Source organism: Rhynchophorus ferrugineus, unplaced genomic scaffold (assembly GCF_030347505.1).
Source record: "Rhynchophorus ferrugineus isolate W39M unplaced genomic scaffold, kcgeb_rfMv2 rfM8, whole genome shotgun sequence".
Classification (NCBI taxonomy): Eukaryota; Metazoa; Arthropoda; class Insecta; order Coleoptera; family Curculionidae; genus Rhynchophorus; species Rhynchophorus ferrugineus.
Window position 1 is genome coordinate 29,831,949 of NW_027472587.1, and position 67,813 is coordinate 29,899,761.

The 67,813-nt window shown below is 31.6% G+C and overlaps 1 protein-coding gene and 1 long non-coding RNA gene across 2 annotated transcripts in view; one reads left to right on the forward strand and one right to left on the reverse strand.

Moving 5' to 3' along the window:
- Nucleotides 1-4,060: 4,060 nt before the first annotated feature.
- On the reverse strand, nucleotides 4,061-51,962 carry LOC143200713 (uncharacterized). The gene is made up of 3 exons (XR_013006787.1): nucleotides 51,788-51,962; nucleotides 9,851-10,019; nucleotides 4,061-4,846 (listed from the first exon to the last, which is right to left on the reverse strand). It is a non-coding gene; the product is annotated as an uncharacterized LOC143200713 (long non-coding RNA).
- Nucleotides 51,963-63,435: 11,473 nt separating this feature from the next.
- LOC143200705 (uncharacterized) overlaps nucleotides 63,436-67,813 on the forward strand; it is a 14,355-nt gene continuing 9,977 nt past the window's right edge. The window contains exons 1-2 of the mRNA XM_076411309.1: nucleotides 63,436-63,551; nucleotides 64,766-65,047. Of these exons, the coding sequence (XP_076267424.1) occupies nucleotides 63,480-63,551; nucleotides 64,766-65,047 (354 nt within the window). The 5' untranslated portion in view covers nucleotides 63,436-63,479. The remainder of the gene's footprint in view (nucleotides 63,552-64,765; nucleotides 65,048-67,813) is intronic.

Sequence of the window (67,813 nt, forward strand, 5' to 3'; positions counted from 1 at the left end):
ATATCGATGTACCGTTTTCAATATTTTAAAAAATATATTGATATATCGATATATCGGAGAAAAAAAATCGATATTTCTTTTATTGATATTAATATTAAGTACCAATTTGAACAGTTTATAAAAAATAATTCAATAATTTTTTATAATATTTATGAAAAATAATTAATTTTTTTGAAAAAATTTCAAAAAATATCGATATATCGTTTTCAATATTCTAAAAAATATATTGATACATCTATATATAAGAAAAAAAATGGGTATTTCTTTTATCGATATTAATATTAAGTACCAAATATCAAAAAATTGATATTTTTTTGCATCCCTAGTGTTGAGTAATTAACAAAATCTATGGGTTTGTGTTACAAGCAAATTTCGAGGTATTCTTTATTAAAAAATCTATATACCATAATTATATATATATATATATATATATATATATATATATATATATATAATTATATATTCATAATGGGAATGAATCAAACACTAAAATAGAATAAATAAATATTCAACAGAAAAGGGAGAAAACATTAACTAAGTAAATGTTTCTATAAAAAAACAAAATATCTATTCAAGTAAATTGAGAAGTCTATCAGTAGCTGTTGATTCTTTTGGTCGATGTAGTTTCTGAACCTCCTCTCAAAGGGAGTAATCTCTCTATTGGACGTATATTAAAACCACATATATCAACACCATAAATATGAGTTTTAACGTATAGTAGTAATAGTAATTTTATATGTTCGCATAAAAAATTAGCAAACCCAAAAAAAAAATTTACCACCACTAAAACATAGTTTTTTAATTTTTATTTATCAAATTTTCCTTACAAGATAAAATCAGTGTTATATTGCGATTGACATCAAATACGACTTCAACATCTAAAAATAAATTAGAATTCAGTAAACTGCCCTAAAAAATTTGTTTAAGCACATATTTTTTTCGGCTGTTTTATTGATTATCAAGCGAAGTTCTTAATAATTAAATCTTGCAGGAAATCTGATAAAAATGAGCAATATAGGAGTAGTAAATTTTACCAGGTTTATGTTGGAAAACCCTAAAAGAAGCTTACGATTCGGAATCCCTGTTAGTCATTCATAAAGGAGGTTCTGTTTTGGATTGGCCGGCAATCTCGAGATACTCTCATTCTAAAAGAATGTCTCGACTTCCTCAATGAAGAACTTCTTCTGTCACTAGCACGTTGCTGTCAAACATTGCTATATGCCAAGGTGATAATACGCCCATATCCATAGACGAAAACTTTCAGCCTCGGTGTAAAGATTATCGGAATATCATCAAACCTTTTACCCAGCATAACCTTCAGACCTCTATATAATTGAAACGTTATTAGGAGATTTATGATGAGGAGCAGAGAGTCGGGAGTAGATTTCCAGTTCCACTGAAGAAATTGGCAGATGTTTTAGTCAAAAATGGGATGATATTTCGGTGGACACTCTTCACGCAACAAATTTATTTCGAAAATAATTGCAGCCGTAACAACAGTATCTGCTGGCTCAACACCTCATTAATTAATAAATATTGTATATATGCCAAGTGTTTATAATATTTTATCCATGTATAAAAAAGTAAAAATAATATAAAAAGAAAGGTCGGAAAGATACCTATATAGGAGGAAAATTGGCAAAAATATGTACTTAAATTAGACCATAGATGGATAGATTAGACAATAGAATGTCAGACTCAAAGAAGTAACTGGATTAGACAGAAGGAGCACATCAATTTCAGTTTGTATCGTGGAAATAATTAAATAAACGTTGATAGGGATGCCGCAAAAATATCGATATATCGTTATTTCCTTCGAAAAATATCGATATTTATTGCCGATATTCTTCAACATTTTTTTTAATTAAAGATATTTCTTAAACATTATAAGAAACGTTGTAAAATTGCTACATAATTTTAAAGTCCTAGAGTGTTTGATTACTTAATTAATTATACAGGTTTATTAAAAATATTCCATTGGTTGCAATAATTATGTGTTGTTATAATTATGTCTAATAATAATTATCTAATTTTTTTCCTTCAATAAAATGATATATCGATATTTTTTTAAAATTGTCAAAAACGATATACCTATATATTTCTCGTCGGTTGACTGTTGAATAATATATGTAGTCAATTCAAAACAGTAGTGACACGTGTTTCAATATGTGTCTGTCAAAACTTATAAATTCGTTTTACAGTCAGATAATAATATCCTTCTCATTTTATTCTATTTAAAATAAGATAGAATGCTGTTAGAGGAGTTCGAACATGTAACCGAAAGAGGCTGTAAAAGTTTGTCCGTTTGTCAAACGTCTGCAAAATTCTTTAAAATTTTATAATAAATAATTAAATAATTTTATAATTATTTCAGAGAAAATTGTCAGTCTGGAAAGTATCCATAAAAAACCAAAACATATACAGCTATTTGAGGGATGTAGAACATCCTTTCACAAACTGTTGGGTAAAATAGGATTTAAGTGGTGAAAAGATAACCCACGAAGGGATATAATGGAACTTCCAGAGAATGCTTTTAAAAGAGTACAATTTTTAAAAATATATAACTAATAAATCAAGGAAGAATTTACTACAATTGGATCGCTCTTAGTGTTAAACAACAAAAGTTGATGGAAAGAGGTAAACGTTGGAATAACTATCTATTAGGTTTTGTTAGTCATAACATTTATTAATAATTTATTGCAGACATATAGTTCTTCATGCTGGAAACAGGAATGGTTTTATCCCTGGTGCAGAAATAGTGTTTTCTTCTAAGTCCAAGGGTGACTACCATGGAGAAATGAACTATAAGTTGTTTTTGCAGTAGTTTGAAAATCAGCTTTTAAAGAACTTAATCAGTTATTTTTATGCACAATGCTCCATATAGTACACTAGTGGGGAAAATAACAACAAATGCATCAACAAAGGCTGCAATTAAGGAATGGCTTAAAGTACATAAAATAAATTTCGAGGAAATCATGTTAAAGAATGAACTATTTCAAATTGTTATTCAGTAAATATATATGAAATATTCAATTGCATTTTATGTAATTTACTTTTTTATAAATAAGCCCGGGAAAAGATACATGGTAAATCAGATTACTGAACGTTAGTTTATCGAAGAAGAAATTGATAAATGGTAGAATATTGAGCAAATTGTTGATAGATTGGAAATAAACAGTTTAGTTATTATCTTGATTAGTGTCTCTGAAAGTGACAGTGATTGAATAAAACTTAATGAATGTTGGTTTATAATCAATGCTGACAATTACCAAGACAGGGTGATGAAAGAGGAAACAACTAAAGTTCAGCAATTAAAGCAAAGCAAGCAAAGGTCAAGTCAATTAATATAATTTAATTGCACAAAATTGTATTATAGAGTGTGCAGGCTTTATGAGCATATGTGTTATTGCTCAGAATATACATGAACATTTGGTTAATATGTATGAGGAGAGAAATAATATCAACTGTTTTGCAGAAATGGCAAATGAATGCTGTGATTAAATTTAGTTTTATGAAGAAAGGTTTGTACAAGTAGTAACAGGACAAACTAAAGAGAAATATAGTAATATCATAATATTTTTAAAAGGATACATTGCATCGGTGGATATATGGCCTCTAATGAAAATAAAATAAATTTATCAAGTATACAATTATAAATTAGGTGAATTAGGCCTTCGGGAGATACATGAAACTAAATATACTACATAAAAAATGCGCCTAGAGCCCTACCTATACTAGCGTGGAAAAAAGTTAAATCCATATATAATATAATATCTCATGACTTATAAATTATTGTGGCTGTATAATTAATTGTAGTTTAAAATTCTTCGATAATATATGCATTAGATGTATCATAATGTTAATATAAATTATAATACATAACATTTTTGTTTTATTATTTTATTTAAATTAAAATTTTGTTATATGTCAGAGCCAAAATGTACTAAAAGTTGATTTGCTGCGGCAACATTGTGACGTTTTGACAGGTCATCCGTGTCACTACTGTTTCAAATAGACTATAGACACAAATTGTTCAAACAAAATATAGAAACAAAAAACCTTTCTTGTACTTCACACAGTTTTATTTTAATACTGATAAAAAAAGAGACACAAGTGATTAGTGAATAAACTAAACTAATTTAAGCGTAAACTCTATTTTATTATTATATTTTTATACTTATACATATTTCCTTTGAAGAACGTCATAATTATACTGGGTGAAACAGTGGACGATGACAACGACGTACAATGAACATTCGTCATCGTCTTGTCCATTCCTATAACATTCGATTTGAGATGATTTAAAAGTTTGTGATATATCCAGCCAAAAGCTTTATTAAAATCTCGATTTTTTTAACAAGCTTTATATCATCAAACTCGTTAATCAATTGTGTTTATTTACATATTATAAATATTATATTTAGAAGATAAATTAATAATGGTAAAAATAAATTAAAACAACAGTCTTGTTGATTTGGTTGGAATAAAAAAACATTTTAAGATAATAGTTTAGTGTTGGACGTTCTTTACACAACTTATTGATCTAAATTCAAATAACTCCATTATTTGCATCAATGTTTTATCACTTAAATTGTTTGTTTTTACTAATACTAAATAAATGCTTGATAATACTAATCTAATAAAGGTTGGAGAACAGAAAACGTAATATTGCAAAAGTTAAATTAATCTCGATGAGTGTGTGTATGTGTGTCCTTATATCAGATCATGGTCGGTGTTCAGTAGTTGATAGAGGAATTCCTCGACGTAATCCTTGTCGTAGTTGGCCAGTTTCGGATGGAGCTTCTGCAGGAATGGTCCTGTAGGAAGGATTGATCTTTTACCGTATCTGGAACAATATAGTTAACCATATTAGAGGCGTTTTATGTTTGTTATGTAACAATGGACTGTGGAGATGGCCTCCTTCGAAGCCAGCTAAACGAATGCATGGCAATATCCTATACGGGGAAGTCACCTTATTGAAGACATATTTTCTATTCACTATATATTAAACGATTTCATATATCTGATTATTATTTCGCTTTAACAAGACATTATAGGAAGCATTGAAAGAAAATAAATACTGCCTTGTAATAATTCTGGAATTCCCACAAGTTTTTGACTGAGATTAAGCTACAAAATGAGCAAATTGCTACAGCGAAATTACTGTTGACTGCTGGAATCACATATTTTCGAGAGAAAATTTAAAGTATCACCTGAAGAGGCATTCTCAGCATATTCAGGAATTCCTCAGAGTAGTATTTTCGGACCCCTGTATCTGCTCTACTCTGATGATATCCCAAAAACAAAAGAAACAGTACTTGGAACACTTGTTGACGACACATTTATCATAAAAAGATATATCTTTACCCAATGTTGTAGAAAAAGTTCAAGTAGCAGTCAATCAGATCTAAAGTGGTCTAGAAACTGGAAAATACAGCTTGATATCTCTAAATTTCTCCATATTAAATTTACGTTGCGGCGAAATGACACAAATCTAATTATATCACTTGATGGATGTCCGCTTCTTCAAGCAGAATTAACTAAGTACCTCGACGTACATTTAGATTGTAACTTGGCCAAAAATCGAGGAGATTTAGGAGGCTTATTAGTTACTAGTAAAACCAATTTGGGCCTATTTAGTGAAAATATGGAATTGTACTAAAACATCAAACCAACTAGTAAACCATCGCAGCCAAACAAGAGTTCTACGATAAATTACCAATGCTTGTCGCTATGTATCCAACGAAAAGCTGCACGATGATCTCGAAATCAAGGGTATATACATTTGATGTGTCTTATTTTCAAAGTATTCCAAGATTTCTCCTCAAAACTTGAAACAATGTTGGTAAATGACAGCAACGTGGAAGCAATGTACTTCTATTCTTAACTTTAGCTTAATTGGTTTAATTTTATTTTAAGCTAGGAAATAAATACTGATGAAAAATTACATAATACATATTATATTAATACATATTACATATTACAAATACATCTTTCATAAATAAATACTCTAAAAAAATCATCTACATAAATACATTTTCTATAACTTTTTACCATTCTTCTATCAACAAGGCGATATATCGTACTATGTATCGTAGTTAACGTACCAAAAAAGCTATATTAGTATCAGCATTTCAAAACTGTATGTCAAACCATATATGCTAGATGAATCTGAACAAGTGGTAATCATAAGGCGCTACGTCTGGTAAATATACTGGGTGGGACAGAACTTCATATTCGAACTATAACAGTGTCCCTTTTCAAGATGTAGTGAAGTTTTATCATGTAAAAGAACTTATTTTCTGTTCTCTGTTACTCGCTATTGCTAGTCTATAGTGAAATAATACGTTTTTTTTGTAACAGTTTCATTCAGTTTTGCTAATTCGTAATATACTACACGTTGCTAATGTGGATGGCTCTTCTGGAATAACCCAAAACACAATGTACTCTTAATTAGGAAGATCTTCAAAGAAGAAGAATGAAACTAGAAGTTGAAACGATTCAAAATGGCATTTTCAGTCAATTCTTATGATAGTCAGTAGTCAGCTTGTGATGATAGAAGTTTTAAATATTTGTTGATTTGTTTGATCATACTTTATTTTACGTTTCATTTTACATTATTCATGCACTTAAAATGTCGATCTTTGTATAAGAGCATTTAGCTAGATAAATTATATTAATCAATAAGATCGTCGTTCGTAGCTTAATTTAATATACAGGGTATTAAAACACGCTTTTTTGAGATATTATATTCAAATGTTAAGTGGTGTCAAATGTCTGGCTGTTATTTAAAAAACGAAAACGAACAAAAATAATATCGAAAATGTAATTTTGAGCTTCTGGATACACTGAATAACTCAATAATACTAACTGGGAAACTGTTATTTTATATAGAAATGAGTCAAAATCATTAAATTTAACGGTTAGGCTAAGTCATTTAACATTTTTTTAAATCGATAATATGTTAACCAATAGATATCACTGATAAAAAATAAATGCAATCATCTTAATGACATAATTTGAAATATATACAAATTCTCATTTATATTTCAACAGCTAAGAAATTATTTCAAATCGAACTATATTTCGATCGATCCTATATAATAAAAAAAATCCTTTAATTTATTAAAAAATCTTCACGATTAATTCACGTTCATAAATAACATCAAAAAAGTTTATTGCTTCTATGAAAGTTGAGTAAAATGATTTATAATCTATAATATATTAATTATCAGGATTAATTAAATTGATATAATATTTTTGTAGCATCTCTTCGACCCCCTGTTTTCTTTTATCTCGTCTTCCTTGATATAATCCAATTTAATATCATTAAATATTATACATCAAAATGCAATGAAATATTATACTTAATTGAAATTAGATCTATAATCGATTGGATGTCAGTGTTACGCACTTTTCTGGGTAACTGACGATACTTTATAGTATTTGCATATTTTATCTTTTTGTTTAACAAGCGTTCGACAAATAATATATCGGGCAACATTTAGAATTATTAGATTTAAAATCACGTAGTGCGTTTTATTCGACTATGCTTTTTGTTTTTTTGTTAATATAATTTCTTGTATTTTAGACCATAATACTCAGGAATCACACCAAGGACAAGTGGCCAAACTTACATAGTACGTTTCAGTCGACTATGCGTTTTTAAAAGTATAATTTCTTGTATTATTGACCATAACCCTCAGGAATATTACCAAAGGAAGTGGCTAAATTTAGAAAAGCTGGCTTCAGCCTAAATCTTTTTGCGTTTATATGAATATTTAGGTAATGAATATAGAGCTAATCCAATTAGTTTGTACGATATATTATTCTGTTAGAAGAACATATTTTTATTGTAAATAATATATTTAAATAAATAAATGGATTCAAATAAAAAATCACTATTGCGATGAAATAGACTTTCGTCACAGTTTAGTACATAATCTGTGAATTCATTCTAAAAATTGTTAAATTAATATTAATTGTTAAATAGTCCGGGGTTTGCTTTAGGCTTATATCAGTTCTTTTAACTTTGGTCAGTTCTTTTAATGTGACTAATGGGAATTATGGTCAAGGCCATGGCAAAAAACCATCAAAAGCCGCAAATACTGTCAATATAAATAGTCCCCTCGTATATATATTTCATTTTTTTGTATAATACTTAAATTTTACATATAGCCTGTTCAAAGTTTTTTAACATAGATGATCAAGATGTTTAATGTAGTGCCTTCCGAAATTTGTACATTCGTTTCGGAATCAGACAATATTTTCCTTCTCATTTCATTCTAGTTAAAAAGAGACATAATGATGCCTGATAAGATCGAACGTGAATCCGGACTAGCCTATATGATGATATGAATATGATATAATGATGAATATTGATGATATTAAATAAGTTGCTGAAATGTTATAGATACAATTTTTAGAGTGCCGCTGCTGCGCTGAAATTAGTGTGGGTACTGTGACTAACATCGTTTACAAAATGAAGAACAATATGTTAGATTCATCCAAGAAAATCCGTCTACATACCAAGTGATTGACGAATCTCGACCATCTCTCTATTCGAGGTAAAATATACGAAATGTTTAAGAACAGCGGGTACACAAACTATTTTATCGATATAAACATAATGTAAGGCATCTTCATACACTCTAACGAGACATGGGATTTAAATGGTTTAAAGATAACCCTCGAAGAGGTCTAATGGAACTTTCAGATATTGCCTTAAAAAGAATTCCATTTTTAAGCGCGTACAATAAAATAGAAGAAGATAAATTATTTGACTTTGTGTATCCTGGTAAAATTTTGATATCTCAAAATGGTTCATTGAGGCACTGTTAGTAAGACATTAACAAAAAAAGTGCAAAGAGACCAAAGATTGATGGAAAAAGGTAAAAGTTGCAATAGCATTTGATTAGGTTTTGTTATGTTTGACAGGATATACAGAGGAATAAATTGTGATAAATGGTGGAATCGTGAACATGTTTCAGACATATTGTAAAACACTTTAGTGATTGACTTGGACAGTAACTCGAAAAGTGACAGTGACTAAAGGAAACCTTCAGGATATGTGACAGTGCTGTGCAATTTTGAAAATTCCTGAGACAGAGTGATGAGAGTGGAAACAATTAAAGATATGCACAAAATTAATAGAGTACAACTGTAGAAAATGGTATTGTAGGGTGTGAAAGATTTGTATGCATAGATATGATTGTAATTGTTCAGAACAGTTTTGTAGATATTGCAAATGCATTTGGCAGAATTCAGAGATTAATTTTAATAAGAATAATAGCAGAAAAAGTGGAAAATACAGTGATATCAAGATGACAAGTAAACACACTATCGAAGGAAACAAGAACTAAACGTAGAAAGGTAAATACATTCCTTTGACATATAATTATTAATTAGGTGGATTGGGCCCCCAAGGGGACACGGCTACATAAAAAACGCGTGTAGAACTTTACGTCATAGGTGTTGTGGAAATGAGTTCAATGTAAATATAATAAAACCACTCTAACCTACGAACTATTATAACTGTGTTCATAATTGTAGTTTTAAGTCCTTCATATGCATTTGATGTACTATAAACTTAAAATTAACTACATATATTTGATAACATTTCTGTTTCATTATTTTATTTAGATTAGAATTTTGTTGTATATCAAAAACAAACTCAATAAAAACTCAGAGTTGATGCGGCAACATTGGGACGTTTTGACGTCACAAACATAGATGACGTATCTGTAACATAATTTTTATAATTTTTTGTATTCTAAACCGTAAAATATAATGGATATTATCTCGGACAAATATACTCAAAACAGTTTATATTAGTATGAGTTATAAATACCTTTCAGGCCCTGTGGTGATCCTAAGACATTTAATGTACTCGTGCAAGGATTCTGTGCTTTTGAATACGTCTGGCCTGTTACAGGTGACCTTTTCCGAAAGGGAAAAGCATACGGTCAAGGCCATTAGCGAGATGAAGATGACTAATTGCTTGTTGGGCATTATTTTGTCTGAAAAATACAAGAAAAAATCTGTTAAAACACATGTTTGGGTATTGAATTTTGTATTGAGTATTGAATTATTTTATACGACTAATTTTTCTGTTAAAAAGAGATATATTTATTAAAAATAAATATATTTAAATTAATGAATGAATTTAAATAAACAAAACCACTATTTTGATGTATAGACTTTCGTAATAGTTTAATACATAATCTGCGAATTCATTCTACAAATTGTTAAGTTAATGCGAATTAATCGATTACACTGAAAAATGTTCTGTTCAAAATAGCAGTGAACTGGCGTCATCAAGACGTATAACATATTGCCTATTGCAATTTGTAAATTCGTTTTTATTAGTATTTCTTAATTTATTCTAGTTAAAAAGAGTCACGATGTTGTGTGATGTAACTGAGTTAACCTATATAAAATTCGTCTAGTTGTCAAATGCTTAAAGAATTCTCAAAAACATTAGTGATATGAAACATAACAGGTTACAAACCGGCAAACTTTGTTTTGGCGCCTTGTTTATTTTGATAAATTTGAAATCCCTGCTTAATGTTTGTGATTAATCTGATCGAATCTATCTCGGAGCTAATAAATAGTCAGTCAGAAAGAGATGAGGTATCTAGTCAATAACTTCGAACAGGAATGATACCTTTGTTACTAGTAAAATGCGCTGTACAGGGAATTACCATATTACTAATAAGTATTAAGTTGCTGGGGTTTTTATGGGAAATATTTTTATCTTGTTGCAGCTGCTCTGAATATTGGTACTAAAATCTCCCAAAAAAAGGAAAACAATGTAATGTTGGATTCACCATGAGGAAAACACCTACATATCTTGATGTTAGTTCTATTTGAGATTAAATTTATGAAATTTATAAAAACAATGAGTAGTTTTTTCAACATAAACATAATTTAATATATCTGAAATAAACATAATTGTTTCAGAGATAACTGCTAGTTTAGTAAGTCAATATACTATGTTAAGAAACATAGGATTTAAATAGTTTAAAAATAACCCGCGAAAAGGAAGACCGATTATTTCAATTTATGTTTAGACATAAATATTTTAAATGGAACCCTAAGCCGCCTTTGGCAAGACGCTAATAAAAAAAGTGTAAAAATAAAAAGGAATTGATGGAAAAAAGGTAAAGTTCAGAATTTGATTAGCATTGATTGGAAATTTTATTAGGTTTTATTAACTATAGCATTTATGTAAATAATTCATTGCAGATATATTTTTCTTCGAGCTAGAAACAGGAGTACAACGACTACCGTGGAGAAATAAGCCATAATTTCTTGCTCGGCTTTGAAAATCAACAGTTAAAGGTGGAAAGAACCATCAGTTGTTGTTATGGACCATACCGTTGCACATTGGTGAAAAAATTCCCAACAAGTCGATAGGTAACGGCTGTAATTAAGGAATGGCTCGCATAACATAAATTAAGTCTTAGATTAAAAATTTTATGTTAAAATAGAAACAAACAGCATAGTAATTGACAAAGTGATAGCTCTCTTAATATATTTCTTAATATATAATTAACTTAATGATATAATTATTTCTTAATAATGATTGATTTAAAGTGGACAATTAAGAAAACAGGGTGATAGTGGCAACAATTAAAGGCGGGTATGTAATTAATACAGAATAACTGTAGAAAATAATATTGTAGAGTGTGAAAGATCTATATGCATAAATATATTTGTAATTATTCAGCATTTGTTTAAAATCATTAAGGAGACAATTAATACTCACTGTTTTGCAGATATGATAAATGGATGAGTGAGGACGCAGTGAATACATTTAATTTTATCAAGAAAAATATATACAAATAGTAACAGAAAAAAACTAAGGACAAATACGGTAATATTAGAATGACTTGACAAGGAAACACAGTAGCGAAGGAAACAAGAACAAAGCATGAAAAAGTAAATATATTCTCATTAGATTAGATTGGAAAGTAAAATACAATACTTGGAAATACAATTGTTAATTAGGTGGATTAGCATCTCAAGTTCTTCAATTTCAATAAAAATGTAGTAAAACAGCTCTAACCCACAAACTATTGTGGCTGTATAATTAATTGTTGTTTAATTTATTCGATAATATATGCATTAAATGTACTATAATATTAAAATAAATTATATTTTATAACATTTTTGTTTAATTGCTTTATTTGCATTAGAATATTGTTATATATCAGAGTCAAAATAAACTACATATCAAAATCAAATGCGGGAACATTTTTCATATGTTCGCTATTTTATTGAATACTGGTTCCCTATAGTAACCATTAATTTAATACAAAACTATGTATTTTTCAATATATAATTTAACTAGACTAAATTAAGCTAAACATAACAGTAAGTCTTTCATACTTTACAAAAACTATTGTGGTTCGGCTGCAAAGAAATATTTGTTACGTTTTATTCAGTTCAGATTCTATTGCTATCACGTTGATATGACCTAGTAAACTTCTGTCAGGTTTTTGATCAAACTGATCAACTTTCTTTTGACGACACAGTGCAGTCCTTATTGGTTATTTTTAGATTAACTTCCATTCCATTCTATCATTTACACTCGCACACTATTCCACACATTGTCTGGGTTGGCTCTCTTCTCTCTTCTACCCATGGGTTTTCCTTCTAGCGATACTGGAGACACAGCACAACAAAGTCAGTCAAATTCAATGTCCCGCTCAGGTATATGAACCCATGTCGTCAAAAAAAGAGACCAGCGCAGATAATATAACGTGCATTAGACAAAGAAAAACCAAGACCTGGAGATGGCGGATGAGAATCTGCCGAAACGTCGTCCTAAGAACATAGATATAACCCAGCGCGGATGAACACACAATCGATAGTAAGTACGACAATGACATCATTGACAAAATATCCTAAAACATAATCGGCGCGGGGGAATAGGAACCGAAACTCAGAGTTAACTGACCCAGACCGAGGAACCGGTGGCAACAGTGACAGCAGAACTTAATACTCTTGACACTTGATGATTCTGGTATGATCTGATGATAATCATCTACATTATTTCCTATAAACGACTGGGTTTAGAACCCTACTACCAACTGATCAAGTCATTTCTGAGCAACAAATTAGATTTGTTCGTAATTTAATTTTGTGTATGCCACAAAATTATATTTATAATTAAATATTTTTTTTATTTAATTTTTTTAGTTATTATAACGATTGTTATGTACATATTTTATTTTAAAATGTTTTTTTTTTGTGTTAAAAATCAAAGTTTGATTATTTTTTACTTTTTAGAGAGTTCCTTATTTATTTTTTGAAGTTGGTTCAATATTTTTGTTAAAAATATTTTATTTTTCTCTTTTTATTGTTAGTTATATACTGAATAAATTACGCAGTTATTTTATTAGGTATTACAATGAATAGCACTAGTGAATGTACAGCCGTAAAACCAACGAACCTGTAAAAGGATTTTTATCGTGGCAACGGTGACAGCAGAACTTAACACTCTTGACACTTGATGATTCTGGTATGATCTGATGGTAATCGTTTACATTATTTCGTATAAACGACTGGGTTTGCAACCTCAAAAGTCTACAATCCTGATTATCTGCTTTCAACAATCAAGCATTATAAGAATAAATATTTTCATATATATATATATATATATATATATATATATATATAAATATAATTATAGCATTTTGAGTGAAGGAACTTTTGTCACTGTGAAAAAAATGGATAAAAAGGAATTTCGCGTGTTGATAAAATATTGCTCTATGAAGAAAAAAAAATACAGTTCAAGCAAAAACTTGTCTTGGATGGACGGACAAATCGTACTACAAAAATGTTATCGAAAAGTTGAAGGGTCACTATAATCCGTGTATTCCCCTTGAAGGGAATTATGTTGAAAAGAAAAACTAATTTTGGCAAAAAAATGTGTTTTGCTATGGTAGGTCAGGGACTTTTCAATTGACCTGCCTGCTGCAATTTGTAAATTCCTTTCAGAATCAGACGATATTTTCCTTCTCATTTTATTCTAATTAAAAATAGACACCATGCTGTCTGATTAGTTCGAACGTGTAAACAAATGAGCCTGTCAAATTCGTCCGATTGTCAGACCTATGCCAAATGCTTGAAAGCAATGCTGATAAGAGATTATAACTCTAACCTATTAACTCTTGTGGCTGTATAATTAACTGTAGTCTTTACATGTACGATAATGTTAAAATAAATCATATTTGATAACATTTTTGTTCAATTATTTTATTTAGATTAGAATTTTATTCTATGTCAAAGCCAAACTGAAATAAAACTCAGAGTTGACGCGGCAATATTGGAACGTTTTATCATCACAAATTTAGATGAAATAACTTTGTATAGACTATATATATATATATATATATATATATATATATATCTCAATTGTTCATATTATTTTATCCATCCCTTTTTGCAACCGAGGGAACGTGACAGATATAAATAAAAAAGCATTAAATTAGTAATAATAATTATCTCGCATAATTATAGCCCGCTATTTAATAAGCAAATCTGTCACACTAGTCCCATTGTTTGAAATCCTTTGGAGTTAATTAATTGAAAGTAATGAAAGCAACATACTACTATTGACGTCACAACTTACAGATGATTAATAATAATCGAGATGGTTCAGATGGATTATTATCAACGCAATATCGTCAAATTTCTAAAATAAACAATTCCGATTACAGTGTCGTAAAATATTGTTTAAATATAAACCAATATTGATAAGGGAAGTGCCAATAAACAAATGCTAATCGTAATTTGTTCATAAAACCGATACTGTTCATAAAAGAGGGATTTCATTTATTGGATTAATTAATGTTAGCGGGTTTAACGTGGTTGTTTCTAATGAAATTCTATACTTTCAGCGTTTTGTTAAGAAAAATATATTATAAACTTGATACAATATAATATAATATATAATACTGATGTAATAAGAAAAACAGTAAGATGTAAAATTGTGTTATCTATATTAAATATACGACAAAGAAGTGCACTGGGACCTATTCTTTATCTACTCTACACATGTGATATACCATCAAAAAACTTATATTTTTAACACAAAAGAAAAACGTTTTAAAATAAAATATGTACATAATAATCGTTATAATAACTAAAGAAAAATAAACAATAACTTATTTAACCTGTCTACTACCTATAAGCTGTGTATTTTATATTCTACTATTTACACAATTTAGTTCAGTACCAACCTAAACCTATTTGTCTATTTTGATCTGTGTCTATAATGATTACTTGAAAGTCATTGCTAAGCAACAAATTCGATTTGTTCGTAATTTAATTTTGTGTATGTCACAAAATTATAATAAGTTATTATAATATTAATTATAATAATTAAATAGGTTTTTATTTAATATTTTTTAGCTATTATTACCATTACACTAAAAACAGTTGCCTACAAGGTTTCTACATATGCTATATTTAGTGCTTAAAAAGCAAACTTTTACACTGAACTATTTCCGATTTTTCATCACATCAGTTCAGCAATAACATTATACACCAATATCTGATTATTTTAGATAAAAAATATGTGAAAGCATTGTACGTGCCTTTGAAATTTGAGATTTTCCCTCGATTTTCCCCCTTCCCTCCATCATATCCTAACATGGTTCCAATGAGACCACCTCGGAAGTTCACTTTTTCGAATAAAACAATAATTTTGAAAATAGGTCCATAAGTGACGGAGAAATCAGCGAACATACATTTAAAAATATACATACAGCCGAACATAGAACCTCCTTCTTTTTTGACGTCGGTTAACAAATGGAAGATTTGCTGATGACACTGCGGTTCTTGCTGTCGGAGACCCACATGAAAATTATAACGGGTAAGTAACAGTGTAAATAATTAGACTCAAACTTGGAAACTTCTCTGTGCATATGCAGTTCACGTATAATCAGACCATACAAGTACCAATAACAATAAATAACACTATCATTCCATATATAATTCATACAAAACTTCGCTTAAAGGAGCATGTAAAAAAGAAGGGTTAAAGTGTTCCTATGAACATCCAAATTATCAGTACATAATAAATTACTATTATACAAGTATTGAAACTTATATGGTCGTACAGAATGCAATTATGGATATATTCCACGAAAAGTTATATAAATACAATACAAGTTTTCCAGAACAAAGTTCTAAGAAATAATGTAGGTGCTCTCACATACTACAGGACCGATTACTTACACAGAGGCTTTCAAATACAGGCTCTCACTCAGGTAATTAAGAGATGTATAAGGCACAAACTCTATTATGCATTCAGTTTTCATTGCCTGTTACAAAACGTCATAAAAACGCCCTGAAGTATTTGATTCATTAACTGCTAATATCTCTGAATATTCTAAGAGAATTGTTGGGTTTGCGTCCAATAAAACTCATCATAACTCACTGCCTTTGAACCCCTTTAATTCTTCAGACCGATATTTGTCAATCATATCAGAATAACCAATTTTAATGCATTGAAACTAATACTGACAATTAGAATATAACGAAGTATTATTACCATTTGTTTCTAAAAATGTTTTATATAAACAGTAGATTTCAAACAACAAAAGTGATGAACTATTAAATTGCAATTTTGACCTTTCCGTGATCAGCATCTGAATAAACTGAATATCTCAATAGCTAGTAAATGGTAATCTGTTATTTTATGTGGAAAAAATAAAAAAATCAAAATCAAAATCAAATATCAAAACCATCAAGTTTAATAATTAACAGGTCAATTGAAAAGCCCCCGGCCTACTACAGTAAAACACATTTTTTTGGCAAAATTATTTTTTTTATTCAACATAATTCCCTTCAAGGGTGACACAATGATTATAGCGACACTCCAAATTTTCGATACCATTTTTGTAGTACGATTTGTCCTTTGCTTCAAAATAGGGCTCAGTTTCGGCGATCACTTCTTCATTTGACGAAAATTTCTTTCCAGCTGGTGAGGAAGCAATTCGAAGCTCAATTCATGGATTTTTGGCATCGTTTTCATTGACTTGTGACACAGTGCATTGTCTTTGTGAAGCAGCATTTTCTCTTTTCAAATGTGACCGTTTTTCGGCGATTTCGTTCTTCAAACGCTCCAGTAACGCTATGTAATAGTCGCTCTTGGTCCATCCTTTTCCAAGGTAGATAATGAAAATTATTTCATGGGCATCCCAAAATACAGACGCCATAACCTTGCTAGCCGACTGTTGCATTTTCCCACGCTTTGGAGCGGCTTCATCGTATGCATTCCACTCGGATGACTGTCGATTGGACTTCGGAATGAAATGATGGAGCCATGTTTCATCCATTATCACATATCGGCTCAAAAACTCGGGTTTGTTAGGCTTGATCATATTCAAACACTGCTCCAAATCATCAACTCGTCGTTGTTTTTGGTCAAAAGTGAGCTCGCGCAGCACCCAATTTGCAAAGAGCTTTCTCATACCCAAATATTCGGGAGTGATATGATGTACACGTTCAGTTGATATCTTTAGAGTGTCCGCTACTTTATTCGGTTTCAATTTATGGTCATTCAAAATCATTTTGAAGAATTTTTCGTCCGCAACAACCTGTTTTTGGCGTCCACTGCGTTCACCGTCTTCTGTGCTCATTTCACCATGTCTAAACTTAGCATATCAATCCTTCGATATGCCCGGAATCATCAAGCCAAGTTTTTTCTTGAACTGTATTTTTCCCTTTATAAAGCAATATTTTATCAACACGCGAAACCCCTTTTTTTTTTCTTTTTTTTTCACAATGACAAAAGTTGCTTCACTCAAACTGCTATAATTCACAAACTAATAATCCAACAGCTGCCAAATTAATACATGTATTTTTTGAGGGTTAGAGCTAACTAAAAACATATGGATTTAATTCTAATAGCGCCATCTATGTATCGGGCCAGGTAGTTTTCAATTGATCTGTTAGATTAGGTAATTTGGCAGTTCTTTACGTTAAAACTAGTAAACCAATGACTAAATGAATTTTTGAGAAAATATAAAAGACTACCTTATGACATTCTGAGAGAAAAAATAGGGTTTGAAATAATAAATCATTAAATAAGCATTAAATTAAAATTCTCCAAATCTGCTCGTGACGTAGTTGTTTTATCTTCATAATTTAGTGTAATAATTATAGATTATATCGTGTATTGATGGTGTCAGGACCCCTTATATAATTATACATCTCTAAAGACTCCAAGCAAATTGTGTATTTTCATTTAAAGGCACAAAAACCTTGCAAGGCGGAAACCAACCAGTTTAATTTGAAAATCGTTAATTAATTCACAGCAATAAGATTAGAAGATAAGAAGCAATAAGATCATTTTAATGTAAACTTTTTCTATTTTAAGTGTCTTTAATTATCCCTAATATCGACATAAATTTGAATTTTAGTAATATTTGAAGTCAGCTGTCATATTTCCTTTATTCTGTATATGAGTTGGCCAATAATTTTGTTTTGTTTTTAGTTACTAAGTAATATAGAAAATTATATTTCATATAATTTATCTGGTGTAGCCGTTTAAGTATTACTCAAATATTTTGGTGGTCCTGTCAAATAGATTTGCGCCTCTTTCTTCAAATTATCGCCATAATATTTTTCAGTAAGTTTGTCATCGATACAGTTTTGAATTTTTTTAGCAAATATAGGGCATATTTTCACAGTTCCTTAGTGGCGATTGTGCCATTGTCGGGTACTCTTAAAAGTTATTGCATTTGTTAATTTAGCCAATTATTATTCTCATAGAATTTTTACTTAATGTTCTTCAATATATATTCTACCACATTTTAAGTTAAGTGTGTTTGGAATACTCACTCACGCCAATTCTATAAAAATTCTAGTATTATTTTTAAAATTAGTATTTCAGTTATGACCACGCAGGAGTTATTATAGACGAATCGATTGTTTCCAAATTTAGTTTATTTGCCTTGATAAATCCCAATTATTTTTTTATTTTTTTTATCGGTTGGTTGCACAAAACCAATTGTTTTTTTTTATAACATCTTTATTAGATACGCTTAGTACAATCTTAATTTACAATTAATTTATTACTACTTTTCATTTTTACTTGGATTAATTCACAAGCAAGACGAGTGCGAGAAAATACATCAATATGTATTAATCAATTATAATATTATAATAACTTATAGCTATAGTTTGCACTAAAGATATATATTTTATATAAGTTCGTATGGGTTGGTTCGCTTCAATCTCCTGACATTCTGCGTCCACATAGGCCCAGATTGGCTTTATAATTGTCTTATAAACAAACCTCTTTGATTTTAGATCAAGTTGAGAGTATTTTTCGACTAACCAGTTGTTTTGTTTTGATTCTAATGTGTTTTGCTTTTTGTCTAACGTGATGTTTCCAATTTAATCTACCGTCAAGATGCATGCATGCCGAGGTATTTAGCTGATTCTGCTGATTCTGCTTGATTTAGCTAATTATATTGAATTTTCCAATCTTTCGTCCATTTGTAGATTTTGTTGACTGCCACTTTTTCTACTGCCCTAGGCAGAGATATGTCGTTCGCCATAATAATTGTCTCATCAGCAAAGGTTCCAAGTAGTGTTTCTTTTGTTGTTCGAATATCAGCAGTGTAGATCAGATATAGGAGAGGTCCTAAGACGCTACCTTATAGATTAATCCCAAATGCCAAACCCGATCAAAAGCTTGGAGAGACATCCAGGAATATTGCAGGGCAGTATTTCTTTTCGCCGAGCGCTTTTTCAATAGCCGAGCGCTTTCATATAGCTCTGTCCACTTGATCGATTGTAGAATGGTGATTTCGAAAACCAAACTGGAAGTCTGGTATTATTACAAAATTTTTAACACGTTTAAATATTAGTTCTGTAAGATTCGACTTGTCACAAATTGTTTAATTATGATATACAAGATAAATAATCCAAACAAAATCGACAAGCGCTTAAAACTTCAAATGTTGGAATGTTGAAATGATGGTTAGAAACTGTAAGTAACGTCAATGTTTCGAAGCAGTTCTGACTGATGTCTGACTAAATGCAGCGAATTTTGAAATGTGGTGTTTTTACTTCTGGTATAATCTTAGTAATCCCATTTTTAATTTTAAAATGAATGTAGTTTGAATAAGCTGTCTATAATACATTATTCTGACACTTGTGCATAATACTACAACACTTTCAATAGGCTTGCGTTGTAATATATTTAAAGTGATTTTCTGATATTTGACTTTTTTAGAGAAATAACTTCTGACCCCAAAACAACTGGAGGCGCCACAAATTGCCAACACCAATCCATCTAAACTACAAAACCCTATAGCTACTTTTACAAGACGTATGACTACATGACTTGACTAATAACAATGCCAATATATTTTAAAATAGATCTGATATTACATTATCATATTTCTAGCAGAGAATTAAAAAAATTGTAATTTAACATCAATGTTTGTTCAAAAACCGTAACGAAAATATCAACTTCCATTCAAAATTAATTACAATCATCATGAAATTTTCGAGCAAAAACAAATATACCTTCATTAATCCAATTATTTTATTTATAGTTTCGCGAGACTGTTTTTTTCTAATGGAAAACGTACCAGTCAACAATCCATTTATGTAATTTACGCTGCTATCGACATTCTTTGAGATTCCACGCTAAAATCAAAGGCTAATTATCGACGTACGCTCCGGTTAATTTGTATTTTCGATAATAATCGGGGGGCGTTCGTTTGTTTTACATCGCCTACTGGATAGACCGTATATAAAATGTTTAAGTCTCAGTTTTGAGAAAAGATTTTCGCCATTTTAATGGACTGTTTGTCGGCCCCATTTTCCTTAATATTTGTTTATTTTTCAGACGTAACAAAGTATCAATTTCGATGTTTAGATTACGTTGTTTAGATAGCTAGTTAGCTGTGACTCATTATTATTGTATGATATTCAATAAAAATACTTTTCGTTCTATCCCCCCTTTCGTTATTTCGATCCCTGTTTGGAGGCGTTTGGCGTGTTAAAACGTCTTCATTTCTTGATTAAAATGGGTCTTCTAATAGGTAATTTAATTTTCGGCTTTATTATTTTTAGCAGCTATCATTAACTCTAACGAGGTTTCAGAATTTTAGTGGGTTACATCAGATATTTTGAAACAGGTTCCACCTAAAGCAATCACAAATCTTACATATTCAGTTAATACATCGTTTAAATTAAAACATATCATTTCTTGTATTCTGATCGTTCTGAGCTTTTCTGGCCATTTGCTTCACTATATGTTAATCGTATCCTATCTCCAATCTTCTCTTATATTTCTGACAATATACATTTTTATGAATATTTGCACTTCTTTAGTAATTCTAAAACTGTGCTGCTAACCAAGCCATGCTGCATCGATCTGAACAAGTGGCAACCCGAAGTCGCTACGTCAAGTGAGTACACTGGGTGTAGCAGAAATACAACAACGTACTATTCAGAGTTTTTGCAAAGTATGACCGAGTGTTGTTATGCAAGGTGATGATCTTGCTTTTGTTTTTCGCCATTCCCGGTCTTTTTGCAACAATACGTCATTTAGGTGTTCACTTGATACCGCCATCAATCATATCATAATACACTATAAAGTGTTGCTTTATGAAAAGCAAGTCTTTATGGTCATAAATATTCCACGTCAGTTTCTTTCCTGGGCTAACCTTATGACTTGTTACCATTAAGGTTATTGTAATACTTCTATTCTTATCACCAGTCACAATATGCCATTTTTTCATTCATTCCTCGAATACAATGAGAAATATTTGATGATATAGAAACGGTTCAAAATAGCATTTTCAGTCAACTCGTGTGGTAACCATCCATTCCCTACTTTTGGAAAATTTTTAGAGGCTTTCAGCTGGGTTTTCATCCAATATCTTCGCAATTACATAAAATTGATCCTCCAGGCCGTTATTTCTGATTGCCTTCAAAATCTGCAAGTTTAAGACATTAAAACAAAAAATGGACAATTGGAAAATGACTTAGCAAAGTCACCATAAATTTCTAAAAGTCTGTAACTCTCTTTGGCAAATAAAGGGGAACAATAAATAAAATAAATAATGACAGGGAGAATGGTTGTATATATAACAGTTCTATATATATATATATATATATATATATATATATATATATATATATATTTATTAAGACATAGAAAATAGCGGAAGTGATAAGTTCTATGAAGAAAAAAATTTGTCTTGTTATTTTTCTTATGATACTGTCATACTATAACTGTCGATAGAGGTAATGAAGTAGCAACCAGTAACATTGGAAACATCATTAAATACAATCGAAAAACACTATCAAGCCCAAGCAGTAGCGAACTTAGCTTTCATTATTACCTTTCTTGCTTCGACAAAGGAAAAACCCACAGAAAGTCATTTTTTGCTGGTATAGGTTTACGGTAAGCATACATGTTAATAAAGACATATGAAACGTAATTTCGACAATGCAAATGTGATAATTTAAGTGCCACAAAGAATGTTGTGGTAGACCGAAAACGTGTAAAGATGTGAAATTGGAAGAGTTATCGAGTGAAGACTCAGCACAATCTCAAAGACAAATAGCAAAAACACTCGAGTGTGGGCCAAAATGGTGATTTGTCGCATAAACCAATGGGAAATATCCAAAAGATGGCTTAACAGTTAATATTGATCAATCAATAGGTTGAAAAACGTCCACACTTGGATCAGAGAGACCACCATATTATCGCAATTATAGGATTACACTTCACCGATAAAATATCGATAAAAAGCTCAATGAATGGTTTGACTTATCCATTGTAGATAAAGTGTTTTCTACAGGGAAGAAACACCTATGTTAAGATATTTATCGACACATCTAGTAAATAATATTCAAGAAAAAAGGCAATGTTATGAGGAGAAAACAAACTACTGCTAAAGTACTTAGCCCTTATGAATACATAACAACCATATATGGGGTTGTACTAAGAGGAACTACTTGAACTTAATTCAGAACAAATCTGTTCGCTACTTCCGAAATAATAATTGTCATGGAGACTTGGAACTGGACAATATTAACCAAGTCATTAAAAATATTCAAGAGTCACGAACAAACACTTCTTCATCACGTCAATATCGAGATAATGCTGTATTTCAACAATGGTGATCTAACCAGATGACTCAAAAACTTTTCAGCTGGTATAGTGTGATATAATTTTAAAAATATCTCTAAGATAGTTTTATAATACCAAAAATAATTACCGAGAAAAAATTGCACTTATTCTATTTTTAGTACTTGCCAAACAATGCTGGGAAGGAGATAATAACCATTATATATGTGTTATCTTATCATTCAGAAAATCATTCTGTCAGTGATATAATTCGTTGTTTAGGGCTGACCAATAATATATAACAAACCTGAAGAATAGTAATTTGCGTCCTTGAGTTTTCAACTATGCAAGAAGAGTCGATGTTGAACCAATATAAACAAACGAATGTGAGACATTAAAGATAATTTTTATAGTTGAAAAGTATATGTATGTCGTTATATATGGAATATAACATCATTCAAATTCATTCAAGTCATTGCGAATTTTCAAACATTATAACATAGAACATAGAACATATATATTATATAATTATTACTTATTACTAATAGCTATTAAATGCAGCCAAAAATTAAAGGTAAATCTTCAATCGTTTACTTGATAAAAAAAATTGTTTTTTGACAATGAAGATTTCGGAAGTAACTTTCGTCATATTTTGCTATTTTACTTCAGTAAATAAAAAAATGCAATGTAAGGTCAATTGTGGAATGATTTTGTTAACGGGTTTGCTAGTTTTTGGATATTTTGATCTTAAAGATACTGTTGTCGATCAACCGTTGAAAGAATGTCTAAAAAAAGAATTCTTAAACATATCAACCAGATCATATTTCATCTCATGGCATCATGGATCTTAACATTATCCATAAAAATATACCAAAATAAGCTTAATATTTCGGTTCTATATAAATTAATAATAAACGATCACAATGAATCGAATTTCCATTTGTGGATAGCTGTTGAAACTAATGATTACGAACAATGAAAAGTGCATCAAACACTACTATAAACTGCGAAAGAAATTGTTGTCAAAGTCTAGAGAAGAGAGATACTGAAGTATTTTGTGGGATTCAAGGAAAGGAATTGTTCAACTAGGACTGATTCAAGCTGGCTAAACTATTAATTCGACTTTCCACTCTCAACAACTAATGCGATTTATACTATTTGCCAATTCTATTGACCATAATTGATCAGCAGAATAGGTATTGCTCTCCATCACAACAACGCTACACCACACATATTTTAGCGATTCAGAAAAATAGAGACATTGGCAAAGAAATCCTGATACAACCACCATATAGTCGAGACATTGCACCATTTGACTACCATTCTCTCTAGTCTTTAAAGACACTCTTAATAGATTAAAGCTAGCATCACAAAAATAACTTTGTGCAGTGTAACTCCAAAAATCTCAGAAGTTATGGTTTTACTAGAAGAAGAAAGTGGTAAAATATTATCGGTCAAAACGGCAAAAATATTAATAATTACTGTTTGAAACCTATAACAATAAATTCGGTTAGAAAACAATAAAAATCCTACATTTTTTTTTCTCTAAACCATTATTTGTACTCAAGCCAGAATATGACAAACAAATTGTTCAAATTTTTTCTATCAAGCAAATTATGTCGAAATGAGAAAAACAGGATTGTTTTCTTTCTCAAAAAAGGAACAGCTCTTCATAACGATATCTGAAGTTGGAATCTCTAACATCATTCTGAAGAAGATAATAGTACTGTAACACTCACCATAGAAGCTCCCCTATTTCCTATAGCAGTTCATCAAGATCTCGAATCGGATTAACTCCGATTAATCATATTTCTGATAGCAATCAGGGTCATGTGATGTTGAGTGCTTGTCGACTTCTTATTCCTTACAACTTAATTTTCTATTTCCAACTTATATATTTTTGGAAGAATAGGAACTGCTAAACTCCCTGAATATCAAATAGTGTCAATCAAAAACAGTACTAATTCATAAAATTTTATCTTGGTTACCTTACGTTTATACCAAAAAAAAAAGAGTAAACGCTCTGTAAACACAAATTATATGTTGATGCAAGATGTTTTGCATTTTAAGATACTCCAAAATAAGATAATTTGTGCTAATAATAACAAAAATACAGTACATTTTCCTTTCGCAGCAATGCTTGCATCATTTATTACTTTCAAGCATAAATTATTACAGTTTGATAGTTAACAGGTATGGTAATAGCAAAAAACGAAATTTCCACGCCCTGAAAATGTAGAATCGATGATACTGATACTGGTAATTCTTGAATTCAGCTCATGGAAATACTCGAGAATATTTTATATTTGATTGCAGGCTATAGTTCATGTTACTTACTATGCTTCTAATAAACTGATACATGATAGGCCCCTAGATCCAATAACAAGTATAGTTCAAAGGATAAATTCAGTGGGCTTGCCAATCAACTAAATCTGAGTGTTAACAGTAAAGTACGCCAACTAAACCATTTAGTACCTCCAATTATATTAATGGACATAACAGGTCAATTTAAAAAGTCCCCGGCCCGACACATAGATGACGCTACTAGAATTAAATCCATATGTTTTTTAGTTAGCCCTAACCCTCAAAAGGTGTATAAATTTGACAGCTGTCGGATCTTTAGTTTATGAATTATAGCATTTTGTGTGAAGCAACTTTTGTTACTGTTCAAAAATGGATAAAAAGGAATTGCGTGTTTATAAAATATGGCTCTTTGAAAGGAAAAAATATAGTTGAAGCAAAAACTTGGCTTGATGCCGAGTTTCCGAACACTGTCCCAGGAAAAAAAACCATCAAGGATTCGTATGCTAAGTTTAAACGTGGTGAAATGAGCACCGAAGACGGTGAACGCAGTGCACGCCCAAAAGAGGTTGTTACTGACGAAAACATGTAAAAAATCTACAAAATGATTTTGAATGACCGTAGATCGAAACGGAATGAAATAGCAGACACTCTAAAGATATCAACTGAACTTGTACATTATATCATTCACGAATATTTATTTAGTATGAGAAAGCTTTGTGCAAAGTGGGTGCCGCACGAGCTCAATTTTGAACAAAAACAACAACCAGTTGATGATTCGGGGCAGTGTTTGAAGATGATCGAGCGTAATAAACCCGAGTTTTTGCGTCGATATGTGACAATGGATGAAACATGGCTCTATCACTCCGAAGTCCAATCCATAGTCATCCGAATTGACTGCACACGATGAACCCGCTCCAAAACCTGGCAAAACGCAACAGTCGGCTGACAAGGTTATGGCATCTGCGTTTAGGGATGCGCATTGAATAATTTTCTTTGACTCACTTGGAAAAGGAACCATCAAGAGCTATTATTTCATAGCGTTATTGGACCGTTTGAAAAATAGCCGCATTTGAAGAAAAAGAAAGTTCTATTTCACCAAGACAGTGCACCATGTCAAAAGTCAATGAAAACGATGGCAGAGATCCGTGAATTAGGCTTCTAATTGCTTCCTTATCTACCGTATTCTTCAGATCCGGCCCCCATCGACTATTTCTTGTTTTCAGATTTCAAAAGAATGCTCCCTGGGGAGAAATTTTCGTCGAATGAAAAGGTGATCGCCGAAACTGGGGCCTATTTTGAAACAAAGGACAAATCGTGCTACAAAAATGGTATCGAAAAGTTGGAGGCTCGCTATAATCAGTATATTACTCTTCGTGTCGAAGGGAATTATGTTGAATAAAAAAAAACTAATTTTGCCAAAAAAATATGTTTTACTATGGTAAGCCGAGGACATTTCAATTGACCTGTTATATAAAGTTTAGAGCAAAATTTAGAAAAAGATATTTAAACTTCCTCGAGTGGTCTTTACCAAACATGTTATGTACATTATCATAAAAAATATTAAAAATTACCATTTGTCAGATAGCTGAACCACTAAGATTAATAAAAAATTGTTAGGCAGTTATATAAAAATACTTAATAGTTTTTTAAAATATGCATATTTTCTTGCTAAACATATACATTACATTAATATTTATCAAAAAGTATATATTTATATCTGAATATATTTATTTCTGTAAAACGAAATTTGTTCATACCGAAATCCATTGATAGAAATGTCGATATATTTTTACGCTACATAATGCTGGCTGAGCCTTATTGGACACGAGGTTTGCACTTTAAACAAGGCCGAATAAATACTACAAAAGGTCCAGTGTCCGTATATTTGCGTTAGATACATTGTATACGATTTTTCTGGTTCATGTTATAAAAAATTTGATGTTATTTTTATATTGCGATATAGTAATATATTGAGGCAATAAAAGGTAAAATGTGCTCAACTGCAAGGAATGTCAGTCACATGGACTGTTAATCTATAACAGCTTTCTAATTTTAGTATAATATGTAGGATTTATACTATTAATATTGTTTCCTTATTATATGCCGCCATCTTTAGACAAACGTATTAATTATTCTATATTATTAAATGATTTGATATATCACGTATCTAATAAAAATATAGAATTCCTTACTGTGTTAAGTGTTTAATGTTGCATATTAATCGATGAAAGATTTTTTTATTATATCTTAAAATCGTATTTTTACTAACCAAACCTGATAAGTAAGATGGATATGAATGAACGCTGTGCTATTATGATATTATAATGTATGATTACATTAAGATTACATACCGCAGTTTCACAATAATATACCATACTACTTTCTGCTTGAATGATGACTTTCTTCTCTCTTCTAATTTGCAGAACGGCAGCATTGACGAGACCAAATTTACACTATTTTCCTAGTTATATAACATATTATTCTTAACTAACTAATATTAAACACATTCTCATAATAATTCACAATGGTAGATAAATAACTAATATCGATCTCAACTAAAAATTTAAATCTTGTTTTGGCCAAATTTCTTCTTTGCATATTTTGCAAAAGCCATTTTTACCGCGTTTATTTTTACTTGTTATGTTTCTTTTAAAGAGAACCTAAAGTTTTGACTCTATTATTTTTTTCAATAGAAAACCGCTTTTAATTTTGAACACGAACATAAAGTTTTCGCCCTTTTTCGTAAGCTAGAGTTTGACATTGAGTTTTAATATTCAAAAGTAGAGTAGAGACAATTTTAAAAAGTCTTAAAATGTTTTTTTTTATACTTCAGTAACATGTTTTAGCTGGAACTTTATTCTATTTACATTATTTAAGACACTGAATATGTTATGTTTATGATTCACAATATATGAAGGTAAATATGTTCAATTTGTTCACTCGTATCTTGTTTCATTTACTTTGTTGTCACTTATAAAGTGAAAATGGATAATACGGGACCAGGTGTTGTCGGCCAAGAGAGATAATTATTAATAGAGAAATAGTTCTGCAAGTTTTAATAACATACATATATTTGAACGAAAATAATAACAGCATTGGAATGAATACTACAGATTCATGATAATATTGAGTAAACACAGTTAATGAAAATAAAAAAAAATTATTGTACTGGAAGAAGTTGAATATGTATGGCCAAAATAATATCTTTAAACTTAGTTCATAATTTGTATATATTTATGCAAAAATACCGCAACGATGAGGAAGCTGAATTACTCGCAGAACATTTAGCTAACCTATTCCAACCGAATGATATAGAATCTAAAATCGTCTTTATCCGCCCGATATAACTGTAAATCTGATTTTTCTAATGTAAGTTAGCACATACACCGACAACAACCTTAATACAAAAAAGGTTCCTTGAATTGATGATATTTAACCTGGGTTATTGAAAGCGAAATCATGAAAAGCAATCATCATATTGACATACTCACTCAATACTGAGATTGAAGAAGTAACGGAATGTTTTAAGGTTGCTCAAATAATTATGCTCAAAGAACCTGACAAATCGGTAGGATAAGCCGGATCTTACCGGAGTATATTGCTGCTACCTGAGATATCAAAATTATTTGAGGAACTGCTATTAAAACGCATTAAATAATTCTTATAAATGCCAGATTTCCAGTTTGGATTTCGAAGTTAACACTCGACAATCGCACAGGTGCGCAGAATAATACTGAGGGCAGTATACCTGGACGTCTCACAAGCTTTTGACCGGATATGGAATTTGGAATTAATCTACAAAATGAGCAAATTGCTACCGCGAAATTACTGTCAATTGTTGGACTGATAACACTGATATGCTGGAGTAAGGGTTTTGCATGTAGGGGCATTCTCAACATTTAAACCTATTTTGGCTCGAATTCCAAAGGGTAATGCCTTGGGACTACTCCTGCATGCTCTACACTGCACATATTCCAACAACAAAGGAAAAAATACTTGGCACATTTTTCGACGACACACTTTTCATGGCAAACGATACATCTATACCTAAAGTCGTAACAAAAGTAGAACTAGCAGTAAACAAGCTCAACAAATGGACTAGATAATGTAAAATACTTAAATCCTGCTTATTTTAATTTTGAGTTGGGGTGAAATAACCAAACCTAATTATATAATTTGACTGGTACCTGGTTCCTTGAGTGGAATCAGCCAAATACCTTAGTATCCCTCTCGGTAGTATGTTAAATTGGAAGCGTCATGTTAGACAAAAAGCAGAGCAGATGATACTCAAAGTCAAACAACTGTACTGGTTAGTCGGAAGATACACTCAAGTTGATTTAAATCTTAAATCGCCGCGGTTTTTGTTGAAAATATTTTTTGCGCATTGCAGCTGCACTGAATATTAGTACGGTTACGATCTCTAAGATGGCTCAAAAAATACAAAATTAATATAACCCTAAATTCAACCAAAAGGAAACCGTCTTTATGCGAAACGGGTGACGAATCAAGATCAACTTGATCTTAACTGTATCAGAGATCAAATATACGAAATGTATAATAACAGTAAGTAGTTTTTTCAATCGAAACATAATTTAATATAATTATTTCAGAAAAAATTGTTTAGAAAGTATCCATAAAAAGGCAAAAGATATAGAGCTATTTGAGAGATGTAGAACATCCCTTCATACATTGCTGGGTAATATAGGATTTAAGTGGTATAAAGATAAACCATGAAGGGATTGCTTTTCACCATTTAAACCACTTAATCCACTTGCTTTTAAAAGAATACAATTTATAAAATCATACAACAAAATCAAGGAAGATCGAAGAAGATATTATATCAGTTTGTATATTCAAATGAAGCATGGCTATTTCAAGCAATCACTTTTGGAAATATGATAATAAATATAGTATAAAGACAACCAAAGTTTATGGAAGAAGGTAAACATTGGAATAACTATCCATTAGGTTTTGTTAGTTATAACATTTAATAATAATTCATTGCAGATAAATAGTTCTTCATGCTGGAAACGTGTGTGAAAGTCCTTTAAGTCCAAGGTTGACTACCATGTAGAAATGAACCATTTCTTGTTTGTGCAGTGGTTTGAAAATCAGCTTTTAAAGAACTTGGAGGAACCATCAGTTATTTTTATGCACAATGCACCATACAGTACACTCGTGGAAAAGATGCCAACAAGTGCATCAATAAAGGCTGCAATTCAGGAATGGCTTAAAGTACATAAAATAAGTTTTGAGGAAACCATGTTAAAAAATCAACTATTTCAAAATGTTACTCGCTAAATATAAATAAAACGTTTAAATGCCTTTTATGTAATTTACTTTTTTAGAAAAAAGCTTGAGAAAAGATACATGGGGGATCAGATTGCTGATCGTTATGACCACAGAGTATTACGTCTTCCTCCTGATTACTGTATATTTACTCCAATTAAGTTGTTATGGGGTACTATAAAGAATTATTAAAATAGACATTCAGTCATTGTCGAAAATAACACCTTCGCTTTGTATGAGCTCAATCACACACATTGAAGAAGAAATTGACAAATGGTAGAATCTTGAGCAAGTTTTTGATAGATTGGAAATAAACAGCTTAATTATTCACTTGATTAGTGTTTCTGAAAGTGACAGTGATTGAACAAAACTTTATAAATGTTGGTTTATGATTCAATGCTGACTAACGACAGGGTGATGAAAGAGGAAACAACCAAAGGTCTGTATATAATTATGATACAACAATTTAACCGTAGAAAATTGTATTATAGAGCGTGAAAACTTTAGTGTGAGTATGTGTATTATTGTTCAAAATATACATGAACTTTTGGTTAAAATGTATGAGGAAAGAAACAATACTAACTATTTTGCTGATATGGCAAATCTGGTAATTTTATCAAGAAATATGTATACAGGTAGTAACAGAACAAACTAAAGAGAAATATAAGAATATCGAAATGACTTTACAAGGAAACACACCATCGAAGCAAACAAGAACTAAACGTAAAAGGTAAACATGTTCTCTAATGAACGTTAAATACATAACTCAGATATACAATTGTCAATTAGGTGGATTAGGCCTTCGATGTATATGACTACATAAAAAAGCACGCCTATACTAGTGTGGAAAAAAGTTCAATGTAATTATAATAAAACAACTCTAACCTATACATTATTGCAACATTGCGTCGTTCTGACAGATAACGTGGGTTTACAGCTATTTTGAATTGACGATACTTAACTTTAGCTTAAGTAGTTTAGTTTTATTTAAAAACACACTGATGTATTAATCCCGTTCACGCCTTGCTTGTGTATTAATACAAGTATAATAGAACAGTAGTAGTAAATTAATTTGATAATTAAGATTGTACTAGGCACATATAATGCTTACATCTTAACATAACTCTTACAAAATAAATAGATGATGTTACAGCAGTGTTTCCCAACTAAGTTCTACTTTCTTCATATTTCCAAAGCTCAACAAAAAAACGAAAATTTTTTACTTTGATGAGATACTAAACAAAATTTCAAGTATATCAGGTTAGTAGAACCTGAAATGTCATATCAACTGTCTTGAAAAAGATAGCTCAGCATCACTAAAATAGCTGTTTTTGATAATAAAATCTTTGAAAATAATTTAAATTTTCAAAAATCGTTTTAAGTTAATAAGAATAATGAAGAAAATCCAGAGACACAGATTGCAATGATTTGAATAGGTCTGTAGAATGAAAGGTGAATGAAAATGTCACAGATTTCTGTGGTTAAATCGACCTTTTGGGTGGAAGAACAGCCAAGAAAAGGATATAGATTAAGATCATCGAAAGGCATCTGAAAAATAGGTGGCTAAAGTTGTTAACGCCAGAAGAGTTGCGCCCGATCGCCAGCTGTGACGAAAACTGGGTAGTCTTCAGGGTTACCGGATTGGAAACGCCTCTGACAGGGATCTGATATGGGAATTTTCCGATACAGATCGATACCAATAACATGACGGATCTGATAAACAACTTGTAAAGCAAAACTTTAATAATCGGAGACAATTTACTTTTTCTGCAGATGAGAGTGTTAAGCACTGTATCGACACCGTAGCCTTTGGAGATTGCTTTATTTATCTGTGTTGACCATAGGAATCTATGACCAAAGATTGAGACACGAGATTGAGACTTTTTCCACTCTCAGCTGGTAGGCGCTGATGCCTCTCTGATTGTGAAAGATTATGGCTTGAGTTTTTTGGGGGTTGATTTGCAACCTGGCGAAGTGAATTTCTGCGGGCAATCCAGTGTTCTGGTGTGTACATGTATGTTTGGCTCTGAACCTTGTTGTTCGTCTGGAACAATATGGTTCTAGTCAATGAACTGGTTGGGTGCAAGCCGGATCGCTCTTTCAACAATCTTGGAGACTGAACTAAGCAGATTGATAGGCTTGTAGTCTAAAGGCTAAGAATCGGAATAACAACTATATGTGCATATTTCCAAATTTTTGGGAAGTATTGCAGCCGTATGATGGAATTTGTGATGGTTAATTCCGAGAACTGCTCGTGTGGGAACTTTTTGAGATAGAATACTGAAGTTTTCATGTGCCTTTTTGGATTTAAGATTGCTGATGATTTTTTGCAGCACTTTCGATGATACTAGACGGTTTTGGAGATAGTTTGCAGGCGCTATTTTTCTTAGATTGTTGACCTCTCTGATGACTTTTTGGTTTCGAGTGGCGCCTCTTCCTTTTTTGAAAGGTAGGCATTACATTTTTTTTTCGGTCGATTTGGCCAGGAACTCGGCTTTTTCGCTGTCCGAGACTGACAAATTACCTGACCATTCAGATTACAGAGTGTAATCTCATTTTTGACTTTCCACGCTGTATTTTTTTGGGATTCTCCAGATGCCTGCTCTCTCCAGACTCTCACTGTCTCACAGATTTGGTTGGATGCCTGGTTGGCCTCCCTTTTGTCGTCGTGATCTAAGGTTGCACGAGCTTTTCTGTGGAGTCTGCTCTCGTGGCGAATGAACTCACTGATGTAAGTCCTATATTACTTGAGAAGAAAACACTCTCCTAGAACCTCGTCGAACTGGCTATGGATTGATATCTATTACGATCTCTGAGCTCCACGTAAAAGTGCCGATACAAAAACCGACTTAATTTCTAAATGGCATTTGGTTAAAGGCTAATTTATCGTTAAATGAGGGATGATGATTGACCGCTGGAAGTACCATTCGCAAACCTAATATGCCAGGCCGATTAAAAACAATCCGAAAAAAGCTTTTAACATATTCAAAAACACAACAAAACAAGAGCGAAAATAGAGTGGAAGAGGTTTTAAAAAGGACTTGCGGCCGACCACCGAAGCTAAACCGCAAAAGTTGCCCTTAACTTCCAGTCCACTTTGTGTAACGCCCTTGTTAAAGTTAATTTGCAACTTTGAGGGTGGTAATTAAGATAATGGAGAGGGCCATCTCGTTTAATGCACAATGATTAATTCTTTCATTTTTCCATATTACGGACGCCCCCGGTGACGATTTCCTTTTTGGCGGGCGTCAACTTTTTCAGCGCCCCACGTGCTCGTTAAGAAATATGATAAACTATACGAGAATTTATTACACTATTAGGACTAAGTAGAACTATTTTTAAGTAGATTATCTGTAACTTATTAAAATAACGTTATTAGATTGTATAAGAATTGAAAATACATACCATCATCAAAAGTGCGTAAAGCACGTTTAAAGTATATAATATAAGGTGTTTTTTTTTCGTTTTGTAGATTGACAAACTAGAACCAAATGGTCTTCGGCTGGTGTCGCTTCAACTTCGGCATATGATTGTTTTACGGGCGACAGAGACCCTAAGTTTCGACTGGGACTGTCGCCGTTTGTTTACTACCGGGGTTTGTGGACGGGTAGGGAGTTTATTAAGGTGTTATCGTGTAGTAAGGTTCCTATGGAGAACCGCACACTGAGCAATTTTTCACAAACGGGATGCCTGATTCGAGGTGTATGTTGACATTCCTCATAAACCATGGGGCTCTGAGTAACGCCCGGACTTTTTTGGATTGGAACACTTGGAGTAGTTCAAGTTGCTTCTCCGAGACATACCTGTACAACACCTGTGCTCCATTGAAGCAGATTGGACGGACTAGCATTTTATACAGAGTCGCTTGCTGTGGGATTGGGAGTTTACCTTTTCTGCAGAGTGGAGGAAATAATAGGCTGTACACGCCATTTCCATTGCAAAGGCGTGCTGGATTTGGGCAGATCAGTGATATCTGCGGTCGAACTGCAGACCGAGGTATGAGACTTTCTGGAGCCAAGGGATAGGGACTTTATCGATTTGGAGGCGATAGGCGAGAAACTCCTTCTTGCGGTGGAACAGAATAGCCTGAGTCTTGCTCGGGTTAATCTGAAGCCGCCAGAATTTGTACCACGCTATCGCTTGATTCAGTAGTACAGTTGCTCAGCAGTATAATATAAGGGGTTATTCTAGTCTATAAATTTCAAAAAATCGTTCTATATATATATTGTCTTTAGGAATATTCCCTTAAGAGGATTTTTTAAAGTATTTTCAGAGATAAAACCGTTTTAATGACTCGGCATCTAATAAAAATGTATTCTTAATTAATACGATTTCAAAAAATAAATAAATCAAAATTTAAAATAAACAAAATCCTTATTTAACCGATCTACTAAACGTATTTTATACTTTACTATATATACAAAATTTAAATAAATACCTACCTAAATCTGTTTATTTATTTACAATATTATTTAATTTTACTGATCACTTTGTAGTCGGCACGAGCAGCAAATTAGATTTGTTTTGCTCCTAATTTAATTTTATGTATATGTCACAAAATTATATTATTATTTTCAAACTGATCTGTTTGTAGTAGTTAAAATAATAATGACATATGTAAGAAGCTGTCGATTTAGCCACACTATCTCGATATGCTAACGTGAAAAGGGATCCGCAGTAAGGTTGTCCTGTAGTCATTCAGATAGAAATTACGGATGATTGACAGTGTTGAGAGTTGTATTTGAGCAACCATTTAAATTTAAGTTTACATTAATTGTAACATTTTTTCTGTTATATAGTCTAGGTGTCCAATATATTAGACCTTTAACTGATTTTGTAATATTTATGACATGAGGAAAGGATTATGAGACAAAATATATATCGCTTGGTATCGAATGTCTGGTGATAACATGCCAATCAAGAAAGGGTATCCCATCGGTTCGTTGTCGCGTGCTTCGGATAATGGGGTTTCAAGTACCGAGGCTACTAGACGAAGACTGTCAGTGATTTTACCTTATGACCACTATAACCATAAACCGAAACGCATGTTCTCTATCATCGTAAGAAGTTTCTTGCTGAAAGAGTCTTTCCCACCCCGATATTCTGAATAAACCATAGTACAGAAAAGGGTTTCTTGGACCAGTATTGTCGATCCCCACCAAGAACCCGAGGGAGGAGCTTCAGCGATAAAATACGGTGCATCGAAAATGAGAAAAAGCATAATTGAAGAAACCATTGAAGAAAGCTTTGATTGAAGAAAGTATTGATTGAAGAAATACTGTAAAAAGAATGGTTAGAAGAATTGAAAAAAGTATTGCCAGAAGAATTGAAGAAATTGTTATTAGGGGAATTGAAGAAAGTGTTGTTAACAGTCAAACCCAGTAGAATTCATGTCAATATTAACCAAACATTATAAACATTCGAGGGTATTTCAGATATCTGTAAGGATTAGCTATTCTTTTAAATAATCTACTGTAATGGAGGATAAAGCTTTGGGTATCGCTAAAGGCCCCGCGATCAATACTGGTACTCTGTTGAAACGAAATACCCAGTTGTCCACCACAAATGCACTTCTAAGGCCGTTGCGAGATTTACTGCCATCAGTATATATCTGTTTATGGCAAGAATAAGAGTGCATAAGTTCACGGAATGTTCACATTCTTATAAAATTGGCATAAGCATGTGTTTATGAAGGGGGTAGTGAAGGTCCATGGGGGAAAATTTGGTTGTGGATGCGACAAGCTAACTCCAACACTGGAAAGAAAATCAGCAATTATATGAGAGGTACGAGTGGAGTAATTAGGGATAAGATGATCCAGGACAGCTGGATGTCTCCAAATGGAGGTGAGATTTAAGGAAGATGGCAGAGCAAGCGATCTCACAGCGAACTTCAGTGAAAGAAGAAATCAAAACCTTCAGGCTACACCTCAATGAAAATCCCAAGGTGTTCTAGATAGACAAAAGATCACTTAAAAATAGTTATAAATAAAAAAACGGTTTACCATGGAGGCTAGTTTTAATAAAGAATTAAATTTAAAAAGGACACTTCTATTAAAATATTATTGATATCATTCCGCAACCTCACTATTGACTTTCTCCAGTGAACTTCTAGTTATTCCTTGACCTCAAGAAACTTCTTTGGGGAAATATTTTAAATTGATTGAGGAGATCAATATAAAGCCAAAGAAGTTTTTAAATGTTATTCTTGAAATCGATTTTAATGAAATTTCGAAGAATGACAAATTGTAAATATAAATGCATTGTAATGTGGGTTAATTCGAATAAAGCGAAATAATTGGTAATAACAACAAACATTCTACTAAAAAACTGTTACAGCATCATACTCGATTTTATTTGAAGTCATATTTAATAGTAAATTCACCAGAAATGATCAGAGACGTATATATTTAAAATTTCCTCAGCTTCTGGTCGTTCTTCTTCCCGTTCCGGATAGTTCGAAACAACAGTTGGCGGTTTATGTTTTGTATACGAGCCGATATTTATTAATCGCGTTTCGACATGTTTTTATTGCCATATGATTAAGAACGCTATTTACAGCCGAAGCCGTTAAATAGTCAGAATACGGGCAACGGAACTAAAAATATAGAACACGTGCCGCTTATTCCGATTCGTATATCAGAACGATGAGCGTATATATTCACGCGTTCCCTACATAAACCTATATTGATATTAATCGTAGTCAACTATTCCATTTTATGATGGGGCATCACTCACAAAATATGGTCAATGGGCTATTTTTTTAAAAATATATTTTAACGTCCCTTTTACCACCTACGGTTTATCTGGACTGGACCTACAGTTTAACGTGGGCTGCGAACCACGGTTCTCGGTATTAAGCCTACCGATTGGCGAGTGACCAACCTAGAAATCATCCCAGAAGACATCCGGTCTTACGCAGCCTGGTTACCGGCGTGCCTTGTATTATATTATTTATATATTTTTTGTCAATTAATAATTATCGCGTAGTAGTTCGTCAAAATTTGACACTAATCCTTTACATTTTTTGCTTTAGATGCGGACATATCGATTTGAACATTGAACAACTTTCAACATTGTTACTTTATTCACTATCGTCAAGTTAAAAGAAAACAGAGCAGATTAGTCTCAAAATTAAAGAATTGTGTTTGATTAGTAAGAAGATACTCCCAGCTTGAGCTAAGGCCAAAAAGAAGAATTATAGAGGCAATAAAAGAGATCGGTCAATTATCAAGCCAATTTGGACTTGTTAAAACAAAGTTCTTCCGTTAATTATTAATACTTATCGCAACTAAACTAACGAGGAACTGCACGCTATCTTCAAAAGTTATTTGAAAATGGACTTAGTTATATAAAGTTTCACCTTAAAACATAAAATGAGTTTGCTAAATCAGAGCACCGTGTAAGCAATAAGTATGCTGAATAATGCATAGAAAATCAAAAGATTTATCGTAGCCAAATGATACAGACTTGTATATTGTACAAGTGTTACTGTTAACTGTACATTTCATTCTGGTCAAGTTCATTTTAATTTAAGAAATACTCACTGAATTTTTATTCTACACTCGTCTTGCTTACTTACTTGTGATCAGTACATATTTATTAACCAACTGCGGTATTTAGTTGGTGATACATCTTTACACAATTTGGTTTGAAATTATTCCTGAAAATATATAGACTAGTTCTCCCAGTCCCACACATCAAATTTATCAAATCCTTTTAATGTTAAAATTGAATAGTTTAATGTTTTTAAGAAATTATATAAAACGACTGAAAAAATTAATCTCCAAGAGGGTAGATGATATTCTGAAAAGAACATAAGTACATATGTTCTTTTTTATATTTTTTAAATTTATATGATCTTATAATATAGCCTTCAATCCGAATCTATCTATGTTGGTTCATGATTCGAATAATACTGGAATAAACAAAAGTAATATAGGTACATAATATATAGGTAAATAAGCAAGACCCAGTGCTAATATAAGAATGAATTCAAATATGTTAAATGAGAAAAGTATTAGACTGACGAAAATGTACTGGTTACTCGATTACCACTCATCAAAAACTGAAGAAATTGGAGGTCTTTGAGTTAAATGAGTTACCGGGTTAGATCAAAAAAACGCACGTAAGACATAAGCCTAAAAAAATTTAAATTAAAACGCGTATTAGAAACTAAAAACACCATTAGATAGAAGATGATGTAATAGATGTAATGTTATCAATATCTAAACACATGGGTTTTTAAATTATTAAAACAGATAAAAACCGTTCTTCTTTCTTTATAATAAGCCAAATTCTAACTCCGCGGCCTACCATAGTAAAACACATTTTTTTGGTAAAATTAGTTTTTTTATTCTATATAGTTCACTTCAGGGGTGATACTCTGATTATAGCGACCCTCCAACTTTTCGATACTATTTTTGTAATCCGATTAGTCATTTGCTTCACAATAGGCCTCAGTTTCGACGATCACCTCTTCATTCGACGAAAATTTCTTCTCAGCGAGCAGGGGTCCAGATCTGGAGAATACGGTGGGTGAGGAAGCAATTCGACGTCTTGATGAAACAACACTTTCTTTTCCTTCAAATGCGGCCATTTTTCGGTAATTTTGTCCTTCAAACGGTCGAATAACGCTATGTAATAGTCGCTATTGATGGTCCTTCCTTTTTCAATGTAATCAATGAAACTTATTCTATACGAATCCCAAAAATACAGACTCCATAACATTGCCAGCCGACTGTCGGAATGGATTTCTTTCCAGCGAGCATTCCTTTGAGATCTGACAACAGGATATAGTCGCTGGGGGCCAGGTTTGGAGAATACGGTGGATGAGGAACTAATTTGAAGCCCAATTCATGGATTTTTCTCATCGGTTGTGACACGGTGCATTGTCTTGGTGAAGCAGCATTTTGTTTTTCTTCAAATGCGGCCGTTTTTCGGCGAGTTCGTCCTTCAAACGGTCCCATAACACTATGTGATATGCTTTTGATGGTATTTGCTTTTTCAGAGTAGTCAATGAAAATTATTCCATGTGTATACCAAAATACAGACGCCATAACTTTGCCAGCCGACTGTTGCGTTTCCCCACACGTTGGAACGGGTTCATCTTGTGCAGTTCACTCGGATGACTGTCGATTGGACTTCGGAGTGAAATGATAGAGCCATGTTTCATCCATTGTCACATATCGATGCAAAAACTCGGGTCTATTACGCTTGATCATCTTCAAACACTGCGAATTATCAACTCGTCATTGTTTTTGGTCAAAGGTGTGCTCGAGTGGCACCCACTTTGCACAGAGTTTTTTCATACCCAAATATTCGTGAATGATATAACGTGCACGTTCCGTTAATATCTTTAAAGTGTCTGCTATTTCATTGAGTTTGAATTTACGGTCATTTAAAATCATTTTGTGGATTCTTTTAATGTTTTCGTCGGTAACAACCTCTTTGGGACGTCCACTGCGTTCACCGTTTTTTGGTGCTCATTTCACCACATCTAAACTTAGCATACCAATCCTTGATGGTTGATTTTCCTGGGTTAGTGTCCAGAAACTCGGCATCAAGTCAAATGTTTGCTTCAACTGTATTTTTTCCCTTCAAAAAGCAATATTTTATCAACACGCTATATTCCTTTTTTATCCATTTTTTTTTCGCAATAACGAAAGTTGCTTCACTCAAAATGCTATAATTCACAAACTAATGATCCGACAGCTGTCAAATTTATGCATGCATCTTTCGAGCGTTAGGGCTCACTAAAAACATATGGATTTAATTCTAATAGCGCCATCTATGTGTCAGGCCGGGGACTTTTCGATTGACCTGTTAACACCGCTATAATAAATTTTTATATGATTAGATATTCATCGAAATTGACTGGGCAAAAACTACTAGGTAAAGAGAGTTTTACATTCCTTCATTTTCGTATAATCCGTGGTAAAACTTCGGTCTCTAATTTTGCGTAAAGACTATAAATTATGAACATGCATGGTGCGAACAATGATAGATACCTATTAATGTAATTCTTTTACAAGCACAGCTTGGGTTCAATCAACAACTCCAGCGGTGCATCATATAATCGGACACCCTTGATCTCCTTTATGGTATATGCGCAATTAATCTCGATCCTAGTTTCACATGTTTAATTTGTAAAAAAGTTGTTATAATTTTCTACTTTTATTTAATAGTTTTAAGAAACAATATAGTTTCGGAAAACTTAGGTTAGCATTGCAACATAACATAAATATTATTACTAAAACACAATGCTGAAATGAACATAAATCCAATTTAAATCCATCCATATTAAAAACTTCTCATACTTCCGTCACTATGTATGTTTTATATATCTAGCAATAATTTTTGCAGACTCTAATATTTACCAGAAAATCTCAAATATATTTCTTAAAATATCTCAGAAAATTAAGTATATAAAGTAGAAAACTGTTTTTTTTTTATAATTAATGTTTATTGGGCTTGATAATAGGATCCTAGATGAATTAACGGTGAAAAATTGTTTATAATCATTCTTAATATATATCCGCGGCTAGGAAGGAGCAACTACGCCAAATTTCAAATCATTCGTTTGTTTTACAACTATGTCTGAAATTCAAATATATTCCTACAATATTTACAAAATTCGAATGTCAATAATACAGAATATAAGCAGCTTATAGGTCTACAGAACAACTTGTGTTCTCAAAATAAAACAAATAAAATATTAAATGAATTATAAAAGGCTTTTACAAGTATTAATCAATATTTAGCATGAGCAGATTAGAGAAAATGCGAAAGCTTAACTGAGAAATTTTGATATAGGCAGTGACCTCTTTTGAATATTTAATCAAAATGGCACTAATATTATTTCCAATACGGAATATTTTCTATTGACGGCCCATTCTTAACTACATAATAATAATAACTAATTTTTTGTGTTGCTCATGGTGGTATAATATGTTTTGGTTTCACAATATAGATGAACAAAGGTAAGTGTAGAATGTGTGAACTTTATTCAGAGTAGAAGTGTTAGCTGCAAAATATATAACAAATCATTCATTGACATCAAATAGGAATCAACGTATACCAAAATTTCACCCCGAGATAACTTCAAATTTCAAAACGATAGCATGAAGCAGAAAAGAAAATTATTCTTGTTGTTCAAATAAAAAAATTGTAAAGGACACAAGAGAAATAACATACAATTATACTAGTAACTGCAGGTACTACTAAAGCTAGTTATTACTCTTTTACACATTTTGATGCAATTAACCATCAATTCGTTTTAGGCTAGTAAATGTACAATACATCAACCAAATGCTGGAGTTATTCAATTGGTTAATGCGATTTGTAGTAAAATTGCAGTAGGCATGATAGTTGATTATATTTGGAGATTCTTAGAATATTTTTACTGCTTTCATATATAACTGCAATATAATATAATGTGCTTGGTCTTGATATAAACTCCGTAAATATATTTTAATATAACATTTATTTATATAAATATATATATATATATATATATATATAAAACAAAGCAACATAAATTAATATTTATTAATTATATTTATTTAATTAATATTAATATTTATATTGAATTAATTAATATTTAAATTGAATAGATTATATTTTATTTAACGGAAAGTAGGGGACTTGTTGAATAACGATACAAAGCGACACTTAGGGTAAAAACAGACCATCTATGTGTTACAGAACATATATGATGCTTGGAAATCATGATAATTATGTAATATTTTATAGTTTCCTTTTTACTAACTAGGATTTATCTGGACTGGACCTACTGTTCCTCCGAACTACCATCCTCCACCTTAAGCCTTTCCATTGGCGAGTGACTAAAATGGAGATAATCCCAGAAGGGATCCGGTCTTACCCAGTCTGGTTACTGGCGTAACTAGGATTATCCTCCTTATCGGATATTGCACTCTTGACCTAGGAAAATCACAAGTGTTCGCTGCCGTGACTATTGCAACAACAGGAGGACCGTTCTGTTCACTTTACCACTGCTCCAACTAAACCGGCTATTTATATTTCAACACAAAATAAATTAAATTAAATATTTATCAAATTTATTTCTGAATATATTCTAATAAATTTTTTTATTATTTCTATATATCTAAGTTTCTATATCTAAGTAAATTCAGCTGCGGATTCTAACACGATAAAACAGCCAATGCACGTCAGAATAGCGTCATGAAATTTATGACGTCAGCACGTCGCGTTAACTTATTCAGAATTTTGGTTTACAATATTGGCCGGTTTGTAACCTCTAATATGAACGAACTTTAGGTTTTTAAAAAAGGCGTCAGTATATTCGACGTGATCTATAACATGCATTGGCTGTTTTATTGGAAGGACTGTATAATTAGTATTCGAAATTTAAATGAACAAAATCGCTTTGTAAAACACAAGAAAAAACAGAAGCTACTTTTTATTCGACCCAATCAATTTAACTTCAGGCTTGGTTGACGCAGTGGTAAAGGCGACAGAACGGTCCACCAAGTGATAGTCGCGGGTTCGAATACTGCTGGGGCGTAGTCGTAAATTTATGTTCGTAATTGTTTAAAATTTATGATTGTCCCAGACATGAGTGTGAAATACAACAAGGAATATGATCCCAGTCACGCCAGCAACCAGGCTGGGTAAGACCGGATGTCATCTGGGATGATTTCTAAGTTGGTCACTCGCCAGTCGGTAGACTTAATGACGAAGACCGTGGTTCGAAGCCGACGTTAAACTGTAGGTCCAGTCTAGATAAACCACTAGTTGGTAAAAGGAGACTTTAAAATATATTTTTTAAAAAATTAACTGTCGCATATAATAATAGCTAAATTGGGATATAGTTAGGAAGAAAAAACTCACAAATCAGCAGATATCTAACTGCCTCGTTAAACAACATACAACTTGTAAATAAATATGAGAATAATTTTTTAAATTATCGTAATTTTTTTGCATTTTCTTAAAATACGAATTGATATTAGCGAAGTTATTTTTTACTTCAGAGGGGGCGAACACACAAATAATTCATTATCCGGCACACATGCCTCTGGTGAGGTTTTAACCATCACCATATCGTGCGTAACGAAAAAAAGCATGTAATATTATCAAAATCTTTCGCGTCGGGCGAACAATTTCAACAATAACACGAAACAATAACGAGACTAAAAAGTTTTTTAATATTTATGAACGTAACGTTACGCCTAACTGCTCGTCGATATATTGGAAATGGACGATTTAATTTATTCTTATTATTCTAATCATAAATTTGTGAATGAATGTTGCGAGTAAACTGCTACTTATATATTGAAATTATCGATTGAATTTTTTGCTTTTTCCTTGATAGAATAGGGCTGTTAAAGTGTGTAGGAGAGGATACACATTGCCTTAAAATATTAAACTCTATTTTTTCTTCTTTACACAAATTAGTCCTCAAATAACTCTGTGGTTTTAAAATATTTATTAAAACAACTTTTTTTCAAATTAAAAAGCACATAGACATGCCATCCTAAACAGCAATACTATTTATCAAAATATATAATGCGACGTTGCTGCACCAAATTTAAGTTTTCGTTTATTTTGACTCTGACAAAAACACTGTAATTAAAATAATGAAACAAAAATAACGTTATAAAATATAATTTGTTTTAACGTTATAGTACATATACTGCATATTTATAGAAGGATCTAAACGACAGTTAATTAAACATCCAGAATGGTTTGTAGGTTAGAGTTGTTTTATTATATTTCATAGAAAAAATAGAAATTTCACGGTATAGGCGACCTTGGGGAAATGTTTTGTTTAGTTCAATCAACTGTAGCGCTGCGATCGCAAATTATGATTGGCTAGTTTAAATTCCTGGTGCCACCACTAACATGAAATGTGATTGGTCGATCAAATTGTGGGAAATCAGCATTTTCTATGGGTGTCCATTTTTATGTTTGTTGTTTGTAGGTTATGGTTTTTGTTTAGATCGCGAAATTTTCGTTTTACGTTGTGCATATTTTCTGTTTTGCATTAATTATTATGGAGTAATAATATAAAAATTGATGACAATGCGTCAGTGTAGTAAAGATATAGTGTACCGGGGTAAAAATCTACTACGGAAATTAGACATCGTTTCCCAAAGAATGATCTCGCTCCTTTCCAAAAATGGGTTGATCAAGTAAATAATAGTAAGTTACCTGGATAAACCGCAATGCAAATATATCAACGTCATGGTGTTTGTTATGGACATTCTAGTGAAAAATTTTGAATTATCCTTCATTCACGAACAGGTATTAGGGTAAATGCATATCCATCATTGATTTTATCAGGTACATATAAAATTATCTATCTGCTACATGTCTGTTTATATATTGTTTGTTTACAGAAAATTAAAACCTTATGAAGATGTTAGTAGTAATAAAATTCAATTAATCTACCAAGTTCTTCGAATGCTGTCAGTGTGATGTCTCTACATAAAGAAGTCTTACAAGAAGGTAATAATTAATATAACTGGATAATTAGTAGTAATAAATACTACTTTTAATTGTAAAATATCCCTAAAATATTTGCAATACTTTAACTTTTTAGAACAATCAGTGTTCAATCATTTTATAGTAGAGGAATTATATATTTAAATTTGATTGCCTTGTTAAGAAAATATTTGTTATGGTGCCATCAATTAATAATTAGTCGCTACTTTTAGGGGATTTATTACCTTAAAGAAATCTATTTTGTATAAATTTACAAATAACTACATTGATTTAACAATTCTTAACCAAGATTGCTTAAAGAATTTTGTTGGATCTATTATAGGTCATGGAGGTAGAAACAGAATCCTTCCACTAGTATGTTCGAGAAATTTTTAAAAGGGCTCATCACTTCAATTTTTTCACATAATTCGCCCGGAGAATATTGTGAAGAAGATGAACATGTTAGATAACTTATATTCTTTTTTAACGGGAGATCTAGTACCACTTGAGGTTGTTAAATCACCAGTTGAGTCTATATTTTCAGTTCCAGAGAATTTTGCTCTGAAGAAAACAAGAGTCTAATATTGTATTTTAGTCTTATTTCATGCTATTTAACAAAACTTCTGAAAAAGAGACAACATGCAATATTTGTCTATATTCTATATTAAGTAGTTCCACAGATTAAATACTCTAAAATCCAAATATCTTTAAAAAACACATACATTTTTAGTGTTTCAACTGTCCAATCCAAAATGATTTTCAAGGCCAAATTTTAAGTTATTATGAGGTGTGATTGTATTTTTGGTTTAATGAAGTGAATGCAATATCAACAGGGAAGGATTTAAAGTTTACCTTCAATATATCAAGATAAGTTAGAATTCTAATAGATCCCATAAAATTGATGGCACTAAACATATATGGGAAGGCGTTATGGAAGAATTATAGATATTTTAATATTGCCTAGAATAGAGTTCATAATTGTTTTTTTTTTGCTTTTTGTTTATATATATTTATATTATTTACACTTATGTATATTTGTATAGGATTTTATTTTAATAAATTAATTTTAAAAATTAAATTTGATTTTCATTCAATACTATTGGCTAATAAATGTGACGTCACAAAATAATCAGGGGAAATGGCAGACCAATCAAAGCAAAGTATTTTCCTTATAGGTTTCTACATAACTACTTTAAACTAACCAATCAAATTCGCGTTGTCAGCGTCGCCAATGATTGGACTAAGCGAAACTTTGGCCCACTACTTACCATTGCAGTTGCACACCCCGTTATATATACATTGACATATGACAACTGTGTTTCAACACAAATCGAATTTTATAAACCAATTTGGTTAAATATTTGGACGTCTAGTCTTCATTCTGTCTCTTTTTAACTATATATAAACTCCGAGTTTACAAAGGATTAAACGTTTTTATAACATAAATTAGACAATACGTTTAACAATATTGATGATGTGCTGTTTAATAATGATATTTGCTGATTGATAACAATATTGATGATGATGAACTGTTTTATTGGAAAGGCTATAGTTATTTACTTTCAATAGTCTTTCCAAAAAAACAACCAATACACGTCACAAATGCCGTCGAATATACTACCAAATTTAGTTTCTAAATACCTAAAATTCGTTTTAAACTCGTAGCGAATTGTTCTTTCAAGTTAAAAAGAGATAGAATGTTGATTGATGAGTCAGAACATGTAACCGAAAGAATCTATAATGTTTAATGTTGCTAGTGGTCGACAGTATTGTCATACGTTTACAAAATTATTCAATGACTAACTGACAAATCCAGATCATCTTGATTGTAGCGTTATTCCAGATCAAATTTATGAAATGTATAGGAACAGTGAGTAGTTTTTTCCATCTAAACATAATTTAACCCAAATATTTCAGAGAAAACTGTTAGTCAGGAAAGCACCCATAGAAAATTTAGAAGTTGAGAGATTTAAATGGTATAAAGATAATCCTCTAGGAGGTGTAAAGGAACTTCCAGTCATTTCTTTTAAAATAATACAAATTTTGAAAACATATATTTATTATTAGACATTAATATATCAATTTGTATTATGAGACATGGATATTTCAGAATGGGACATTGAATCACCCATGGCAAGATCATAGTAAAAATACTGTAAAGACAACAAAACTTGATGGAAAATGTAAACAGTGAAATAACAATTGGTTAGGTTTTGTTAGTGTTTTTCCAACTAACTTCAAGGGCGACTACCATGGAGTAATGAACCATAACATAATTTTGCTGTGGATTGAAAATTAGCTCTTAAAAATGTTGAAGGATTAATTAAGGAATACATACATTAGGTTTTGAAGAAACCATGCAAAATAGTAAACCATTCCAAATTGTTCTCTCGGTAAATATAAACAAAATGTTTAATTGCGTGTTATGTAATTTACATTTATAGAAAGAGTCTTGAAAAAAACATAGTATTTAAGATGGCTGAAAATTATGTTCACAAATTATTATGTCCACCCTCTATCATTGCGTATTCAGTGCAATCGAATTATTACTATAAATATGCAGGTCGAGATGGATATAACATACAAGCAAGAACCGTTTCGATATGTAGAAAGAAATATTGTCTTCAATAACATCTTCAGTTTGAATGGCGTCGATCAGACATATTGAAGAAAAAATTGACAAATGGTGGAATGATGAACAAGTGTTAGATAGATTGGAAATTAACATCAAGAGTTATTCCACTTTCCAGATGTGAGATTTTGATCTACTGCCGATAATAACTGAAACAGGGTGATGGGAGTCGAAATAATTAAATGTAAGTATATCATTAATTTAGGATAACTGTTTGATAACTGTTAATACGTGGTCAGAATATATCTGAGTAGGCCAATATATATGAGAACAGAAGGAATGCTACCTGTTTTGTATATATGGAAAATGTATTATGGGGTTTGCAGTAATTAAATATAGTTTTATCAAGAAATATATATACTAAAATTAGAACTCTACCTCATAGGTGGTGTAAAAAAGTGTGTGTTCAATGTCAATATTTTTAAACACCCTATCCCTCACCTACAAATTATTATGACTGAATAATTAATTCTATTTCATTATTTTATTTCGATTAAAATTCTGTTATATGTCAAAACCAAAATTAACAACCATTAACATCCACATCCACCAAACATTGCGACATTTTGACGTCATCAACTTAGATGACGTGAACACACTCTTTTATTGAACATGCTATAACTGTTCTTACGAAATTGATTAAGATGCTAGTTAATCGAGAGAGACTCTGCTTAGATGCGTTCCTTGTTGATTGGATTTATGCAAAGAGGATGACTGATTGCTGACGAGAATACTCTTGATTACGATTTATCTTGATCACGTATTAATTATACATGCCCATGACCTAGTAAAAATCATACTCGTGACTACCGAATAGCAGGAAAATTATGTTATCTACAATGAATATTTCTAATAGCATCTATGGAAAGAAGTACATATCGAAAATCGACAGCTTTTCCTTCAATACTCGGATTAAGTGCACCAGATGGAACAGAAAGCAATCACCTCTAATACTACCGCTCGGTTTGAGGTTCAGTTTCTATATATTCACAGTTCTCCTATTTAACAGAATAGCGTTTACTGAATAATAGCAATTTTGTAACAATAACTAGTAGCTTTTGTAACAGAATTTTTGTTTTAATTTTACAAGAAAATGTAAAAATGTTGGTAAATATTGTTGATTGTAATTCAATACATTCAAATATAAATAAAGTCCAAAAACATACATGAATATAGTATATAGAGATATCTGATATGTGATATCTTTGTATATACAGATATCTGGTTATAGCGTGTACATATGTAGTTATTGTAGTTATTCTACATAGTAGAATTATCAATTATTGAATAAACAAATTACCAAAATTCTAGATGTTATATAGAGTTTAGGATAGGAAGAGCGCCATGCTAAATTAAACGAGTGAAAAGTATTTTGTGATAAGAAAATATACATAAGTGCTTCGTAATCGTATCGTAATATTTATTACGATATCAATTTTTTCTGAGAAATCACCTTTAGCGATGTAATAATTGTTGTCTATGGTAAGCTATATAACATTTCAATTCAACATCTACCTATACTTGTAATATTTGTTAATACAAAATTAATTAATATAATTGTGCTCATATAAATGCTACTATATAAAATATGTCTTCATTTGTGCTTTGGAAAATACTACTTATTTACAGATTAAACAAACCACAATAATTTCATTTGGAACCAAGTACTAAGAGGCTAGAGATGTAAAGAAAGTTTACCACTTTTACCAACTTTTCTTTATAAATCAATCCACAAAAATCCAAGTGATATCATATATTGTTTAAGCTTCGTAAATATATTCTCTGTTAAGAATAGATACGTAAAATAAAGTGCTTGTTTTCATCAAAGTACTTTTCTAATAACTTGCTTATATCGTCTACCATTTTCAGTGGAAGCCAAATATTAACGAATGTCAATTGAACAAGAGCATGCTAAAATATGTTTTAGTTTGGTCTACTATTGTTTACGTTTTAAAACGTACTATAAGCAGAACCTTTGATAATAATACATATTTTAAAGTGTGAGGGTTTAAACATGTACAATAGTTATTTAAGGTATTTTTGTTTAACCCGGTAGAGGGAAAAATACCAAATTTTGCATAAATATACGGATAATTATTAATAAATTATATAAAGCATTTTTAATATATTATCTATAAGTCAAGAGCACAAAAGCACACAAATGTATAAATGGAAATGTTTCTTCATTGATGTTTAAGTTAAAATATAGTAATAATAATAATAAATTCCATATTGAAGACATGGAACTGATAAGGTATAGTATAGTATAGTAAACCTTTTCCCGAAGTTTAACCATTTTAGTAATTATACCATAAAATAATATGAATCAAAACTGTTAATATATTAGTTTATTTTATCTACAGCTAAAGAATATTAACATTTTATTATATACATATACATATACATATATATATGTGTATATATATATATATATATATATATATATATATATATATATATATATGTATAACACAATAAATAACAGTGTATACCAACAGTACATATAATAATGAAATGGCAACACGTTAATAATTTGTACTCAATTATTAAATGGTATAGGAACAACTCATTATTCATTAATATTATTAATAACTAATAATACGTATTGTTAATGATAATGTCACATAAGATTTACTTATTTCATAACAAAATATATTATTAAGGTAAATTTTCATAGTGTTTTAACTAGGAATAGGTATACTTTGCAACATATTTCGACTGTTAATTATATTTAAAAAAATATTAGAAAAGTAAATAAACAATCCCTTCTAATAAAATAATTAAGCTGATGGAGATTAATACGCTATTACAGTGTCATATCATAAAAATTACTATGTGTTATAGTTAAAATAACTCGTGAAACTATGTATTATAGTAATTTATAAAAAATGACATCGTTGTGAAAATAAATTATAAAAAAGAACTGATAATTTTTAAATAGTTAAATCTAATGAGTTTTTGTTTTGTTGAATGAAAAATTCCTATATTCTTTATAATAATATAAATGAAAATTGTAATATAATAAAATTTAATAATGATAATTATATAAAATAATTTTTAAAATTAGAAAGTGGCAATGATATCAAAGACATAAGCTATAATTGCATTATTCATTAATAATAGTTATTTATTTTTTTAATTAATCATGTTTTATACTGGACTAACGTTTTAGTTTTAGTTTTAAAAATATATAAACCACAAATAAGTAAATAAAATTATATTATGTCAGTAAGCAAAAAATAATTACAATGTATTTCTAATTAAAACATTTCTATTTTTTTTTTTGAAATCCAATTAGTTTAAGACATTTATAAATAAAAACCCTATTTGAGAAAATAATTAAATTAATAGAGATAAAAAAGGAAAGATGTGTCATATAATAAAAGTAACAGTATAGATATTGTGAAACTATGTATTGTAGTAATTTATAAGAAATGAAGTATTGAAAATAAATTATAAAAAACACTGATAATTTTTAAATAGTTTAAACCAAATAGTTTATCATTTATTATATTGTTGTTTGAAAAACTAACATAATGTTATTATTAAATAATAATTTAGTTATTTATAATATTAAGTTATTATAATTTTTATTTGTTTTATAAATAAATTCACGATTTTTGTACGATTTAACAATTTTGTAACAACTTTTGTGTTATATTTTTAAAAATATATAAACAACAAACAAATCAATGGAAGAATAATATAATCATAAGCAAAAAATAGTTAAAATTATTTTAAATCAAAGCATTTTCTGCATTATATGTTTCATGGTAATGAATCATAAAATAATTAAAAATTATTAAATATTTAATTATTATTAATAAAATAATTAAAATAATTTAAAAGCTTTGTCATATAAATATTTTGTATTTATTTTTAAAAATAGATTAAGGTTAAAGAATAATAAATTATTAAACTATGATTTCTACAAAATATATACAAAATATTTTAAAATTATATAGTACAAATGTACTTACTTGAAAAAAACGAAAATTGTGAGTGTGAACTTCTTTCGATTTTTACGCTGAGGACTGTGACACTTTTCCAACACTAGTGCTAAAGTCGCAGGTTGCTTTCTTTCAATGATGTTGGACCGTTTAAGTCTCCACAGCGTCCACAATGTGCAACAGGTTCGAATCGCAAACAACAGAGACGGCTGAGATGCCCGACGTCGTTTTATAAGCGAGGCGCCGCGACGCCAACGATTTGGTTGGCGCTAATTTCGTTCGGTTATGCTCACGTATCGCTTTTGTGTTCTGATTTTTGCAATTAGCACGGCAAATAGCGAAAGGCAATGAAAATGAGACGCGGCTTATTGTGAGATCGATGTTTGATGGAATAACAACGAAAAGGGACGTTATAAATGGAGATTATTTAAGTATTATAAGTTTGTTAAATAATTATTACTTAAAAATTAGTTTTAAAGGATTTTTTTTAATTTGTAGCTTTATTATGAAAAATTCACAGTACTGTCCATAAACATCATGTTAGATAAAAAGCAAAACACATTAGAACCAAAATATTAATGTATAAGACAACTATAAAGCCAATTTGGACATATGGGGTGTAAATATGGGGTTACACTAAAAATTCAAATCAACTGGTCATCCAACGCTGTCAAAACAAAATTCTTCGATTAATTACCAATGCTTCGCTACGTAACCAACGAAGAACTGCACGATGACCTGGAAATCAAATGGATTTGCAAAGTTATCCAAGATTTCACCTTAAAACACGAAAGAAGTTTACACATCATACTAACGTGGAAGCAATACAACTACTGGACAACGCACAGGATATCAGAAGATTGAAGCGAACCAAACCATTAGAACTTATATAAAGTGTATACCTTTAGTGTAAACTATAGCTTAAGTTACTATAACTTTATAATTGAGGAATTCATATTGATGTATTTTTCTCGCACTCGTCTTGCTTGTGAATTATATATGATCTAAGTACAAATGAAATGTAGTAATACAATAATTTCATATCTAAGACAGAAAAAAATAATTTAAGTAATAAAATTATCAAGAAAAGCAAAAGTAGTATCCATCGAGAGCCCTACTTTTTTCCGTCTTTCGATACAGTAAAAAATGGATTTGAAAGAAAAATTGACGTTTGAAATAGTGTAATTTTATATGCGGCCTTAAACGTTCCAAACTGACAACGTGAGGTGGTCGTTTTGGATCGTGACGTAGATGTTACAGATCTTATTTGTATATTATGTTAATTCTTTTACATTATAATTAGATATTGTAATGTGTAACGATGGTATGATGACCTCTAATGTATTTATAAATCTGTAAAAAATCCACCCAGACCATCCGATATAGTTTGAACATAATAATTTGTGCACGGCAATAAGACCATTCTAATGTAAGAATTTATAGTCTATCCAAAATTGCTGTTAACATACGTCTTCAAAATGTCTAATGTACTGCCAACCACAATTTGTAAATTCGTTTTTGAATTAGAGTCCATTTTCCTTCTCATTTTATTCTAGTTAAAAAGAGACACAATACTGTCTTATGTTTGAACACGTAAGCAAACCAGCCTGTCAAAGTCGTCCGGTTGTCAAACGTATGCAAAATTCTTGAGAGCAATAGCAATAAGAAATCATAACTCTAATCTATAAACTATTGTGGCCGTATAATTAACTGTAGTTTTTAGATATACTATAATATTAAAATAAATTATATTTGATAACTTTTTTGTATCATAATTTTATTTAGATGCGAACTTTTTTATAGGTAAACAACAAAATAAACTAAAACTCATGCCGCAACATTGCACCGTTTTAACGTTATACATTGAGATGACATATCTTCACACCTACTTTGGATAGACTATACTATTTTAAGTACCTTTAATTATGTCAAATTAATAATGTTAATTTAAGGTTAGATCTCTTTTTTTTATTCTGTATACAAGTCTCTAATAATTTTACTCTTTTTTCAGTCACCAAATAATATGAAAAATTATATTTAATATAATGTTATGGGTTTGGTCATACTTGTGTGCCTGGCGTCAGTATACTTTTCTACAAAATTCGATTGTCAACTAAACAAAAGAGAATGGGTTCCTAACTGAAATCACTGAACATTAATTGCTGTTTACTGTGGAACAACCATATTTCCTCAAACTTTAAAATCAAATAATTAAATTCAAACCTTCATGTGTCAATCAAATTCGTATTACAAAAAGTCAATATCCAATATAATATACAGTTTCTTGTACATTAAATGGTTCGATGGTCTATACTTTACAAGGTTGAGTGTAACTGATACGTATGTTTTGAACAATGTAATTTTATCTCAGAAGTTTTGAAAACTTTCGGAAAATATTTACTTATAAACAATGTATGAACACAAATCTCGGTTAATTGAAATCAATTAAAGAAAAAGAAATTGAATAGAGATCTAATTTAGAAATGTATAGGAGAACTTAATATGTTAAAACATGTCTAAATATAGATTTTGTAAAGTACTTGAAGTATTGCAGTTACCTTTCAGTAACAATTATTAAAAAAATCACAACATGTTCATTTTATTTACCCAAATATTGAAAGGTAACTTCCGTTATCAAATTTATATCGTTCAAACTTTCTTTGTATTATAGATACTATTAACTATGTAAATTGATTACTTTGGTAGCCTTGGTTTCTATATGTAAGTCAGTCAGTTAAAAAAATATGAAGAGTATATCAAAATTACCTAGAAAAGGGTGAAACGATTAACAGCGTATAGTATTCAAGCTTTTGGCGAAGAAAAAAATGCATGGGTGTAGTCATCATTGCAAAAATCTATAAAATGGGCAGCGTTACTGCTACGCTATCCAGTATATTCATAAAATTTACCCCATTTGCGGACATTTTCTACTCCCAAACCTGCAAAAATGGCTGGGTGTTAACATATTTAGATTGAATGAATAGGGCATAACATAAACAAGCCCATCTTTGATGGCCTTAAAATAAAACCTATTATTTTGAAGGAATTAAAAATATGGAGAAACGTTGGACTTGTATTAAAAATAAAAAATCTTTTTTCAAACACCTCTTGGCGAAGAAAAAATGCACGGTTTTAGTCGTCATTGCAAAAATCCATAAATTGTGTAGCAAACTGCTACAATATCCAGCATATTCATGAAATTTCCCCCTTTGTGGATATTTTATATTTCCAAACCTGCAGAAATGGCTGAGAGCTAAGAGATTTGGGTTGAATGAAGAGGCCATAACAGAAACAAGTCAAATTTTTGACAGCCTTGAGAGAAAACCAATTATTTGGAAGGAATAAAAAAATTTTAAAAATACTGGACTTGGATTAAAAATAAATCATTTTTTTTTCAAAGATCATTTATTCATCAAATCATTTGATCATTCAAATACTCTATCTTATCTACTGTAGATCTCACGCAATATACACAGTAACAATTTGGAAATAGTAGAATGAAAAATAGTAGAAATATAAACAATTTTCAAACTTCATTTGGTAGTATATAATTATTACCTTTGGAACATCTTCACTAATATATTATTTAACATATAAACCAAAAATTGAAAACTTATATTCTGCAAAATAAAAACGAGGCTATAATTAGCCATATATTAAAGATACTTCTTAAATATTTTAAAAACCTTTTAATTATTTTTAATAAAACTTATAAATTAGTACTTACGTAAACATTTACATTAAACCCACATTACATTATTTAAAGCATTTTTATTATTTAATGTTAAAAGGCAATTAACAATATCACCACTATCTTGTTTGTAGAATATGTTTTCGAATTGATATATCAATATTTTTATTTTTTCTTAAAAATATCGATATATCATTTGCCAGGTGCCCAAATAAAAAAATTAAATATTTCTTTTTCTCCGATATATTAAAATGTCGATATATTCCTTGGCAGCCGATATCGCCAGCTGAAAGTCATTATTTCAGTTTTTCTCATCATTCAAGTGTTTTAGTTGTTTCCAATCACCACCTGTATTTTATATACACAATGCATAACCTTGAAAACCTTAAAAGATCCCTAATTATCCTTAAAAGCGTTATTCGTTCGAAATGGCAGGAACGCTCATCATTACGCGTTAGTACCCCGCCTTGCTCCCCGCCTCTCGAATGGCCGCACGAAATTCTAAACATCAGGAAAACGTAACATCTAACGAGATTATCTCTAACCCGTCCAATTTTTTACGCTTTTACAATACGGCAAAATCAAGAAGGCGGCGGCGTGGAAGGGGAGGGTGGCAATTTCACCGTCTTTTGTTCGCCTATTCCGAATGCAGGGCAAGTGGGCGCCGAGGCCGGCACCACCACCACCACCACTCAGCAACAAGTTAGCAGCTGGATGTTTTCGGTCATCAGTTTTAATCTGGTTGTTTTTTCTTTCTTTCTTTCGTTTCCTTTTTAAATGGAGTTACTCGCCACCGTCGTCGCGGGGCAATACAAAGCCTTCTCGCGGGGTTAGTCGGTGAAAGAACAGGATGGCGCGAGGCGATTAGTTAAAATAAACTGCAGGAGGCGTCATTTTAGCCTCCGCATTTTGTTCTCCACTAAAAATTTTTTACAAAAATAGCACAAATGACGGCGCGTAAAAGGGCGTAATATATTACACCTATTACTTAAAGAAAATGTAACGTAAGGAACGGTAATTTTATTTAAAAAATTCAAAAATAAGTTGGAGTGAAGAAAATTCAGCAAAAAGAGATACGCCAGAAGTTTATTTCTACAACTGTTTGTTTACTTTTAATAACAAAACATAGAAATTTAGCATGAGAAACAATGATAAATTTCAGGAAGCTTCTTCCGGAAGATCATTGCTTAACGTAGAAGCAATTACAAACTGTAATTTTAATAGTAAATCTTTCATTAAGATCTACATCTATAATTCAAATGAAATACAGAATATGTATCTATTTACCTTAACAATTCACCCTAACTAGATCATTTCCCCTAACCTATGGAAAAAGGAAAAATTGGTTACATGTTAAACATTTGAATCAACATCCCCCCCCTGATGTCAGCAGCTACAGGAAACTTGGCGGGCACTAACCAAGCAAAAATCGAGCTCCTCCAGCAGATGAAATGCCTCCTTCATCAAGACAACAAATTTAACTCTATCAAAAACCCAGTCACCCTAACCTTACTTCTAAACGATCACGTGTCTCTAAAATATAGATATAGACTATGATAGGCAAACCAAAATATCTCTGGGTGTCGACGGAATATCGATCATTCAAATAAAAAAGCTCTCGCGGAACTGGCAAACATCATTAACTCCGTCATGAAGCTGCAACATTTCCCAGCGTCGTGGAAACACGCACATATAGCGATTATTCATCAGTCTTCTCAGTGCAATTTCGAAGCTTGTCGAGATGGCAATACTCTACGTTCTCAACTCTTTCACAAAGGAAAACAACATCATTACTGATGAACAATTCGGCTTTCGCGCTCACCACTCATCCGTCCATGAGGCTACCCGTCTGGCCGCACACATCCATCACGCTCTTGACCAACGTAAAAATGTCGGAGCAGGCCTCCTAGACCTAAGCAAAGCTTTCGACAAGGTTTGGCACGACTGTTTGATCGCAAAATGGGTACGGTTAGGCGTCCCAGAAGACCTAATCGCTCCTGTCAAGTCCTATTTATTAGACAAGGTCAAGGTTAGGAAAACTCTTTCCTGTCAAAAATCAATCAATGGTGGCGTACCTTAAGGTTTCCCGCTGGCTACAACTTCATTTAACATCTTTATTTCAGATCTGCCGAGAGCACATTGAGGTCGAGTTTTACGCTGACGACACTACTTTCTTCATGGCCTCCAGACTTGAGGATACTATTCTAGAATGTTTGCAGAAGAATGTTTACAGCTCGATCATGCGGAAATTGATTCAAATTCTGAAGGACACTCCAGAAATCAAGCATTTCATATCTCACTCCTTCCACAAACAACAACTCATTTCAAGTTCTTCTGAAAACGTGTTTGTTCGCGAGCTGGTCTATATGTTGGGAGCTTAGCACCGCGTCACCACTAATCTTCCCTTTTTTCAAGCTTCAATGACCTCATTCATCGCTGCAGTCATAACTTTTCCCCCCATACGACAGCACCCGGTCGTGTGTTAACTCAAGATCGCGAATCAACAGATAGTTTCATTATCTTTTCTTTCGCCAAGTATTCGTGCCCAATAATGGCTGCCCGGTTGACAGGTGCCATAGCCCCAAATTTAATGCAGTAGCAGTAACGACTTACAAACTTCGGCTCTGACGATACTCTACAGGCTTTTTTTATTTAGTGATTGGTAGGCCCAGAGGCCAACTTGTCACTTCAGGGCAAGTTTCGTCGATCGTCGTGCATTCTACCGCCTGGATTCAGGTCAGAACAAAAAATTGGAATCAACAGTTGCTCGCCCTACATTAAAAACTTCAAGAAAAAATTAGAAGTAAGCACAAATATGATATTTTTTTCAATAGACGTAAATTGACAGGTTTCAAATATAATTTTTAACACATATTTCTCTGCAAATGTTTTTAAAAGAGACGAATTTGTACCTTTAACTTCATGCTGATAAGAACCATACAGTAAAACACCAATATACTAAGAACTATATGTATATGTAATAATATTATACATCCCGAACATTAAACTTAATTAAATAATTAGGAGTTACTTGTTATTTATTATACATTATTTTTTAATTTATAGTTTATTAGTTATAAGATTTAAGGCAATAAGAATGTATGATTTGAAAATAGTTTCTACTGAGTTTTGCCTCAACTATTATGTTAAATGTATGAAATTTTATTATGGATAAATATATGCCACAAGAACGAGTAGAAATAAGTGACAATATTTATTGAAAATAATCGTTCCATTATTGCCACTCAACGGAAATTGTGACAAACATATCCTATTCGTCCAGTCCCTCACAAAACCACAATTTATTGTTTACATGCGAATTTTCGACAGTACGGTACGACAGCAGACAAACCTCGTTTTTCTGGAAGACAACGGACGTCTCGTAACGCTGAAAATATGATTCTGGTGCGCGAGAGTATTACAATGTCTCCAGAAACATCAATTCAGAGACGTGGTTCCCAGTTACACATTTCTGCACGCAGTTTAAGGCGAATTATTTGAAAATATTCCCGTACAAAATTCAATTTGCCCAAAAATTGCTACCGAGAGATCCTGATCAACGAGTGGAGTACAGTACAGTAGTACAGTAGTCAATCCTAATGTTGTCTGGTGAAATTGAAGATTTTTCGTCTAAATTGATAATGAGCGATGAAACCCATTTTCTCCTCAGTGGCCACGTCAATAAACAGAACAGTCGGTTTTGGGAACACAGAATCCTCAGTTAATTCATGAAACATCATTGCATCTACTAAAAACAACTCCATGGTGTGGTATTCATGCTGGAAACATCATTGATCCCTATTTTTTTGAAAATGACCAAGGTGTTGCAGTTACTGTTACTGCTGAACAGTACCAAGACATAATTCGAAATTTTCTTGGACCTGAAATGGAAGAGCCGGGGCTAGAGGACATGTGATTTCAGCAAGATGGAGCCACAGCACACAAAGCTCGTTCAACAATACAATTATTGAATTACGTTTGTCCACGAAGACATTTCGCGTGGCGAAATGTGGTTTTTAAGTGGCGATTTAGCATGGCTAGCCAGATCTCCAGATTTAACAGCACCATACATTTTCTTATGGGTTCTTTTTTAATTAAAAGTTAATGTGAATAAGCCCCAACGATTCAACATCTTAACGACAATATTCGTCACGAAATTAAAGAAATTCAGCCTCAGATGTTGCAGGATGTCATGAAAAATGCATTAAAAAAAGAGCCGAAAGTTGCATAGCAAATCGCGGTCACCATTTAGCCCATATAATTTTCAATTGTAATGAAAAATACTGTAAAGACCAGATAAAATTTTTATGAAAACCAAAATAAAATATCTTGTCTTTGAGCAAATTTATGGGCAAGCAAAGTGGTAGAGAGACTTTTGCCCCATGTTGTTTCACTAATGTTTTGAATAATTTTGTAGACATTTGCAACATGGTCAACCAGTACCAACATAAATCCAATTTTATAGTATATATTTTGTTAAGTAAGGGACTAACTCGCAAAATTATAAAAAGAAAAATTTAACATGCTTTCTTGGGCCTGAAATGGAAGAGCCGGGACTAGAGGACATGTGGTTTCAGCAAGATGGAGCCACAGCACACACAGCTCGTTCAACAATTCAATTATTGAATAATGTTTGTCCACGAACACTAATTTCGCGTGGCGAAATGTTGGTTTTTAAGTGGCGATTTAGCATGGCTAGCCAGATCTCCAGATTTAACAGCACCAGACATTTTCTTATGCGTTTTTTTAAATTAAAAGTTTATGTGAACAAGCCCTAAACGATTCAACATCTTAACGACAATATTCGTCACGAAATTGAAGAAATTCAGCATTAGATGTTGCAGGATGTCATGAAAAATGCCTTAAAAAGGGGCGAAAATTCCATAGCAAATCGCGGTCATCATTTAGCCGTTATAAGTTTTCAATTGTAACGAAAAAAAAACGTAAAGAGCAGACAAACTTTTTATGAAAACCAAAATTACATATCTTTTCTTTGAGCAAAGTTACAGGCAATCAAAGTGGTAGCGAGACTTTTACCCCATGTTGTTTCACTAATGTTTTGAATAATTTTGTAGACATTTGCAACATGGTCAACCAGTACCAACATAAATCCAATTTTATAGTATATATTTTTTTTAAGTAAGGGACTAACTCGCAAAATTATAAAAAGAACAATTTAACATGCTTTCTTGGGCCTGCAATGGAAGAGCAAGGACTAGAGGACATGTGGTTTCAGCAAGATGGAGCCACAGCACATACAGCTCGTTCAACAATTGAATTATTGAATGACGTTTTTCCACGAAGACATTTCGCGTGGCGAAATGTGGTTTTTAAGTGGCGATTTAGCATAGCTAGCCAGATCTCCAGATTTAACAGCACCAGACATTTTCTTATGGGGTTTTTTAAAATTAAAATTTATGTGAATAAGCCCCAAACAATTCAACCTCTTAACAACAAAATTCGTCACGAAATTGAAGAAATTCAGCCTGAGATGTTGCAGAATGTCATTTAAATGCCTTGAAAAGAACCGAAAATTGCATAACAAATCGCGGTCCTCATTTAACCGTTATAATTTTTCAATTGTAACGAGAAAAAAATGTAAAGGGCGGATAAACTTTTTATGAAAACCAAAATTACATATCTTTTCTTTGAGCAAAGTCACAGGCAATCAAAGTGGTAGCGAGACTTTTACCCCATGTTGTTTCACTAATGTTTTGAATAATTTTGTAGACATTTGCAACACGGTCAAACAGTACCAACATAAATCCAATTTTATAATATATATTTTTTTAACTAAGGGACTAACTCGCAAAATTATAAAAAGAACAATTTAACATGTTTTCTTGGGCCTGAAATGGAAGACCAAGGACTAGAGGACATGTGGTTTCAGCAAGATGGGACCACAGCACATACAGCTCTTTCAACAATTGAATTATTGAATGACGTTTTTCCACGAAGACATTTCGCGTGGCGAAATGTGGTTTTTAAGTGGCGATTTAGCATAGCTAGCCAGATCTCCAGATTTAACAGCACCAGATATTTTCTTATGGTTTTTTTTAATTAAAAGTTAATGTGAATAAGCTCCAACGATTCAACATCTTAACGACAATATTCGTCACGAAATTGAAGAAATTCAGCCTTAGATGTTGCAGGATGTCATGAAAAATGCCTTAAAAAGGGGCGAAAATTCCATAGCAAATCGCGGTCATCATTTAGCCGTTATAATTTTTCAATTGCAATCGAAAAAAAATGTAAAGACCAGATAAACTTTTTATAAAAACCAAAATTACATATCTTTACTTTGAGCAAATTTATAGGCAAGCAAAGTGGTAGAGAGACTTTTGCCCCATGTTGTTTCATTAATGTTTTGAAGAATTTTGTAGACATTTGTAATATGGTCAACCAGTACCAACATTAATCCAATTTTATAGTATATATACTTTTAACTAAGGGACTAACTCGCAAAATTATAAAAAGAACAATTTAACATGTTTACATTTACGCTGGCTGTTTTATAGTAAGGACTATATATACAAATCATTTGCAACTAAATACAGCCACTTTCCACTAAAATAAAATAAATAAAATTAAGTAAAACCGGGAATACCCTCATTCATGTTTATCCAATTCACTGTTTTATTTTATCTACCTTCAATTAACACGAGACTCTAAAATATTGATTAAAGAAACCGTTTCCGTTTCATAAACCGCCTCATAATAAAGCTATAAACAGGATCCGGAGTCTCTCGGTGTATATCAGCTGGTAAACAGAGAACTCTTTAAAAGTAAAAATATAATCAAGCAGCCGGGGGCATAGTTTACTTCGTTGGCCAAGATACCCACACAGCGAGCTCCAAATTTAATTAAATATTTTGGCAGTTATAGTTATCTCACCTGGAAGCATCATGAACAAGGGCTCCCGAGGACGTTTCCATTAAAGTTGTTGCGACGCAACTCTATTTCATTTATTTATTGTTAATTCTTTTTTATTATTTAAATATATATGTAGGAATAGCTTGAAATATTCTTATCATTCAATTCACTATCCTTGTTATAACGTTAACTTTAGTGAAATGATGAATGAAATAAAAATAAACTTAAAATTAGCTTTGGAACTATCGACTGAAAACAGTCGAAACAGTCGATAGTCACAAAACAGCCGAAACTGTGAATAGTTAAAAAACTAGCGACTGAAAATAGTAATTACTATTTTCAGTTAAAAGCACGGTTCGACTGCTGTAATTCGTGATGTTAGACGAAGATGTACGAACCCTTTTTTTGCCATGATAACTGTGTCACCGGCAAATATTCCAAGTATTGTTTCTTGCGTTGTCGGAATATTAACAATATAGAACAGATACAAGAGTGGTTCCAATAGTAGAAGTTGTACCAGCCAATGCAATAGAAATATCCTACAAAGATACCAGAACAAGGTACTGCAAGGTATTGTTGATGATCCATGGTACATTTGCACTGAAGGTAAAATCAGTCGACAACGTTATCAAGAACTATGCACAAACACATGAACAGAGTCTCCATCAGCACATCAGTGTTGTGGTTCACCAGCTCCTAGATAAAGATAGCTTAGTTAGAAGATTAAAGGGAGTAAAATTATTTGATCTAGATCAATTTTAAGTAAAACTTAGTCCACATTAAAAACATTGACATAAGTGTTAAGCCCAAAATGTCATTAATAAAACCAGATTCAGCTTATTATTAATGTTAATGCCTAGCACATAATAATAAATAATAAAAATTAAGAACAAAAATTTTTCAGGTCATTTTCAATTTTATTAAACAAAAAAACTACTTTTAATTAAAATAAAACATACCTAAGGCAATTTTATATTTTTCTTAAAATCAATAAAGAGAAAATATTGATCAAAAAAATTGTTGTCATTTATGACAGATGAGCAATTGATCAAGCAAGCCGAGAAAAATGTTTCCTGTGGTTTCCATGGGCTACCATGATAAATACAAACAAACCCTAGCTAGCTAGGCATCGTGGTTTGGTGTTTAGTAAACGGCAGTATGATATCGTCGAAAGACAAACTGCTGGTTCTCCCCTGGCAACAACGCAAATACGAACATCACAGAAGAAAGGTTAGTTTTTTCTAATGATAATATCACCAGACTGTTCAGTAAATTCACAAAAAATGTATGCTTACCACTCATTATCCTCTTGCTTTGACTTAACAGGTCAATTGAAAAATCTCCGGCCTACCATAATAATACACTTTTTTGGCATTTTTTTTTTATTCAACATAATTACCTTCAAGGGTGATACACTGATTATAGCGACCATCCAACTTTTCGATACCATTTTTGTAGTACAATTTGTCCTTTCCCTCAAAATAGGCCTCAGTTTCGGCGATCGTCTCTTCATTTGACGAAAATTCCTTCCCAGCAAACATTTTTTGAGATCTGAGGACAGGAAACAGTCGCTGAAGTAGTAAAAAAGCAATTCGAAGCCCAATTCATGTAAACACTACTTCCAATCATCAACTTGTCGTTGTTTTTGGTCAAAAGTGAGCTCGAGCAGGACCCACTTTGCACAGAGCTTTCTCATACACAAATATTCCTAAATGATATGATGTACACGTTCAGTTCAACTTTAGAGTGTCTGCTATGTCATTCAATTTCAATTTACGGTCATTCAAAATCATTTTGTAGATTTTGTCAATATTTTCGTCGGTAACAACCTCTTTTTGGCGCCCACTGCGTCTACCGTCTTCGGTGCTCATTTCACCATGTCTAAACTTAGCATATGAATCATTGATGGTTGATTTTCTTGGGGCAATGTCTCAGCAAAAACTCGGCATCAAGCCAAGTTTTTGCTTCAACTGTATTTCCCCCTTCTTTCCCTTCAAAAAGCAATATTTTATCAACACGCGAAATTCCTTTTCATCCATTTTTTAATAATAACACTCAAACACTTGCTTCACTCAAAATGGTATAATTCACAAACTAATGATCCGACAGCTGTCAAATTTATACATATATCTTTTGAGGGTTACGGCTAATTAAGAAACATAGGGATTTAAATCTAGTAGTGCCATCTATGTGTCAGGCCGGGACTTTTCAATTTACCTTTTATCGTAGTATTAGATCCAAATCTCATTTAACAATGATGAAAGGACACTCAAAATAATTTTAATAATTTGTAAAATCACGCTAAGATCACCGCTTGCTATGTTTATAAAATTTTAGAGCTAAATTTAATTTAATAATGAAATTTTGGTGATGTTTTAAGTAAAGTATCAAAAAATCTATTGAAGAACCCTATAATTTCTTCTACAGTGTATCTTTTGTGTTAGATATCTACAGCTGTACCTGTGGTGGACAACAAATGTCCCCCACAACATAGTCACGTGAGAGTTAAATTGAAGAAAAAGCAGAAGGAACAAGAGAGATCCAGAAAAATTGAGCATGAGAACCTAATATTATTACAGAGACTGAATCATATCATGTCTACCCATTGGTTGGACAACTATCTATCACCGCAGCCAAATTTTTTAAATAGGGTGAAATTGTACGACAATGAGATGGAGGACATCGATATAGAGCGTTTAGCTAGAAGCATTGATCTCGATATAGAGGTTTGTTTTCATTATGACGCATATTATATTAGGTGCTTGCATGTATATTGATCAGCGATATTTATTAGTGAGATTGCGAAGTATTAGTGCAAAGATCCATAACTCAATCTCCGTTGAAAAAACTCAATATATCTGTTAAATTCACTAGTTTTTAAATTTTTCTACATAAAGTACCAGTATTCCATTTAGTGTTATTGAATTATTCATACTGTAAAGATCGAACGCTCAAAATTGCATTTTCAATGTTGAAGAGTCTACTGTTGAAGCCCATCAAACACTTTTATAAAGTTATGATGATTCTACTGCGTCATGTTCCAATTGTCGTTTTAAGTTTCAAAAACCAATTCAAATAGTTAAAGTGTCATTATTGTTGTCAGTGATGAAGAAAGGACGAAAAAGTTCGATAACAACTAATTGCAAAATTTATCGGACAACAATAATGAAAAAAAAACAGAATTTATTGACGAATTATCAGTTGATCAGTCAACTTTTTAAAAGACTTCAAAAAGGAGGAGGTTCTATGTTCGAATACCAAAATTATTTTCTTATTCGAAAGAGTGCACTTCATCTAAAATAATCAGATATGTGTGTATAGTGTTATTGCTGAACTTATACAAAACTGTTCGGTGCAAAAGTCATTCAGTTTGCTTTTTAAGCACTAGCCATACCACATGAGAAGTCGTAGAAATATTGAAGATAACTGCTTCTATGGTGTAACGGTTAGAGCGTTCAGCATAAGGTTCCCGAGCCCAAACAATACAAAAATAATAGCAATAAAACTACAACAAACATAACAAATACGAACAAAACAAATCTAATTTAACCGTCCGGTCAATGACCGGGTATCCATTTCAATCCGCAGGAAAGATATATTAACTTCTACTTAAAATTTTTTTATGGCCGTCTTAAACCCCAAAATTGAAATAATTTGACACCCATTTCCTCAAATTTTTTAACAATCAATTAATTAATAAAACTATAAAACTTGATACCCCACCCGTTCAATATCCAGGTACCTCGGTATCCACTAAGATTAATGTATATGAACGACGGGTTTATACAAACTTAAGAGACCTCTTATTAAAATATTTAGTTAATTTGACGTTTAAATTGATAATAGACAATATAATTTGTAATTTTTTTAATTTAAACTATAATTAAACAATAAATCTTATTATAAACAATAACATAAATAGTAAGTAAGAAATACATAACTCCGTTTTATTTTATTTTATTAATATTGTTTTCCCATATTTTACTATTTATTTATTTACATTATCTTATTTATTATGATACTGTGCCATATAAAAATTGAAGTACATTAAATTATTTCGTACATCCTTCACATGTCGTAGTTGTAATACAGTGTTCGTCACAAATAGGGTTCTCACATACCGAACATATTTTTCTAGTTTTGCGACGGTTTTTAAATTCACTTTGGAGACATTCATAGCATACACCAGTAATCTTTTTCCTTCCAGTTGAATCGAGCTGCGATTGAGGTGTCAATGATACAGATGATGTTCGCTGATGCACATTCGGATTGATAGCTCGACCAAGAAGAGATTCAATCGACACTTTCGTTGAGAAATGCCTCATAATTTGTGCATTATTCGAACGACTTTCAACGAATGGAGTACATAGCTCTCTGCCCAATTGCCGATAAAATAATCGTCGTTGATACAATTTTTTAAAAATTATTTTATTATTGTCATAATACAGAATATATGATGCAAAGCAGGCAATATCGAGAATATTGTAAAAAAATGCTAGAGGCCACCTTTGAGTTAATCATTTTGTGGTATATCTCCAAGCATTTTATCCATCGTGTCTACTCCAGCTTTAGACCAATTATAAAGCTCAATAACTTCGGCGTTTTTCTTTGCACTATCACTAATTATAGCTTCATGATGTATTGATGATAGCATAATTACTATCTTGTTTCTTTTGGCACCTAACTATATAGGGCAACTTTTTCATGAAAGCCAAACACAGTGGATAATCTTTCTCGCGTTTTTGATACAGCCATTGCTGGTGGAATGTACTTTGGCTGGAATGGCTTTATTTTTCTTCAAGGTGCCAACAGTTGTCAAGTTCCAAGATAGTAAAAACTTTGCCAGTGGAAGAGTAGTGAAGAAATTATCCATTGTAATGTTTCTACCGGATCCTCTATACGGTGCCATCAAGTCTTTGACAACTCCTTCACCAACGTTTTTCTCACGACCATCTTTCGATTTTCCACTGTAAAACTGTCCAGTAAGTGGACACGATTTTTCAACATCACATATCCACCACATACTGAGTGAATCTAGTTCGACCTCGGTATGGATAAAGTTGCTCGTGAATTGTCAGGTATTCTGTAGGGATTATAATGTTTTGCTGAATTACTATTCAACATTGACCAAATGTCTTGTATTCGAGCAGCTTTATCATTCTCCAAGCGCTGAGCTCGAGTATTGGCATCAACAAATCGAATAAAACGAATAATATTTCAGAAGCGATTGATACTTTGGGTTTGGCGCGGACACAAATGCGGTCGTTTTTCGGAAATTTCGTCCTTCAAACGATCCAATAACGCTATGTAATTGTTGTCGTTGATTGGTAGTAGTTAAAATAATATTATAAATAGATAAATAGGTTTAGCTAGGTATTAAGCTAAATTGTATGTATATAGTATTACATTATTCATATTTTTTTGTCAACAACGGTGTTGATATATAAGGGAAACAATCTGGGACAAAACAAACACAAACATGGGGCTAAAAA